Raw genomic sequence first — 72,089 nt, forward strand, 5'->3', positions numbered from 1 at the left:
AGAGTAAAACAAGTTATAGGGGTTGGGCCCTATAGGCTGTAACCGGCATGTGCCTAGAGGTAAAATCCTATTCGAGGATCGATTTAAATCGAGGCAAGGTCTTTAGCCCAAGGCTGACTTTTATCTCTTGATTTCAATTTCAATCTTTTTAATTTACTTGTTTAATTTCAATCATTTACTTCACTTCAAACAAACCCCCCTTCTACTCCTCCCTTTACTTATCATGCCTAAGCAAAGTTAAAAGCAAGAAAATCATCAAATTCCTAGTCCCTGTGGAATCGACCCTTACTCTCCCTATTATACTTATTCCAATCATTTTATCGAGATTAAGGCTATTTATTTTTGACATCATAACGACAGCATGTTAGTGTCCCTAAGTAATAGTAGGGATTTATTTTCTAAGAGCTTATGATTTGCTCTTTATCATTTAAATGAACATCAATAGAGATGCATTTTGTCATGGTCTTTTCATTCTCATTAACTTCATAATTTTTTCCCTCTTCTCACAGCCTGTCATTGCATATATCTCTCATCATAATGCTTGTTGATCTCCATACTTTGATGTTCCTCTGTAGTTTTCTTTTCCATTCAACTTTCAAGTGCTCAGATATTAACAACATGAACAAACCTGTTACAAATCTTGAAATCGATTTCGAGAAAGCTATTTGTTTAGGAAAGTTCGAAGCTGAGAAAAATGTTGAAGACTATGTCTCGTCTCCTGACTTACTAAGAATGGTAGAACAAGAAGATAAACAGATTCTATCTCATCAAGAATCTGTTGAGATAGTAAAGTTAGGAAATGAAGAAAAGAGGCAAGAAGTGAAGATTGGGACCTCCATTTTAGATAACACCAAACATGATTTGATCGCTTTGCTTCATGAGTATAAAGATGTATTTGCATGGTCGTATCAGGACATGCCAGGATTAGATGAGGATGTAGTGGTCCATAGACTCCCACTGAAACTAGAATTCAAACCCATTCAACAGAAGCTAAAATGAATGATACCTGAAATGCTGTTAAAGATAAAAGAAGAAGTCAAGAAACAATTCGATGCTGGCTTCCTACAAGTCTCCAAATACCCACAATGGGTAGCTAACATAGTCTCAGTCTGAAGAAAGACGGCAAGGTACGAATGTATGTGGATTATCACGATCTGAATCGAGCAAGTCCTAAAGATAATTTTCCCTTGCCACACATCGATACATTGGTAACAGCCAAACATTCATTGTTTTTGTTCATGGATAGATTCTCGGGTTATAATCAGATAAAGATGGCTCCTGAGGATATGGAGAAAACTACTTTCGTAACGATGTGGGGAACATTCTGTTATAAGGTGATGCCATTTGGATTAAAAAATGCTGGGCAACGTTTTAAAGGGCTATGGTGATGTTGTTTCATGACATGATGCATAAAGAACTAGAAGTCTACATCGATGATATGATCGCCAAATCCAAGGGGGAAAGAGAGCATGTTGGGAACCTCAGGAAGTTGTTCGAAAGACTGAGAAAGTTCCAGCTGAAGCTTAATCCAACCAAATGTACGTTTGGGGCTACCTTGGGAAAATTTCTAGGCTTCATCGTCAGTGAGAGAGGCATTGAAGTTGATCCAGATAAGATAAAAGCCATACAAGAACTACCACTTCCGTGCACACAAAAAGAAGTCAGAGGATTTTTAGGGAGGTTGAACTACATCGCTCGGTTCATTACTCAACTTACTAACCAGTGTGACCCAATTTTTTGACTTCTTCGAAAACATAATCCGGGAGAATGGAACGAGGAGTGCCAAGTGGCTTTTGACAAGACAAAACAGTATTTTTCTAGTCCCTTGGTGCGAGTACCGCCAACTCCAGGAAGACCGTTAATATTGTATCTGACTGTGTTCAAAAATTCAATGGGTTGCGTACTGGGGCAACATGATGAGTCAGGGAAAAGGGAAAAGGCGATTTACTATCTCAGTAAAAAGTTCACATATTATGAGGCAAAGTACTCGTCAATTAAAAAATTCTATTGCGCTTTGGTTTGGGTAGTTCGGAGGCTTAGGCAATATATGTTGTATCATACGACATGGTTAATTTCAAAGCTGGACCCAATAAAGTACATGATGGAATCACCTACACTCTCAGGAAGAATGGCACGATGGCAGATCCTACTATCAGAATACGACATCGTCTATATGAGCCAAAAGTCTATAAAAAGAATTGCAATAGCTGACTTCTTACCAACTCGAACAAAAGAGGAATACGAGCTATTGAGATTTGATTTCCCAGATGAAGACTTGATGTGCATTACGGGAAAAGAATGTGAGTCATCCAAAGAGAAGTCAAGGAAGAAGAGCTTTGATGGTACATCGAATACGTTGGGGCATGGGATTGAAGCAGTCTTAGTATCACCAGAAGGGAACCATTATCCGTTCACTGCCAGGCTAAATTTTTTCTGTACCAATAACATAACGGAATATGAGGCCTGTATCATGGGACTTCGTGCAGCTATTGAACGAAACGTCAAAATCTTAGAAGTGTATGGAGACTCAGCGTTGGTGATATACCAAATCCGTGGAGATTGGGAAGTGGGAGATTCGAAATTAGTTAAATACAGCAATTTAGTGGCAGGACTGATTAAAGAATTCAAAGAAATAACTTTTAATTACTTCCCACGAGAAGAAAACCAATTGGCTGATGCCTTGGCCACTTTGGCTTCAATGTTCAAAGTGAACAGAGAAACAGAAATAATGCCTTTTCAAATGAGCATATATGAAGTCCCTGCACATTGTTTCAGCATTGAAAAAGAGCTAGATGGACGGCCATGGTTCCATGATATCTTAAAATATGTCAAGAATCAAAAGTATCTCGAACAAGAAAATGAGAACGACAAAAGAACAATCAGAAGAATGGCAGCGGGATTTGTTCTTGATGGGGACATTCTGTACAAAAGAGGAAAAGATCAAGTGCTCTTGAGATGTGTAGATGCTGTTGAAGTCAGAAAAATACTTGAAGATGTCCATGAAGGAATTTATGGGACACATGCCAATGGTTTCACTATGGCCAGGAAGATTATGAGACTCGATTATTACTAGCTGACGATAGAAAGCGACTGGATTAGTTATGCAAGAAAATGCCACAAATGTCAAATTTATGGCGATAAGATTCATGTAGCCCCTTCGCCCCTTCATGTCATGACTTCTCCATGGCCTTTTTCTATGTGGGGCATGGATGTTATAGGGCCAATTTCCCCAAAAGCTTCTAATAGACACCGATTCATTTTTGTGGTTATTGGTTACTTCACGAAATGGATAGAAGCCGGTTCGTTTGCCAATGTGACGAAGACTACAGTTTGCAGGTTTTTGAAAAAGAAAATCATTTGTCAGTATGGTTTGCCTGAAAGAATCATTTCAGATAACGCCTTGAATCTGAACAACAAGATGATGAAGGAAGTGTGTGAGCAATTTCAAACAAATCATCATAACTCATCACCCTATCGCTCGAAAATGAACGGAGCTGTTGAAGCGGCCAACAAGAATATTAAGAAGATTATTTGGAAAATGACCGAGACATATAAAGACTGGCACGAGAAGCTATCATTTGCTTTGTATGCATATCGCACATCTGTACGGACATGTACGAGAGCAACTCCTTTCTCTCTGGTCTAGGAATGGAAGCTGTGTTACCTATCGAAGTTGAGATCCCTTCTCTACGAGTCTTAATAGAGTTGAAATTAGAGGAAGCAGAATGGATTCGAGCTCAATATGACCAGTTAAACCTCATCGAAAAAAACGTTTAAAGGCAATTTATCACGGACAGATGTACTAGAAGAGAATGATCGCGGCCCATGACAAGAAAGTACGGTCGAAAGAATTCCACGAAGGAGAACTCGTGCTGAAAAAGATTCTCCCAATACAAAAAGACTTGCGAAGAAAATGGGCACCAAATTGGAAAGGACCATACGTCGTGAAGAAGGCTTTCTCAGGTGGAGTTTTGATTCTCATTGAGATGGATGGGAAAGAGTTACCTAACCCAGTGAACTCAAATGCTGTAAAGAAATATTATGCCTAAAAAAAAAGATCAAGGTGAAAACCCGAAAAGGGCGTATTGATTAACACAAAAGATTAGGATGAAAACCCGAAAGGGCGTTCTAATGAAGCAAACACTGGGCTTGAAAAGCAAGGCGTTTTGAACAGTGGGTCAAACAGAGAGACTATAGTATTTGAAGCATTTCTGAAAACTCGAGATCTTCTATGCAAGAAGCCATGCTTGAAAAGATTCTTGATTAAGAAACGTGGAAGATTTCATGCGTTGAAAATCTAAGTATTTGTATCTGCTAAATGCGATCCCCTTTCTTTTTTACACTTTTTACTATTCTTGGTTAACTTTCTTTATTTGTCACCTTTGAAATAAATAAATAGAGGTATCCCTTTTGTACCTACCTGACCATTTTCATGCATCTTATTATGTGGTTTATTTAAATGATAAATAATGAAATGACATACTCTAAACAAAAGAAATGTTGAGCGTTACCCGGATGAAAATTTGATAAGTACAAGAGCCTTAAAGCAAAGAGAAAGTTCAACCGGGGGCAAAAGACTGATATCTGAAAAACACAGATTACTCGTAAAGCTTGAGGACGGGTACAAAGCATGAAAAGAAAGTCAAGAATTAAGGCAAAGAATGCAGATCATTACAAAAATCATGACGAATAAGCCCAAGGCGCATAGCATAATCATGTAGGCATGCAGGCATTTAAGGTAAACATGTGCATATCATGATAACATCATGCATGACATATACAGGTACTCCAGTAGAGTGAGAGGTTTTGATGATATTTGATATCCTGATATTTTTATTTTTGTTTTTTCAAAAATCAACTCATATTGTGAGAGGTGAGTTGAGCCTCGGGTCACACGCTGAGGTATTTTTAGTTTCTATCAACTCATATTGCGAGAGGTGAGTTGAGCCTCGGGCTACATGCCGAGATATTTTCAAGTTCTGTTTTTTAATTTCTGCTTTTTCAAGAAAAATCAACTCATATTGCGAGAGGTGAGTTGAGCCTCGGGTCACACTCCGAGGTATTTTCAATTTTAGTTTTTCAAAAATCAACTCATATTGCGAGAGGTGAGTTGACCCTGGGGCCACATGCCGAGATATTTTCAATTTCTGTTTTTAATTTCTACTTTTCAAGAAAATCAACTCATATTGAGAGAGGGGAGTTGAGCCTCAGGTCACACACTGAGGTATTCTTAATTTTTTTTTACTTTCTTCAAAAAATTAACTCATAATCCGAGAGGTGAGTTGAACGTCAGTTTGTAGGCCGAGCTATTTTTGATGTTTATTTTTATAAAGAATAAAGATTAGAGCTAATCGAATATACAGATTTTGCTTCCCTGAAGTTGCAGTAGAGCAGGTTAAAATTACAAGTTTTATCTCCCTGAAGTTGCAGTGAAGCAGATCGAAGCTACATCTCTTCCCCCCAAATGGCACTGGAGAGGCTTAAAGCCACCATTCGTATCTCCTTGAAGTTCCAGCAGGATTAGATTGAAGCAATAAATCACAGATCTTACCTCTCTGAACTTGCGGTAGAGCATATCAAAACAAACCTTATTTCCCTGAAGTTACAGTGGAGTAGTTGAGCAGATTAAAGCAACAAGTCCTATACCTATGAAGTTCCATGGAATGAATCGAAGCAACAAGACGCAGTGGACTGCAACGAGACTACCTAAAGAAGAGGAGCACCAAAAAAGTCAAGACTCGGCGAAAACAGGCAAAATTGGCCCTCTTTAAAGTCTTTGCTCCATTCTCGTTACACGACAATGAGCAAAGAGGGGCAGTTGTTGTAGGCCAATTTTAACCCATTACATCAAAACCCACTAAACCTACCCCAACCCAAACAAAGTTTAAACCCATTAAAACTCGAAGCCTAAAATTTCAGCCCACCTAACCACTACCCAAACCTAATTTCAATCTAACTACCCAAGCCCAACTAGCTAAATTTAGGGTTTCAGAAAGCTGAAACCCTAAAACACCTTACCCAACTGCCCCGGTCACATCATCAGTGCAAGTGGCCACCTGCCCCTGCCTCCACCGCCCATCCCCTGCAAGGATAAAAAAAAAGGAGAAAAGACAGCATAGAAAATCATGTAAAATAGGCTTTAAAAGCCCAAGCCAATTTCAATGGAAACATTCGGCAATTTTTTGCAAAAATACAAACATTTTATTTCAAAAGCAAAAACGAGAATAGCAAATTTCAGTGATACTAAAGCACAAGTATAACACCAAATCAGAGGACCAAAGATACCAAAAAATCAAAAAGCAAATACCTAAGGTGATTTTGTTTCTTTTATTATTTTATTTTTATTTTTTTTGAATCAATTGATTTGCATAAATACATATATTATAAATACATAAAAAATAATATAAAAATATAAAAAAATTTACCTTTTGGAGTTCCGGCCACCGCTCGAGCCGCGGCGGCCAATAGTCTGTCCGATGACCGGACTTAGAGAGGGGGGAGAGAGTAGAGAGCATTTAGTCAGTCCAATGACCGGACTTGGAGTGGGGGGAGAGAGTAGAGAGCATTTTTGAAGGTTTTTTTTTAGAATAAGGATAAAATGATTTTTTTTTGAAAAAAACATAACTTATATAGGGGTACCAAAACGACGTCGTTTTGGCTTATGTCCCCAGGCATCAAAACGACATCGTTTTGAGCCTCAACCCATGGCCGACCCGCGACCCGACCTGCTCCAACTTCAGGATCCGCGTGTTTTCATTGGAAGGGCTATTTGCGCATTTAGCCCCTCCGCTTTTTTATGGTTTTGCAATTAGATTTATTATATTTTAATTTGGCCCTATAATTTGTTGCGCTTTCCAATTTGGTCCTCAATGCTGCTGCGAGTTTTGGTTGGAGGGGTTTATTTCGTTTTTAGTCCCTCCACTATTTGTGCACGTTGAAATAGGTCATTTTCTCTTCTTTTTATTTCAGATTTCCCCCCAAAGTCTGTTTCTAATGTGATTTTAGTCCTTTTTGTTTATTTTCATTACTTTATTATTAAATTAATTACTTTTAACATTATTATTATTATAATAATAATATTATTATTATTATTATTATTAATATTAGTATATGTTTTATTATATATGCATATATCTTTAATATATATATGTATATATTATTTAAATATTTTAATACTATATTATGTATATATTTTTATATATGTTATGTACATATATTTTTAATATTATATTTTTATATATTATTATGTATATATTTTAATGTCATTAGTTATATATTTTTATACTATTTTATGTATATATTTCTAATACTATATATTGTATATTTCTAATACCATTATTATTTATATATGTATATATATACGTATTTATGTATTGTATTATAGTTTTTTTTTGTATCATTATTGTTGCTAATATATATATATCATGTATATATGATTTTTTTATATATATTATGTATATATCTTTAATACTATATTGTTTATATATTTTTCCATATTATCTTACGTGTATATATATATATATATATTTTATAACTATATTATGTATATACTATTACTATATATCTATTCATGTAGCATTATTAATGGTTGTTTTACTATTATTATTATTCCTAATATATAAATTATGTATACATTTTTAAATACTATATTATATATATATATATATATTTTAATACCATATTATGTACATATTATTATTATATCTATTTTTACCCTATTATATTTATTATTAATATTAGTATATATATTTTATTATACGTGTATATATTTACTTTTTATATATAGTATTATTTTTATATACCATTATATTTATTATTATACTTATTATTTTCACTATTGTTACTTATTATTTTATTTTAATATTATTATGCATTATTTGGTATACATATATCTTTTGTACATATTGTTATTTTTTATTATCGTATATTATTTTATTATGGTATTAATACATTTTACTTTTTTCTTTTATTGTAAATATTATTTACTATTACTCTAATATCCTAATATTATATTATAATACTTTTTATTAATCATCTTATTATTTTGCATCATTTATTTACTTATGAATTTTGTTACAATAACATCGTCATTTTTTTATCATTATTTTAGAAACATTTTATTTTAATAAATAAGGCAACGTACCGATTTTAACATTAAGTCTGTTATTTCATCGCTATGTTGGGTGAATCACGTTGGCTCGTGTTAAAAACGGGACATCCTTTAAAAAATAAAAACTTGAAATTTCTCGTGTTTTGGTCGGATCATGATTAAATGTTACATTGAACTCGCATTTTAGAAAATTAAGACAACACATGTTTAACGAGATACCAATTTTGGGTGTCGCGAGGGTGCTAATACCTTCCTCGTGCGTAACCGACTCCCGAACCCTATTTTTTCTCTGGTTTTGACGTAGACCTAAACTTGGCCTTCTTTTTGTTTAAAAAATAAATTTTATTTTTAAAAAAAAAGAGGATTCATTAGGTGTCTAATCACACCTAGAAAAAGGATCGGTGGCGACTTCCTTTTTAAAATCAAAAGTCGGTTTTCAAATTTTCAATAAATTGCGTCAATTAGCTACCAAAGCGAAATTTTTACGTCGCTACAGGGTGCACTTGCATGACATTGGCGATTTGAAATGTTCGAACCATAGGAATTTTATTTTGATGTAATTAGCTAGCTTTTATTCATTAATATTATGATTTTTTTAGAAGTTATTCATCACAATCTTTTAGATTGTTGGGAGTCATCTTCAACTTTGGACTTGCCAAAAATCTTTCTTAGAAAGGGGACTGTTGAATCTTAATGATTCAAAGGCTTCAAAGGGTGTTATCCATCTATTCCATCTTCATCTTTCTCTCTTCTACATTCCACTACCATCTTTAATCTTTTTTTAGCATTGTCTTTTCTTGTCTTTTTTTTATTTGGTTTCTTCATTATTCATTAAAAGTATTCATTCATTAATAAAATTTTCAACTTTTGAAGTTAATTTCTTTCATGCAATATTGTTTTCTATGCATTTTTAGAAACAATTTTTCTTTTCAATTTTCTTCAATGAGTAGTGGGGATCCATTCTTCATTCAAATTAATTTGCCAAAGATTATTTATTGGAGGGTTGACTAGAATCATTAATTGAATTTGTTGAGATCTATATCTCAAATGGTTCAGATGGACAATTATCTTATATCTATATCCATTAGTTTATTCAACTCGTCTTCCACCTTTTGATTTATTGTTCTTTTAATTCTTGATTTTTTTTCTTTTAGTTGTTCTCTTTTTTTTTTTTAAATTTGTTTGGTTTCGTCTTTTTAAGTTAAATTTGATTTTTTTTCAATACGAACAACTTAAATACGATCTTAACTTATTGTCCCTATGAATCTCATAATGAATAATATTTAGAATATCCAAATCTTTAATATTTTAACCTCAAAAAAATCAAATTGAATATCCAAAACTATGATGCAAACTCATAATTTCTAGAGTATAGAATATCAAAAGGGAAATTTTTTATTTTAAGGGAGTCGAATTCCCTGCCAACCCCCTTAGTTCTACTCTCGTTATTTAGTTAACCAAACTAATGACTTAATTATAAACATATTCAATGGCTAATTTATTTGTTCAAATCCGAAAATTCACTTAAAATTTTAGAATTAATCTTAAATTACGAAACTCCTTGAAACTCCTTTCAGAGTTTAAGGCAATAGTATCCTGTATAATCGGACGTATCCTCCACCTTCTATCATTAGGATGCTTCCACCATTCATCAAAAACAAATTTTAAATTTGTTTCCAAAATTACCTATACAAGTCCCTTTCTGGATTGGACTTTATTGGAACCCACCCATTTGTTTGAAAAGTCAAAATGGGTGGGCACCGAAAGTAGAAAGTAATATTAGTTGGCAAGTTGGGTTAAAAGTTGGCATGGGATAATTGCAATTTTGGTCCCTAATTGTATAGGGACATTGCAAGTTGATCCTTGAACCTCAACTATAAATAGGCCTAACCATTTCTTACTTTCTTCATCCCATAATTGCCATTCTCTACTTAAGGCATTATTCTCTCTCTCTATTTGTAAATTTCACTTGTAATTTTGGAATGAAATATATTTGGTAGTGCTGGGGCGTAGGCAAAATTTTTGAACCTCGTTAAAATTCGGTGTTCTTTATTATTTATTTTGCGTATTTTGTGAATGTGATTGTAGTGATTTATTGTGCTATTAAATTACGATAGAGGGATATTCTGGCTAGGAAAGACTTGGTATTTAAGTGATCTTCGTGATCTACCTCTCTTTCCTGGGAATTGAACTTAGTGTGATTTTTCAGTACAATAATTTTACTCTTTCACACGCTTCCGCGCAACAATTGGTATCAGAGCCAGATTCGTACTTGGGGAATACGACCGTTTACGGTACTATTCACATATACGGCACTATTTACGTATACGGTACTATTCACGTATACGGCACTATTCACATATACGATACTGTTCACGTATCTGATGAGTTGGGATTGAGGAGAAAATGGCGTGACAGATCGTCATCGCAAGGACTCTTGTGACAAATGCAAAATTTGAAGTAGAGAAATTTGACGGTACCAATAATTTTGGTATGTGGCAATGTGAGATCCTAGATGTCTTATGTCAGCAAGAGCTAGATATAGCCCTTGAAGAAAAACCCGACAAGATGGATGACAAGGAGTGGGCCAAGATCAATAGACAAAGTGTGGTACAATCCGCCTATGTTTGGCCAAAGAACGAAGTACTCTGTCATGAGGAGACATCGTGAAGAAGTTATGGGATACTTTGGAAGAAAAGTTTCTAACGAAAAGTCTTGAAAATAGGCTTTATATGAAAAAGAAACTTTATCGATTCACGTATGCACCCGTATGTCGATGAATGACCATGTGAACTCATTCAATAAAATTTTAGCAGACTTGCTAAATTTGGATGAGAAATTTGAAGATGAAGACAAGGCATTATTGTTGTTGAATTCCTTCCGATGAATATGATCATCTTACCACCACATTGCTTCATGGGAAGGACACGATCACATTTGATGCGATCAGTAGTGCGTTGTATAGATCGAGACTCGAAAGAAAGATAAAAGAGATCACAGAGATACAAGCTGCGAAGTCTTAACAAGAAGAGGTCGTTCACATAGCGACAAATCGGTAGAAGGGAAAGTCAAAGGAGACACGCTAAAGATGAATGTGCCTTTTGCCGTGAAAAGGACATTGGAAAAGAATTGTCCTAAACTACAAAAGGGCAAGGCTACTTCTAATGCATGTGTAGCGGAGCATGATGAGAGTCGACTTTAGCTTGGTTGGCATGGCAATGGCATGTCAAGCGGATGAGTGGATTTTGGATTCGGGATGTACTTACCATATGTGTCCTAATAAGGACCGGTTTTCTAGTCTTAAAGAGCTAGAAGGTGGAATTGTTCTTATGGGCAATGATAGTGCTTGTAAGACAATGGGAGTGGGTGCAGTCAATTGAAGAATCACGACGGCTCAATCCAAGTCTTGACAGATGTTCGCTACGTACCTAGCTCGAAGAAAAATCTCATCTTATTAGGGGCCCTAGAATCTAAAGGGCTCACAATCACTTTGAGAGATGGATTACTAAAAGTAGTAGTGGGCAACCGCGGTGATGAAAGGCACAAGAAGAAATAACTTGTACTTTTTAAATGGAAGTACAGTTATTGGATCAACATCAACAGTTTCTACAAAGATGCAGATTCGAGGCTACAGATTATGGCATATGCGATTGGGACATCTTTGGTGAAAAAGCTTTGCGACATTGGCGAAGCAAGGCTTGTTGAAAGGTGCAAATTCTTGCAAAATGGAATTACGTGAACATTGTGTTCGGGCAAGCGAAGAGGGTAAAATTTGGTCCAACAATTCACAATCTGAAAGGAATTCGGACTACGTTCACGGTGATGTGTGGGGACCTACCAAAGTAGCTTCTTTGGGAGGTATGCACTATTTTGTTACTTTTGTTGATGATTATTCAAGAAAAGTATGGGTGTATCTAATGAAAAGAAAAAGTGAAGTTTTGGATGCATTTCGAAATGGAAGAAGATGGTGGAGACTCGGGTCGGTCGAAAGGTCAAACGACTTGATCGGATAATGGTCTTGAGTACAAAATGATCCATTTCTACAAGTATGCCAAGATGAGGGCATTGTGCAACACTTCACTGTTCGGGATACACCACATGCAGAATGGGGTGACAGACGCATGAATCGAACTATCTTGGAGAAAGTTCGATGTATGTTGTCCAATCTTGGATTGGGCAAAGAATTTTGGGTGAGGCGATTACATATCGTGCCATCTAATTAACCGTTTGCCATCACCGCAATAAATGGAAAAACTCCTATGGAGATGTGGACTGTAAATCACTCGATTATGATTCTTTACATGTATTTGGTTCCCTTGCATATTATCATGTAAAATAATCTAAGTTAGACCCAAGAGCAAAAAGCATTATTCTTGGGTATAAGCGATGGAGTAAAAGGATACCGTCTCGGTGTCTGATACAAGGAAAATTGTTTTCGATAGAGATGTGACTTTTGATGAATCAACCATGTTGAAGTACAAGGATTCACAAAAGGATGACAAAACCAGTAGTACTTTGCAGCAGGTGGAGCTTGAAAAGGTTAATGATGATCCAGCTAATATTGAAGGGACAAATGATGAAGAGGTTCCTACCCAAGAACCTCTACAACAACAAGATTCAATTGCATATAGGAGGCCAAGAGAGAGATTCGTAAGCACGCTCGCTTTGATGATATAGTGGCCTATGCACTTCCAATTGCAGATGATGATATTCCTTCCACTTACACAGAAGCAATAAGTAACCCTGATGGTGTAAAGTGGAAGCAAGCAATGAATGAAGAAATGCGGTCTCTTGAGAAAAATAGGACACAGGAGTTGGTGACACTGCCCAAGGGAAAGAAGGCAATTGGATGCAAATGGGTATATGCAAAGAAGGAAGGATTTCCTGGTAAAAATGAAATACGATACAAGGCTAGATTGGTAGCAAAGGGTTACGCTCAGAAAGAAGGAATAGACTACAATGAAGTGTTTTCTCGGTTGTGAAGCATTCATCTATTCGGATTTTGCTAGCCTTGGTTGCTAATATGATCTTGAATTAGTTCACGATGTGAAGACCGCGTTTTTACGGTGATTTGGAAGAGGAAATCTATATGACTCGGCCGGATGGATTCAAGGTTCTTTGGAAAAGAAAATTGGGTTTGCAAACCGACAAAGTCACTTTATGGATTGAAGCAATCTCGAGGCGATGGTACAAGCGATTTGATCAGTTCATGAAAGGGCAAAGGTACACAAGAAGTAAATTTGATCATTGCGTGTATTTTGAAGCTACAAGAAGGAACTTTCATATACTTGCTCTTATATGTTGATGATATGCTAATAGCATCTAAGAGCAAAGTTGAGATTGAAAGATTGAAGACTCAACTCAATCTCGAGTTTGAGATGAAAGATCTAGGAGAAGCTAAAAGATTCTCGGCATGGAAATATGGAGAGATAGAGCTCATGATAGAGTTAGCTTGTCTCGAAGCGAGATTTGAAAAAGGTACTACTGCTGAGTTTGGCATGAACGAGCGAGACAAAACCTGTAAGTACCCGTTGGCTTCTCATTTCAAGCTTTCTGCACAACTATCTCCTTCGACGAATCTGAAACGAGAATACATGTTGCAAGTTCCGTATTCTAATGCAAAGGTAGCTTGATGTATGCAATGGTGTGTACAAGACCCGACATTTCGCAGTGATTAGTATAGTGAGCGGTATATGCATAATCACGAAAAGGACATTGGCAAGTGTGAAATGGATTCTACGGTATATTCGAAGACCGTGGATGTTGGATTCTTGTTCAAGCGAGGATAATACACTTGGTAAAGGTGTTATTGGGTACGTTGATTACGACTATGCGGTGATTTGGACAAGCGAAGATCAACCACCGGTTATGTGTTTACACTTGCTGGAGGGCCAATAAGTTGGAAGTCTACACTACGGTCTCTGATTGCGTTGTCAACCACGAAGCCGAGTACATGGGCTGTAATGAGAGGTCGTAAAGGAGGCTATTTGGTTACAAGGTATGGCTAAAACCTTGGGGTTGGTTCAGGAGCATATTAACGTGTATTGTGATAGTCAAAGTGCTATTCATTTAGCAAAGAATCAAGTCTATCACGCACGCATACAAAGCATATCGACGTTTGATTCCATTTTGTGCGGGAAATTATTGAAGAGGGAAAATTTGTCTTGAAGATCAAGACTGCAGATAATCCCGAGATATGATGACCAAGGTGGTAATGACAACCAAGTTCGAACATTGTTTGAACTTGATTAATATCTGCAAGTTTAACAGTTGAAGAAGGCACTATCAAGTATTGTCGTCAAAGCGAGAAGAATTACGTGAAGATAAGATTATCCTAATCAAATCTTCAAGGTGGAGATTATTGGAACCCACCCATTTGTTTGAAAAGTCAAAATGGGTGGGCACCGAAAAGAAAGTAATATTAGTTGGCAAGTTGGGTTAAAAGTTGGCATAGGATAATTGCAATTTTGGTCCCTAATTGTATAGGGACATTGCAAGTTGATCCTTGAACCTCAACTATAAATAGGCCTAACCATTTCTTACTTTCTTCATCCCATAATTGCCATTCTCTACTTAAGGCATTATTCTCTCTCTATTTGTAAATTTCACTTGTAATTTTGGAGTGAAATATATTTGGTAGTGCCAGAGGACGTAGGCAAAATTTCTTGAACCTCGTTAAAATTCGTGTTCTTTATTATTTATTTTGCGTATTTTGTGAATGTGATTGTAGTGATTTATTGTGCTATTAAATTACGATAGAGGGATATTCTGGCTAGGAAAGACTTGGTATTTAAGTGATCTTCGTGATCTACCTCTCTTTCCTGGGAATTGAACTTAGTGTGATTTTTTAGTACAATAATTTTACTCTTTCACACGCTTCCGCGCAACAGACTTTAAGCCTTCCTTTCCTTGAGTGCAAGAGCCTCAGTTTCCAAAGTTGTAATTACAAACCAAGTGTAAAACTGACCATTAGGATTGATTTCTATAAGTTTTCCAAGAGCTTATAATCCTGGAATGCCGGTTACTGATGTAATTGTTAAAGATTGTGTGACTCGAATCCCGTCACTTATTGAATAAATAAATATAATGACAAAATAAGGAAATTTGTGGGGGCAAGAGGCCGTAGAACTATACAATGGCAAAACTAATCATACTGCACAAGTTGAGTCCGTATAAAACTATACTTTTACTATTTGACTTTAACTTAAATAGATATAGTTGAAACTCCTCTTGTATCATTCGTTTTTTCTCTTCTACCCGTGAATTTTTTAACAAGATTTTCCACGTAAAATTAATGTGTTATTTATTATTATTATTGTTTTGCGATTGTTTTACCGTCATTATTGACTTTAATTATAACAGTAATTCACAACTTGTGTGCTGAGGACCCACTTATAATTTGATTCCAAACTAGATTCCTTTTACTTAAATCTGGATCACCATAGCAACAGGTTTAATAAAATAAATTAATTCATTATAACCTAAGAGATGAAATTTTAATCTTTATTCATGGAAAGAGTTATAATAGAAATCTTAGTAGTCCCAGTTTACAAAAGTTTAGCCAGCACTTCCCATTAGAGGATAACCCCTACTAAATGAACAATATCCCTCTTATATATGACTCCATACATCAACAGACTTCTTAGTCTCCATAAAGAAAACGTAAGTTGGGGGAATATTTTTGGATCTGTTGTTGGATGGAATGAACAACTAGGTATCCCATTCTTTATTAGGATACTTGTAGGCTATTTTAGTGGAAGTTCGATTGTAATTCTTGAAATTTTGGATACGGAATCACACGGACACTTGGGCACTTTCCAAAAGTTGGACTCGGATTTGATATAGCCAATTTTGAAGCAATGACTAAACCCACATACACAGCCATTGTCCAACATGCTAAAGGGGCAAGCCAGCTACTGTGTTTGTTCCTACGAGGAAGCATGTTAGACTCACATCTGTGGACCTAATGAGTTACTCCAAAGTGGACAATGAAGATGACCCGGTTTTCGTTTGCGATCTGCTGAAGAACTTAAGCCTGACAAAATTAGAGAAGAAACGTTGAAAACGACTCTAGAGCATAGAGTTGGCTACTTGGATGAAGGTTTAAGCAGTTTGGATCAAGATGTTGTTTTAGAACTGTTTGAAGCCGGATGGATTCAAGTTTGTTTATGAGCAGTGCATTATGTTGGGGAGTTCCGTTATCAGCACACCTGGTGGTTGTAATGGGTACTCAATATTATGATGGGAGAGGAAATGCTCACACGGATTACCATGTTACAGATTCGTTGCAGATGACAGGCCATGCAAGTCGTCCTCTTCTTGATAATTCTGGCAAATGTGTCATCCTCAGCTGTCACGCCCCTTGTAAAGAGTATTACAAGAAGTTCTTGTATGAAGCATTACCGTCGAGAGCCATTTGCACCATTTTCTACATGATAACTTCAATGCTGAAATTGTTGCTAAAGTTATTGAGAGCAAGCAAGATGCTGTGGATTTTCTTATTTGGACGTTCATGTATAGGAGGCTCACTCGAAATCCAAATTACTACATCTCTCTGATCACCTTTCGGAGCTCGTCGAGAACACATTAAATGACCTGGAAGCAAGTAAATGTATCACTATAGAGGATGACATGGATCTTTCTCCTTCGCTTGGCAAGATAGCCTCTTATATTTACATCAGTTACACTAACATTGAGCATTTCGGTTCTTCCTTGACTTCCGAAACGAAGATGAAGGTTCTTCTGGAGATTCTGGCCTCAGCTTCTGAGTATGCTAATCTTCTCATACGAAATGGGGAAGAAGAGGTTCTTCGAAGATTAATTAATCACCAGAGGTTTTCCTTTGAAAATCCGAGGTGCACAGACCCACATGTCAAAGCAAATGCACTGCTTCAAGCCCACTTCTCTCGGCAGCATGTGGTTGGCAACAGGGCGAAAGTAGAGGTCGGGCTAAAATGAAATTTTTTTTCATTTAGGCTATTTAAAATTTTATAAAATTTTAAATTAATAAATATAATTTGCATTTTGGCTTTCTAAAATATAATAATTTGATCTAATTTTTTAAAATTATATAAGCTATTAAAATGATGAAATTATAATTTTATTATTGTAAAAGTTATAATTTAATTTCGACCCCTACAAATATTTTCTGGTTTCGCCTCTGGGTGGCGAACTATCTATAGATCAGAGAGAGGTGCTCTTGTATGTTGCTAGCCTACTTCGAGCAATGGAGGTGAGCCAAATGGTGACACTAGGAATGTGGGAGCAAGATTCAATGCTTCTACAGCTCCCACACTTCACTAAGGAATTATCCAAGAGATGTCAAGAGAACCCTGGAAAGAACATAGAGACTATTTTTGATCTGGTGGAGATAAGAGACGACGAGAGGCACGCTGTTAGAAATGTCTGATTTGCAGCTGCTGGACATTGCAAAGTTCTGCAATCGTTTCCACAACATTGATTTATTATATGAGGTGATAGATAGTGACAATGTGAGGACCGGGGATAATGTCACCTTGCAGATTACCCTAGACAGGGAGACACAGGTTGAACCAGTTGATGCTCCCAGGTACCCAAAAGCAAAAGATGAAGGGTGGTGGCTGGTTATCGGTGACACCACTAGTAACCAACTGGTTGCTATCAAAAGGGTGTCTATTCAAAGGAAAGCAAAGCTGAAGCTTGAATTTGCTGCACCTGTTGGAAAATATGGACATCACATATATAATAAGGATAATTACATGTTATTATTTACTATCATGATAGGTTAGCTCAAATTAAAAGTGATCTAATTTGGTTAAAATTTTATTGGGCTTTAATTATTAAATAAAGTATGAATCAAATATGTGTAGATACTCTAGTATTTGAGTTCCAATCAAATTCTAATTAATGATGAGCTAATTAGAATTTGATTAGAACTAATATGCCAAGATTATAAATATTAGGATTATGGTCCTTAAATTATACACAAGATATCTTTTCTAATATACCATCATTAGGATTCAAATCACTAAGATCCAGTAAAATTTTAAGGAACTTATGGATTCAGGTACGCTTCCGCATTTAGTTTTGTTATTTGGGAGGGTTTAGACAAAAAATTAGGCCCGTTTTAAAAACGGGCCTAGCTTAGGGTAAGACATTTTTTGCTAGAGCCCGGCCCTGCCCGAATTCACTACATGACAAAAAATCTATTTTTTTAATATTATTTCCTTATTGTTTTCTCCTATTTTGCTACTATTTTACTATTATGTTGTTACTATTTTGTTGTTATTGTTTAGATATTGTATAAAATTTATTTTATTGTTAATTTTTTATTATTTTAGAAGTATTTGCTTGTTAAGTTGCATCTATTTTTGTATTATTTAAGTATACATATTTTTTAAAATTTATTTTCAATATGTTGAGAAATATTTATTTTAATGTTTTAGTATTTTGATAGTTTATATATATATATATATATTAAAATTATATAAAAAATAATATAAAAATTAATATGGTCGGGCCGGGTCGGGCCCGGGTTTTAACATTTTTATTCGGGTCGGGCTTGGGAAAAATTTTAGGCCCATTTTTCAGGTCGGGCAGGGCCCAGGCCTAGCAAAGGGCTTAAATTTTTAGTTAGGCCCGGCCCAAACTTGGCCCGACCTGGCCCATGCACACCTCTAGTTTTAATTAAAGATGTCTAATATTTTAAATAGACTAGTTGAAACAAAATGCCGCCAGAGTGATCTCTTTTGTGTAGATTAGTTTATTTAAAATATCAAGATGATTATATGTTTTTGTGATTCATGCGTTTATTAATTGACCCAAAGTAACTTAATATTTGGTAGAATTTCAACGACATCTGTGGTGATAAATGTGTGACAATTATAAGGTATTTTATGTGAGCAATAAGTTAGTCCAAAGATTAATTAATTGTTTGACATAATTTATTGTCAATGTTTGATTGCTATAACAAGAGTACCGCTTAATATTACTGTCCAAAGACTTGATATTAATGTTGTGTTTGGTATCTTGAGATGGGATTAGCCATTATCTTGAATTTATTGTTTACTTATGAATATTGATGTGGGCTTATTTTTATTTATTTTTGTTCTATATCCAACTAATTCATCTTCTACTACCACAATATCTGCTAATATAAATTCTATACCCATGCTTAATAGGACTAATTTCAATGCATGGAAAAGGCACTTACTTATAGTGTTTGGCTGTATGAACATAGACCTTGCACTAAGGGAAGAACTACCCACACCTCTCACTGCAGAAAGCACCCCTATGTTAAAAGGGGATTTTGAGAGGTGGGATCGTTCAAATCGCATAAATCTAATTATTATGAAGCAGAATATTTCAAAAGCCTTTAGGGGCACAAGATCTGAAAAGATTACTTAGGCCAAGGTTTTTCTTGATGAAATTGAGAAACGCTTCGCTAAAAACAATAAGGTTAAGATGACATCACTTTTGACTTCTTTGATGTCTATAAAGTATAATGGTCAAGGAAATTTTGAAAATCTATGGGCTATGAGTTTTATGATCTCACAATTAGGAATATTTTTGAGACGAGAATTGCAACATTTTGAAGATGTTGAGTTTGGAGGGAGAAATAAGGTTAGAGACATTGCTTTTGAGGAGGAATTAGATTACAACTCAATTCCTACTATCACTTTTGACGATGTTTAGGTTCTCATACCTATCATCGATTAAGAAGTGAATCCAGAATCTCAATAATACAATGTTGAACAACTCCATATTCAAGATGAGGTAATTGTTCCAGAAGAACAAACTCAACAACCTCAAGAATGAATGTCATTAAAAAGGTCCACTAGAGAAATGGTTATAATGGCTTTAGTGAAATATTTTGATATTAAGCTACATCAAATGAATATTAAGTTAATGGTTTCTCAATGGTAACATTGATCATACATTTATATGGTGCAATTAGAAAGCTTTGTGTCTAATGATGCAAAGTTAATGATTTGCAAAGAACTTCATCTATGGGCTTAAGTAAACTTCTTGTTAATAATATTACAAATTTTACCAAATGATTATCTCATTTAGTTTAGAGATAAATTTTGTTGATAATCGTATATGCCATAAGTTTAGTGGGAGTTAGTTATATATTTGGTTTTATATGTTAAAGATATATTGCTTGTTAATAATAAGTATAGCCTCAATCAATGCCCTATAAATGATTTTGAGATTACAAAAAAAAATGCATTAGATTTTTTACATTTTAGCTATAGAAAGTCTAATGTATGTTTAGGTTTGTATACATTGGAATATTGTGTACACTATTGGGATGTTAGGCAGATATTTTAAGCAACCTTGATTTGGACCATTGGATAGTATACAAGAGGGTTATAAGGTATTTTCAAAGAACAATAGATTACATGCTCACATATCGAAGATCTAATTAGTTAAAGGTCTATTGTGAAAACAAATTGCAATCTTTTATTCCAATAGCAACAAGAGCATATCAAAGTAAAAACACATAGACTTTAAGTTCCTGGTTGTTAAAGTAAAAGTTCAGAGTGGCTAGGTGCTTCTGAAGCATATTAGGACAAACTCCATAATTGCAGATCCGCTTACTAACGAACTACACCTAAGGTTTTATAAGAGCACACTGCTCATATGAGTGTAATGTGTCATTTAAAGGATATTTGGTTTTAGTGGGAGTTTGTATTTTTAAATGCTTTTATGTTATAGACACATTTTCAGTTATTTCAATTTGAAGATATTAAGTTTATTTTCTGCAAAAATAAATTTTATTTCATTTAAAGTTTATTTGGTTTATTCATACTCTGATTTTGGTAAGGTTTGATCTCATTAAGGAGGACCAGCTGGAAAGAGGCATGTTTAAATCATATTGCATGTAATTTTCATGCTACACATCTATATTTGATCTATGTCATTTGGTTGTGTTAATACACATGATCATGGATGGATTTAGTTACGATATATGTAACGAAAGTCGCCTTGGTTCTATGTTAACATAATTAATGGATGAGATTGTTCGGAATACCTTTTGGATATGATAGTAAAATTTCGAGCTCATAAGGTTATATAATGACGTGTAATTGTAGAGTAATTAGTATATATATGTGGTCCAAGTGAGAGATTGTTGGAAAATATGGACATCACATATATAATAAGGGTAATTACATGTTATTATTTATTATCATGATAGGTTAGCCCTAATTAAAAGTGATCTAATTTGGTTAAAATTTTATTGGGCTTTAATTATTAAATAAAGTATGGGTCAAATATGTGTAGATACTCTAGTAATTGAGTTCTAATCAAATTCTAATTAATGATGGGCTAATTAGAATTTGATTAGAACTAATATGCCAATATTATAAATATGAGGGTTATGGTCCCCAAATTATGCACAAGATATCTTTTCTAATATCCCATCATTAGGAAAGAGAGCGGATATTCTCTGAATTTCTTGTGTGCTAATTTGGAAGATCAAATCTCTAAGATCCGGTAAAATTTCAAAGAATTCATGGATTCAAGTACGCTTCCGCATTTAGTTTTGTTCTTGATTTATTTTTGATGATTTGACATGATAGATCCTGATTTATTAAGTTTTATTTGATATTTATTTTACAAATTTAACAGCACCTATTGAAGCTGCAGAGAATATTTCATGTGTGATTCTTACCTAGGTTGCGACCAGGAATATTGCTTCACGGTCGATGTCAAGGAAGCCGTTGGCCTTAGTGAAGACAGTGGCTCAGAGTAGGCTTATGTTCTGCTTTTCTTTATAATTCTTGAAACACTGTTATACTGGTTAGAACTTGGATTTATCATTTTGCAGTAATTCGAATCTCTTCTGTATGCTTAAGTGTTTGAGCTCCATTGTAGTGCTCACTATGCTAAATGGAGCTTTTTTCTATGAGATGATTATGCTGAAGGAGCATATATTTTAGCATATATCTCAAACTCCAAAATGAATAAAACTGATTCATTATTATTTTATTCTAAATTTAAATTTAAATTATTTATTAAACTAATCTTATTAATATATTTAAATCTTTGATTTCCCTCACACTTACACTTTGAAGATACAGTACATTTACTGGTAAAATCACCCTTTATGATCACAACTAAAACTAGCACAACATGTTTCATTGTAAAAATAAATGTCTAATTCTTCTAAAATAGTTGAGTCTAAAATTGATTCTTGAAATTCAAATCATATTATTTGAAACATCATATTCGATAGAATTATCAATCAAATTTTCTATTTTTAATATATTTTTAAATGTAATAATTTTTAATAAATTATTCATTTAAACCAAATAAATTAATTAAACTCATCACGTACGAGGGATTGGTTTATCCAACATAGAGAGTCACAAATTAAAAGAAAAGAAAATTATTAGGAAGGAGTCCATTCATGACGTGGGAAGGTGAAGGTGGGGCTGAGAGCACACTTGGGATTGGGACCCATCCTCTCCCTTTGGTCTTTGCTGCTAACTTCACGGAGAAGTTCTCTTTCGGCCTTTTCTTCTCTGTGTTTTCCTTTCCCCTGAAAGAACGATAACCAAAATCATAAATCCTCATCTCACTCCAACTCTAGTATTTTTCACAGCACACCAGGTGATACTGATAACCCCATTTTAAAGGAAAACAAAATGATCCAATCTTCTCTTTACTAGCAAATCGGTGAATTGCTTCCCTCTCAGCTTCTCTCTCTCTTTTTAATTGTTTTAAAGATTTATTTATTTATTTTTCTTTTCCGGCTCTGCAATTTTGAGCTTTGCTTTGTAAGTTATTCAATTTTTGCGTGGGAAAAAGTAAGATGGATGAAGAGAAGAAAAACCCAAAAGGCAAAAATAAGAAAAAGAAATGAAAAAGACCTATGCGTATGCGCCCAAACGTGTTTCTTACACAACCGGGCCTAGGTCGTTATGGAGAAGCAAGAGTCTGGACTGTTTTATTTAATGGGTTTCCCCTGTAATTTAGATAGTTTATATTTAATATAATATTTGTATAGTTGCTTCTTTTAGATACTGTTTTTCGCTACTTGAATTGCTATTCGTTGGTTAATTTAGTTCTTTTTGAGTTGTTTCTTACTGGGTTTTTTCTTCCCCTTATGAATGACCTTCTGATTGTTACTTATGGCTTTTCTTCTTGCAGTGAAACTATCTGCACAGGTGTTTCAAGTTCGAATTTTCAGTTTCCCTTAAAAGGGTTTGATTGTTCCACTTTTAGCTTCTTCTTTTTTCCTTTTTCTTTTTATAATATGGCATCATCTCATAGCAATACTCACACCGAAGCCGCAAAATTGGAACAAATCATCACTGAATTCTTCTATAAGAGTCTTCTAATTATTCTTGAATCGAGGTCTCCTTATGTGTCATCGCGAAATTATAGTGGTGAACAAATTATGTCATCTCCATCTTCGTCCACATCATCTTCCTCAGGTGTGAGACCAAGAGATAAATGGTTCAATTTAGCTCTTAGGGAGTGCCCTTCAGCATTAGAAAATTTTGATCTTTGTCGCCAGAGTAATTTTGAGCCGGTAGTGATTGATGTTACCTTGGAGCAGAAGCCTCTTGATTGGGATCCTGTGACCTTTTCCCCCAAAAGTGATCTTGTTAAGCATTCTTCATCAAAAGATAAGAATTCATTTTTCTGGAATTCTGATCAAGAAGAATCAGGCTGTGAGGCAAAAGGTGAGAAGGTTATAGAAAGGTGGTTCGTGCAGCATGAAAGTAGAAAGGGTAGGGATTGCAGTTCAGGGAGTAGAAGGTCAAGTAGTAATAATTTGAGTGCATTATATAAGAAATTGATATTGCTGTTGAGGTCCTTATATGTGACCGTTAGGCTTTTACCTGCGTACAAGATATTCCGTGATCTCAATTCATCTGGTCAAATCCGTGCTTTTAAGCTTGTTCCTAGGGTATCCTCTTCTGTTGAATCTTTCACTCAGAAAGACGAGGCTGAAATGCAGCGATTTTGGTTCACCCCTGTGGATACTTCTTGTGGAAGGCTTTGCCTTTCAGTTTTGTACCGTTCATCAATCTCAGATATAAGTTCCGAGTCATCAACCCCTATGTCCCCTCAATTTATACCAGATTATGTTGGAAGCCCATTGACAGACCCACTGAGAAGATTTCCTTCTCTTCCTGTGTCACAGGGCTCTCCATCATCTTTGCCATTCTCAAGAAGACATAGTTGGAGTTTTGATCGTTACAAGGCTTCACCGCCTTCAGTTTCTTTCTCACCATCCCCAACACATTCAGAATCACATGCTTTGGTTTCTAACCCAAGCTCTCGCCGTGCGCCACCTATGAGCTTACCTCCTCATCCTCCTGGGGCATCTCTACCTCATAAGAAGAATACAAACTTTGATGAGTATTGGCCTTCCCCAAATTTTTCTGCTTCCCCTTCCCCATCCCCATCCCCTTCCCCCTCACCATCACCGCCCATCCGCATTCCCGGGTTCATCTGTCAAAAGATCTTTTACGTTCTGAAAGTGCTCCTGTTAACATACCTGTCCGTAAGCTTGCTGGTTCCCCTGCATTGTCCTGCAAGCAAAATTTGCCACCATCTCCTCCCCTTAAAATTTCAAGAGCTGATATTTCTTGGACTGATAATAATATGGGTCCCATGAAATCTGGCGCAACTATCGAGAAGGTATTTCATATATGCCTCATTGGTATGATTTGTGATTCCAACCCTATCTTGCTTTTCTCCTTGGAATTTACTTCCGTTTTGTATCTTATAGCTGTACTCTTTCGGGAAAGGAGACGGTCAGAAATATTCTGGAGTGAACTCACCCAGAATTTCATTTTTCAGAAGCTCCAGTAGGTCTATACAAGATGATTTTGATGACTCTGAGTTTCCATGTCCATTTGATGTGGAGTACGATGATATGGACCCTGGTAGCAGGTAATACACGGCACTCCTCATATAAATTGTATTTTTTAGATTAACCCTTTTTGCGTCATTTGTCAATAGCTCATACAATTAATTTACATATTTTGCTTTTTAACTTCATTATTTTTATCCAGATTTCTTGAGGATTTGACACTTAATTAATTGTTCTTGTGTATTTGAAAATGTGGCATCATTTTTTTTTTGTATTAACATAATTGGCTCAGGACTTGATTTGGTTGCTTTAACTTACCCTGGAGTAATTTGCTAAAGGTCATGTAAGCAAGCAATGATGTGTATGCTAAGACTAATAATTGCCTTTTCTGTTTGAAATTGTCTTCAACTAGTTCTGATCTCGTAAGACTGGATGTTAGCAATTGATGAACTTTCTAGGAAACTGAATAATCGTTTTTAAGCAAAGAGATTGTGCATTAGAAACTTCAATACCTTGCTGCTAGGAGTCTAAGTAGTGGCATTTCTGGTTCAAGAATTGGGATATATCAGTTATGAAGAGTTTCCAAATAAAGTTTGTTTTCTATTTTTGAGCAAGCCACCCTGGCTGGCATTAAACATTTTCAATATCTAGTCCAGGTAGTACCTGTAGTGAAATATCTGGTTCAGGGATTGGGATAAGTAGTGGTCTATCAATCTATGGAGAGTTGTCAATTAAACTTTGCTTTCCAGTTTTGTGAAAGAAAGTAAGAAACTTCACGGTATTATAAATTTAGATATATCAGGTAGTCTGCAAAATTTGTTTTCTAGTTTTCAGAAAGACAGCCTGGCTGGTTGGCTTTAAAATGTTTAATAGATATGAAGTTGGATTGTATAACCATGCTGAAGTTTCTTGTGCCAGTTGAATTTAGCAGCAAGCGGTGGTAACTGCTAAACATACTTCAGTTGTTTCTTGTAATGCGCAACCAGTATCAGTGAATGAATCATATTTGTTTTGGTATCTTCAATTTTAACATAGTTATATTAACAATGTAGAACTGCAGGAACATGTCTTTAGGTCACATGGTAGGATTGGGGCTGATTTCTGTGTATGACTTGGCCCTTATGTTTGAGGCAGCTGAAACAACAGCTGTCTTACTTTTTATCTTTCGATTGGTGAATAAATTAAATTAATATAAAGATGGGTGATTAAGAGGAGGCCAAAAACAAAGATGGTTGATTAAGAATGATTTGTTAATGACTAAAGGATATGGTGGTTGCAGCAACGTTCTATGCATCCTTCTTGCTTGTCAGTAATTTGATTTGTTCAGTTTCTTGAGTTACCTCTAAAATTGCAACAAAATGTAGTCGAATGGCTTGTGTCAGTTGCATTTGCAGTAACTCTGATAATCCTTTATTAAAACATGGAACTTTATCAGTCTGTGTTGCTTTCCTTTAATACGAGACACAACAAACTGCTTGAAGGATCAAACATCATTTTGTCACACTGATTTATTTTACGGCATACTCAGATGTATACATGATCAAAGTATTCATATACTAATTTCTACTAGTTAGCTTCGTATTTATAATTATTATATAGGGTTATGTTTGGTATTCTTATGATATTTAGATTTAGGGAATAACTTAAATATTTATTTTTGTTTCTAGGAGTTTTTGAAATTGAGATGTTGGGATTATAGATATTGGAGATTTTCATATGTGGGCTATCAGAGTTGGATTTTGTCTTCTTTATTTCTCCCTAAGTTCATGTATTTCCCCCCTTCTGTTTTTATTTGGTTCTCCAGTTTCTCTTTCCTCTCCTGTTCTTTATTAGCCCACTTAACGTTTTTGAGGTTCCATGAAATTACCATGGGTGAAGAAATCCAAAAGTTCTAAAGGTAATTTGAACATTTGACATTCTCTTTTCTGCAATTGTTAGCTCAAAATGTTCCCTCAAGAAAATCCTTTAACCATTAACTTAAGCAGGATCTTAATCGAAAATGAGTCATGGAATTCATATCCAAAGCCACAATGAGTCATTTTAAGATTTTCTGATATTGGAGAGAACACCTTATACCCTTTGTCACGGTCATTATCTTATTTGTCACGAAATGAAATTGCTGTTTTTCTTTCCCTGAATTATTTGGGTAAACTGAATTGGCCTGCTTTGCATACTATGTAGACCCGAGTCTTATGATAGAAGAGGAAATCCATCTGATCCAAACGAGGCAGGATTGTTTATGAATAGAAAATCCCAAGATGCTGCGGTTGGTGCTCTTGTACGGTTGCTGAAGAAAGCCCCTCCACTTCGCCAAGACATACCGAGTTCGATTAATTTTTCAGAAGCCTCGAGGCCAGAAATGTGGAATAACAACATCCAAGAGCAAAACCAGAACAAAGAGGCTGTGACTGTTGAACGTGATGCTTCTTCAATTATTACATCTTCTAGGCTTGTCGCATCAATGACAACGGCGGATGCATTAGAGGAACTTCGGAGTTACAAAGAGATGAAAAACTTGTTGCTTAGTGAAGGTGGTAAGTCTTGCATATCTGCCAATTTAACCTCTGGGGCTAAACATTCTGGCAAGGGTACATGAGACTGATCAACTTATGTGATATTGGTATAGTTTCACATATGTACAGCGCTATGGTTTGAAAGACTACTACTACATGCTATACAGCTGAAACCATTTTCCTCTTTTTGTGATCATAGGAGTATATATATACAATATATAAGTTTTTGGTTAAGATTTTTGTTAACAACAGAAGGGTTATTTGCTGGCCCCGAAATCTTTGTAAAAAGCACTCTTGTCTCTGATCCTACATAACATAATTGCACATAAGGGTGGCGCATGCTTTGATATACAGGCTGTCATTTCTATTATTTTGCTTTTCTCCTTTGTTTCCCCTCCTGCATATAGATTTTCAGTAGAATGAAGCGTATGAGTTTCTCATACAAATGGGTTTAATACGGATATATTTACCTGTTTTAGAAGGTTTTTTTCTTTTAAAAGTTATATTTGAATTATCATAACCTGATATATTTGGAAGATTATAATTCTATTGTCACTTAAATACTCTCCAACATTATAATAATAATAATAAAACATTATAAAAACATTGTAGCACAAAAAAAAATTAAAATAAATTAGTAAAAATTAGGATTCTAGTGAACTGGTAGAATATCGATTCAACTGGTACATCTTTTTCAGTCAAATTAGAAAAATGAAATTGAAAGACATTATCAAAGAAAACAGCAAGCTTGCTTCTTTTTTCTGAAATAATGATTAATTTGAAAGTTGATTAAAAATAATTTTTATAATTTTGTTTTGTTTTGTCTACTGCATCAAGCTGGCATTAAGAAGGAAATATAAATATATACTTGATGCACATCTCGTACACTTACTTGAAAGGTTAAGATTCATTCGTTATTTTTTCATCTACTAATATTTAATACAATGATCATTATTATTTAAATGTGTAGAATCCATCTATTAAATATGAAAATTAAATTTATAAATAATGATTAAACATGCATTGGATAGTAATAAATGAAAAAATAATAAAATAAAATCAAGCCCTTGTTTAAATGCATGTTGCATTGATCCCATTCCTTTGTCCATTAATTTGCCACTCCCAAATCTCCCGATATCCTCAATAAATGTCATTAAGTTCCAAATGAAAATATTTTTTTTTTCTTCTTTACAAAAATATTAACATCATCTTTGAAAATTCCCAGCGTAAGGCCTCTCCTTTTTGCATGAAATAATGCCTTACAGACCACAAATAATGTCTCTGGTTGCATGTCTTCGAACTCCACTATCTTACCGAATGAGTAACAGTCGCTCTTGGTTGTGATCCATCAACGCGCATGCTATTCCTGTTCCAGCTCGGCCTCGCTTCCTTGCAAATGGGTAACAACACTACTCTCACGGTCCGTAAGTCCCCAGGGAAATAATGATCACATATTTCTTTTTATCTTATTTCATGGAAACTACCAACGTCATTATCGAAAAGTGTGTTGGTGGAATTGACCAAGTCGGTAAAATAAACTAAACTCTAAAAAGAAAATGAGAATGAGAGAGAATTTTTAATTAGTGTAGATAATGTGAATAAAGAAGATTATACAGTAGCAGTTTTAACAATTTAATGATTTAAATAAAATTTTTGAATAATTTATTAATTATTTTATAATTTTTAAAATTGAGTCATCAAAACCTAAATAAATAAAACACATCACAAATTCCTGATCCAAATTGTAAAAGTAAAAAATCTACAGTTAATTTAGCAGATAATAATTCACACAAGAAATGGTTTTAAATTCCTAAAAGGAAAATTGAGCGTCAGAAAAATGTCGAACGAGGTTCCAAGTGAACCACGGATTTAGACTTGCATAGGTGCGACAACTTGACCAAGACTTGGCTCTTCTTTCTTCAAACAAAAGCAGTAACTTTTTATCTTCAATGCCTCACAAATTTATGGGAATTTTTTTTTAATAATTTTATTATAAGTTCTGATTATATCTATTATTTTTTACATAATACTTAGAACTACTCATAACCCATCACAACCCATAAATAGGAGGATAATGAGTTTCAGCGCACTTAAATCCATATCCTCCTACATTGACAACAATGTCTATGTCAATTGAGCTAAAACTCAATCGGCTATGAGAAAATTACATTACTAGATATATATATATATATATTGTTTGATATCTTCTATACTATATATAAAATGGTCGGCTAAGTTAATATTATGAATCAATTCAACACCAACTCAATTATGAAATTATTAAAATATCATTACTTTAAAATGTAATTAATATTATTATAATAGTTCTTTTGTTATTTCATACTTTTATATAATATTTAAAATAAAACAACCGAAAAACATTATTTAACAATCAAATAGAAGACCAATAAATTTAAATAAAATCTCTTATCACTCCACCCATAATCATTTGTTGAAATAATTATATATATATATTTAAGGAAAAATTTAGTACACAGTTGATGAAGTTTTTATACTACACAAGTAAAATTAAGGGTTTGACAAATATCTTATAGAAGTATAGTAAAATATTAAAAATAGAAAACTTAAAAAAAATATCAAAATTTTAAAATTACTTATAAAATAAAAAATTATATTGTAAATGTACTATGTGCCGACAACCATCAGAGACTCAAGGCATTAAAGGTAATGAACATGGTAGCATGCATAGTGGAAGATGAGGAGTGTCCACCTTCCTTTTTGTTTACAAGTGCTTTTTCTTATTTTTATATTTAAATAAAAATAATTAAATCTTAATTTTATTCTCTTTTATATGTCTAAATTTAAATTTAAATTTCTATTTTAAATTTCTAACATAATTAGTCTTTATATTTTTATAATGTTACTAATTAGTTTAAATAGTTAATATCGTTAACTTTTTTATTAAAACATTATGTGTTTACATATAACTTGATCTTTGTAGAATGTCAACTAAGCCCAAAACATTCTCAATCTTGGAAACTGAAATACTCTAAATATTTAATTCAAGGTTGTATAATGCAATCAGGGCTAGTGATATATGAACGGATGTGTGCTTCACATCAGGAAAGAAAACATCGAGCAAATCAACTCCCTCCACTTGATTGTCACCCTTTGCGAACAACCTTGCTTTAAACACTCTACATTATCCAAAACTACTACAATCTGAAATCTGTGATTCCATCGAACTTCTCGATATCAAATTCCATTGTCTCTATTTCTGAACGAGTTGATTGCAGAATTTGAACCAAACTCTAATACCAGTTTGTTGGGGATCGACCCGTGTAAATAATGGGATAGTGAAAGTGGAGAAGAACGAACACAAGTATTTTACGTGAAAACTGTCAAAGAGGAAAAACCCAAAAGCAAAAGAGGTATCAACTTTTCACTAAACAAGTAAACAAACGAGAGTACGATATGGGAAAAAGAAATCTAATTGTACTAAACGTACAAACCCAAAACCCCAAAAACAAAGTCCTAACTCTCATAAAGAAAACTCGAAAATAAAACCTTAACTCTTACAGAGTTTTCTCAAAAAGAGGTACAAAATTCTTTTCATAGTTACCACGAAAACTCTCACCAAAACTCATTTGCGACTACTACATCTTGTCGCCCATCAAAAGAAAAGTATTGTAGTACTTCATCTTTAGTTGTCTTTTTAATTGGCCTCCCAAAACAAAGGATATAAAACCCCTTTAAGTAGGCAAAGATTAGAGATCTAATCACACTAAAGTATCTCTGGAGTAATCAGAGTTTAACAGGAAAAAGATAGTAGAGTTTAACTGTGATAAGAAACTCGATTTATGTGGGGAACATGTCGCAACGTATCCATTCGCGTCCTCTGTCGTCCCAACATTAGGAAGTTTCACGTTGTAATCGTCTGTTCGACCAAAAATACGATGCAGACCCAACAAATCTCTACCTTGACTTGTATTTACCATTCCTTCTTCTCCATGCCCCGTCACAGGCCAAACTCGATCTTTTTAGAATGCTAACCAAGCCCAAACCATTCTCAAACTTGGAAATCGAACCACTTCTAGTCTTCAAATCAAGGTTGTATAATGCAACTAGGGCTAGTGGTACACGAGCGGACGTGTGCTTCACAACAGGAAAGAAAATATCAAGGAAATCAATTCCCTCCACTTGATTGTCGCCCTTCACAACCAACCTTGCTTTAAACACCCTATTTTATATAAAATTGCTACAATCTTAAATCTATGATTCTGTCGAACTTCTCAATATTGAAATTCGTTGTCGCCATCTTTGAACAAGTTGATTGCAAAATCTGAACCAAGCTTTCTTACTAGTTTGTTAGGGATTGACTCGTGTAAACACCGAGCGAGTGAAATTAGAAAAGAACGAACACAAATATTTTACGTGAAAAACAGTCAAAGAAGAAAAAATCATGAAAAAAATAGGTATCAATTTTCACTAAATGAGTAAACAAATGAGAGTACAACAATATGAAGGAACTAAATCTAATTGTACTAAACCTACAAACCCAAACCCGAAAACAAAGCCCTAACTCTGATAGAGAAATCCGAAAACAAAACCTAACTTTCATAGAGCTTTCTCAAAAGGATTAGAGAATTCTCTCCATATTTACCACAAAAACTGTCACTAAAACTCATTTGCGACTACATATTGACGCCTCCAAAAGAAAAGACTTTAATTGCCTTTTTAATTGGTCTTCCAAAATAGGGATGCAAATCCCATTAAAATAAGCTAAGATCAAAAATATCCCTAGATTAATTAGAGCTTAATTGGGAAATATAACAGAATTTAATTGTGAGAAGAAACTTGATTTATGTGGGGAAAATATCATTACGTCACAACGTACCCATTTGCATCGTCACGACTTTGTCCATTCTCGCAACGTCAAGAAGCTTCTCATCGTGACATTGCTATTTGTTTGGCCGAAAATATGAGGCACACCCCACAAATCTCTACCTTGACTCATATTTACCATGCATTCTTCTCCAGACCCCATCACGAGCCGAACTCAATCTTTGTAGAATGTCAACAAAGCTCAAACCGTTCTCGAACTTTGAAATCAAAAGACTCTTAATCTTCAAATCAAGGTTGTATAATGCAACCTAAGCTGGTGATATACGAACGAATATGTGCTTTACAAAAATAAAGAAAACATCGAGCAAATCAACTCTGTCCACTTGGCTGTCACCCTTTGAGACCAACATTGCTTTAAACACTCTACTTTATCTGAAATTACTACAATCGAAATTTGTGATTCCATCAAACTTCTCGATATCAAAATTCGTTGTTATCATTCCTAAACGGGTTGGTTGCAAATTCTGAATCAAGCTCTGATACCAATTTGTTAGGATCGACCAGTGTAAACAACAAGATAGTAAAAGTGGTGAAGAACGAATACAAATATTTTACGTGAAAACTGTCAAAGAGGGAAAAACCATAGGCAAAAAAGGTATCAACTTTTCACTAAATGAGTAAACAAACGAGAGTATAATATGGACAAAAAATAAACCTAAATGTACTAAATGTGCAAACCTAAATCCTGAAAACAAAACCCTAACTCTCATAGAGCAAACTCGAAAACAAACCCCCAACTCTTACAGATTTTTCTTAAAATGGGTACAAAATTCTCTCCATAGTTACCACGAAAACTCCTACCAATACTCATATGTGACTACATCTTGTCACCCTCAAAAGAAAAGTCATGTGGTACTATATCTTTAATTGTCTTTTTAATTGGTCTCCCTAAAGAGGGATACAATACCCCTTTAAATAGGCTAAGATTAGAGGTCTAATCATACTAAAATATCCCTAAAGTAATCAGATTTTAACTAAGAAAAGATTGCAGAGTTTAATTGGGAAAAGAAATCTGATTTATGTGGGGAAGACGTCTCCACATCGCAACGTCCCCATTCATGTCGTCACGACGTCGTAACGATGTCGTAACATTGGAAAGCTTCTCGGCGTGACATTATCGTCTATTCGGCCAAAAGTATGAGGCATACCCCACACTTTGTAAATTTGAAATTTAGTTCATGTATTGTTATTTCTAGGATTTTCGTGTATCTACGTTCTAGATTTCAAATTAGGTCCAATTGTTAATATTGTTAAAGTTTTTTTGTTAAACTTTTTGGTGTGACATTTTGAAATAAGAAAAATACTCACTTGATAGCCATGTAACTAAAACAATGATGTTATGATAAACCTAAATTAATTTATTAAAAGAAATTAGCAATGTTAACAATTAGACTTGTATTTTAAATTGGAAAATAGAGGACTAAATTCCTTAAAATAAAAAGTAAAAGGATTCAATTCAAAATGTACTAAGAGTATAAAAGATTATATCACATTTTAACTTATATAAATTTATTAAAATCTCCATATCGTTATAATAAATTATGAAAAATATATTATAAAGCTCGACATAAACACAAAATAGATAACAATTATTTTGCAAATTAAATTTTAATAATAAACAATGCAAAAATGTTAAAAAGTAAAAAGTAATAGAATGAAATCCAACCCCGCATTGATCTCATTTCTTTGTCTCATTTCTTTGTCGATTAATCTGACATTCCCAAATCTCTTGATATCCTCTGTGTAAATGTCATTAAGTTCCAAATGAAAATGTTTTTCTTTTTTCCTTTACCGTCTACTATTTGAGCCAAAATATTAACATTATCTTTGAAAACTCCCACCGTGAGGCCACTCCTTTTTGCATGAAATAATGCCTCCTGGACTACAAATAATGTCCCTTGTTGCATGGCTTCGAACTCCACTGTTTTACCAAATGAGAACAGTCTCCCTTCCTTGCAAATGGAAAACACTACTCGCCCAGGGAAATAAGGATCACATATTCCTTTTTTTCTTCTTTCACGGAAAATACCAACATCATTATTGAAAAATGTGTAGCTGGACTTGACCAACACTTATCTTGGCAAGTGAAGTGAAAGACCAAATTTCTTTCTATTTCATCGGAATGAAAGCTTCCTCAAAAAAAAAACATGTTTTTTTTTTAATTACAAACAAATTTGGGTCAAATTTTAAAAAACCATTCCGTGTTTCCATAAGAAAGTTGTATAACTTTAATTAATATATGGGTAAATTACAATTAAGATCACTAAATTATTAGTAAATTTATATTTTAGTCACTCAATTTCAAAAAGCTAAAACAATGGCCATTGAACTATTCGAAAGCTTTTATTAAGTCACTGAGTTGTTAAGTTTTTTTTTTAAAAGTTTGACTAGCGAGTTTCAAGTGATAATTTGACAATCGGTACGGTGGATCAATATCTATCATTAAGTAGAAGAACATAATACCTTAGGTCCAAATTGATTTGATTATCAATATCAAAGATCAGAATTTTAAAATTATTTGGATTTCAATTCGCAGATTTATGACATTTAAAGTTGTTTCATGAAAAGAAATTAAACTGTAAAAGAGAAGAGAAGTGGGAGCTTTCGATTGAAAAACATACAACAACAATTTTAATAACCCAATAATTTAAATGAAAACTTTCAAATTATTCAATGATCATTTTGTAACATTTTAAAATTAAGTGACTAAAACGTAAACTTATTGATAATTTAATAACTTTAAATAAAATTTACCCTTAATAAATAAATAAAACACCCGAAGAATTCCTAATCTTATTTGTGAAAGTAAAAAATCTACCATTAATTTAGCACATAATAATTCACACAAGAAATTAAATTCCTGAAACGAAAATTGAGTGTCAGAATTAATTAATCAAAGACTTATAATTGAAGTCTTATGTTCCAATTGAGCGATGACTTGACCAAAACTTTATTTGAAGGATTAATTATATTATGATTTCTCTTCTTTTTTCAAACAAAAGCTTTTACTTTTTTTTTTCTTTTCAAAAAGCATCAACTTTATAATGAAATGTCGTTGTTCATGTAATAGTATCTGCTTTATATGCTTACGGATGTAGCTGTTAATTTGAGTACAGTTAATACTTCTATAGGGGGAGTGATTCAAAAGAGAATTGGATTTTGGACTTCAATCACTCTCTGGGGATGTATTCAATCTTTGAAGCTGAACTTTTAGGCATTTTTGGCGGATTGAGTCTTTTACAAGATTAAGGCTTTATCAATTCATAAGGATAGCCTTGAGGTTGTTCTTGCTTTGTAAAAGGGTTTTACAACTAGTTCGAGATCAACATTAGTTAGGCGGATCCAACAGAAGTTACGAAATTTCAAATATTGGGAGCTTAGACATGTTTTGAGAGAAGTTAACTCAGTCACAGATCGAATTGCCAAGATGGTGTCTGTGGAGATGGAGGAGTTAATGTTTTAGCTTTTACTCCTACAAATCTTTTATAATTCCTTAAAAGTGACAAAATTAATGGTGCTTTTGAGCTTTCGATTGTATTAGTGTAGCAACATCTCATAAGCTTTGTTAATATTAAACTTTTAATTATAGGATAGGTAATTTTTAAATCTTTCTTTTGCTTTTTTATCTTCAATAGCTCATAAAATTATGGGAACAATTACATTAGTTGATATATATATATATATATATATATTGGTGGATACAAATATATTATAAATTTATTAGAATCTCCATATTATTATAATAAATTATGAAAATATATTATAAAGCTTGACATAAACACAAAATAGATAACAATTATTTTGTAAATTGAATTTTAATAATAAACAATGCAAAAATGTTAAAAAGTACGAAATAAATATTATATATATAATACTAATTTACAACCTAAATATTTTTTCAAAATCAATATTTACTCAAATAATAGAATTAAACAATACATATATTGTAATAGCTCATTATAGACCCTGGTCGGAACAGTGGTTTCAGGACCACGAATCCGAGTCAGAAAAATATTTTAATATTATATTCCGCGCTTAAAGTATGTGAATTGATATGTGTGAAATTTTTGTATGAAAATTTTATCGTTTGTGTGCTCGATTTTATAAAAAGGACTTAATCGCATAAAATGAAAAAATGACTTGCTATTTGTTAAAGTACTATATTGCTATGTTCTTTTAAAGGTGGAGGCCTTAAAATGAAATTAGGCCATTTAATTATTGCATGGACGGTTGTGGACAACCATTATAAACTTTTATATTATTTTATAAAGGTTAAAATAGTAAATTATGTAATAATATGTGATTAAATAAAACATAAATTAAATTGGCCATGCATTTTCATCTTTAATGGCCGAATATGGAGAAAAAGAAAGCCATGGAGGTTGTTTTAGTTCGGCACCTTTGGAAGCTAAATTAAAAAATCAAGAAATGAGGAAATCAGAATTAGATCGGGGAAAGTCAAAAGTGATCGAATAGTCATTTCGGTTTGTTCGTGTCTAAACAAGGTAAGTTCATAAGTAAATAAATGCTGTTAAATTCAAATGTATATGTGTTATATGTGCTGAATTGAATTATAATAAATATATGTGTATATGCCGAATTGAATTGAAAGTTGGAGAACTAGTTACGAGCTTGAATCGATCAAATTACGACGTCCGAAAGCCCCATACGAACCATAGGAATAGTATAGGATACATATGTCATGACATAGGATTTCCGATATTGTTATCGTGTAATACCACGTATGGGACGTTGGCATCGATTTGAGATTTACGTGTAAGACCATGTCTGGGATATTGGCATCGTATATGATTTCGTGTAAGACCCTGTCTGAGACAGTGGTATCGATATTTGATTACATGTACACTACAAGAAAATAGACTTTTAGCGGCGTTTTTTTTTTTGCCTTTAGCGGCGCTTTCCTAAGCGCCGCAAAAAACGTCGCTATATGCAACGCCGCAAAAATTAGTGGCGTTTTTTCGAAAAAAATGCCGCTAAAGACCATGACCTTTAGTGGAACTTTTTTTCACAAACGCCGCTAAAGATCATGACCTTTAGCGGCACTTTTCTCACAAACGCCGCTAAAATAATGATCTTAAAAATTATTTTATTTTAATTAAATAATATTTATTTCTATGTTAAATATTATATTATGTTTAATTTTGAAATTTGAACTTTAAACTATATACTTTTAAGGATAAATAAAAATATTAATTAAATTAAATTTTCCATTAAAATTTAAACTTCAAAACTAAATATAAAAATTAATGAATTTAAATTTAATACATAAACATTGATTCAATATGTAATTTAATACATAAAAAACATACACACACAGACACACAAAGTATTAGAATTTCTAAAACATAATTCATCCTGGTGAGAAAATGATGCCAAAATGTTGAACTCCATATTCGATTGACTCCATATTCCCCACAAGTACCTACAAGGAGAAATTCCATTAAACGAGAAAAGTATTGATCATCAATCATCAACAGCTAAAATGTTGAACTACCAACATTAAGAAAGGCGTCATTTAACTAAAACCATCAGATAAATTCTATGCTTATTATGCAAAATGCTTTTGAGTACAAACTGGTTTGGAGCATTATTTTAGACATCTCCCGAGTTCCATTTGTTTTATATTAGCAAGTAGATATAGTACACAACTTATCCTATTCCATTGCAAACAACTATTATTACAAAAAGTCCAGCAAGAAAGAAATATATTCTACTACGATAGTCTAGACTCAATGTAGAAGCAAGTCTAGCAAATCCTAACGATAGTAGCGGAGTTGCGATTTAAAGGCGCCTTCCACCAACTCCTTAGGAAGCATTTTGAAAAGTTAGTGGAACATAGATCTGAAACAATATACATCTATATACTGCATACCAAATTTAGATATGCTGCATGCACAAAAGAAAATTGTGATGCCAAAATTATAACACCTATAAAGCAGCAGCCTCATAATATTCAGCCAATTTTTATCAGAAACTGAATTAAATAAACATGAAGTTAAAATAGTAGCGTAAAACTTGTTTAGATACCTTCTTGAACCGATCCATAGTGCCAGACATTATGCCCCTTGTAGCATCCATGCCATTGCCATGTTTTTTTGCAGGCAATAGTAATATATAAATTATCAAAAACTTTACAGTAGCGTGATCTATCTTTAGCTCACTGCAAATCTAATTATCTTTATTATATTTTGAAAGCCAGTCATTGAAGGCAAACAAAAGCTTTTCTTTATATATATTTGATGTATAACGGAGATCCTATAATGTCTTAAAAATGAAACTATGTCATCCCATATTGTCACTCGGTCTTACCACCACCATTGATCTTGATGAGCTTAAACCTCCTCATTACTCTCCATATATAGTTTGCTCCTATGTGTCTTTGTTCTTCCGGTTCTAAACACTGTTTTGCCTTTTCCCTTGCATCACTTCTCTTTCCTGTACATACAATAGAAGAAATTAATACAATTACCCTTTTAGCATACGATGCAATTTAAAACTTTAAACAATTTAAAATTTAATCGATGTGAGATAACACCGGTATAATACATGATGATGCAAAAAAGGTGATTGTTTACAAGATCTAGGCAATATCTGATAAATTGGAGGGATGCATTTCTTTCCTTTGAAAAGTTTGATATATGGATATTAAGTTCATTGGACATATAAAATCAGTACCTTTGGGAGTCTCTCAATTCACTGCGACTTCGATCCACATGCAAGATGAGAAAGGCCAAAAATCAATAAGTAATACATAGCAAATAAGGAAAATATTGTATATTTTCTCAATTTCTTGCCACTTGCCAAGAAGAAACATAAGGTCTCTCACCAGGGAAAGTAATTTCTTTAAAAGTGCATTCTCATTTCTCAATTGCTCCACTTTTTCTTCCAGAAATCTTGTATGCTCCTTCAAAACAAGATCGACCTTAGTATAGGAAAACAGTTACATCTGTGGAAATTAAAATCATAAGAACTAGGTTCCGTTTACGCTCTACTAATAAAACAGAAAAAGAAAGGAAGAATTGTAATTTTCGACTAGGATGCTTGCATATATATACATCTTGCCTTCTAGATATGATGTATGGAACAACTTGGCTAAGTTTGGGGTGTATTCTAGATTTTACTACTCTGCACACACATACCTTTTGAGACAGCTCGAGATTTTGCAACTGAAATTCTATTTTTGATCTTATTCTTCCTCTTCTTTGCTCGAGACTCTTCAATGGCTTCTTGTATTTTGTTCATCCTCTCTTGTAAGCAGTAAATCATTCATTATGAGCAACTCTCCACTTTCGATGGTGCATCTGCAGCCAAAACCCGCATTCGAGACCTATATGGGAACCCTAATGGATTAATTAAACACCTCTATTTCGATAATCTTATTCGATCATTTAGACGACAAGAAGAAGATCCAGTTTCTTTCACGATATTATGAATCCCTATTTCCTGCTTCTTTGTGGTACAATCATTGCGAGTTGCATTAGAATTTGTTGCTTTCTTGCGGTGTTCATCGTCTGGTTTCTCAACTTTGACATCACTCATTTCTCTCATTCAACTATAAGCATGAATTAATCGAATATTTACCTCTTCTCCAACATTGACAGAAACTCTAGATGCTGAAAAACCTGGCTGAATCGCTTTCCCTAATACCTGAAAAAAATTGAATTTTTTTTAAATATAAGGGCTTTACTTAAACGAAGAACTATTAAAAAAAACTTAAGGATTTTGGGAGAAATTTAGGGATTAGGGGAAATGTAGAGAATTGGGGAAATTAATTTTGGGGTTTTGCTGGAAATGGCTAAACGTTTGGCATATCTGTTTTGGGATTTTGGGGGGAATGGCTAAGTGTCGGGCATGACACAAGAAGATGAAATTTAAGAAAAAAAGACGATGTCGTTTTCATAGTGTTTTTTGTGGCGTTTTTTAGAAAAACGCCACTAATCTCTTAATTTTCATATTTATTTTTATTATAGTGTTTTTTGTGGCGTTTTTTAAAAAAACGTCACTAATCTTTTAATTTTCATATTTATTTTTATTTGTTATAATAGTGTTTTTTGTGGTGTTTTTTTAAAAACGCCATTAATCTCTTAATTTTCATATTTATTTTTATTTGTTATAATTTGGAAGCCATAATAATTAATTAATGATAGTCAATATTTAATAATATATATATAAAGTTTATCTATTATCTCTTAAATAATTTAAACTATAAATATAATTTTAATATATTAAGATTAATATTATTTCTTTTACAATTATATAAGAAATCGTTTAATATATAAATTAAATAATACTAATTAATCTAAACCCTAAACCTCTAACCTTTACCCCTAAATCTTAAATCCTAAATCCTAAACCCTAAACCCATAACCATATCCCTTGACCCTTAAAACCTAAACCCTTAACACATAACCCCTAAACCTTAAACCCTAATACATAATCCATAAACCTTAAAATATTAACTCATAAACCATAAACCCCTAACCCCTATCCCCTTAACGCCTAACCCTTATCCCCTTAACGCCTAACCCCTATCCTCTTAAAACTTGTTTTGGTGTAATGTATCTCTTTTACAATTATATAAGAAATCATTTAATATATAAATTAAAAAATACTAATTAATCTAAACCCTAAACCTCTTAACCCCTATCCCATAAACACTAAACTCTAAACCCTTAACCCTTAACCCCAAACCCTTACACCTTAAACTTTAACCCTAACCATTAAACCCTAATTAATCATAATCCCTAAACCCATAATTCATCATAAACCTTCAAATACTAGTTAACTTCTAAACCTTAAACCCTAAACCATATATCTTAAACCATAGTTAACTCATAAACCTTAAACCCTAAACCATATATCTTAAACCATAAACCATAAACTATAATGATAATTAATTCGATATTTTAAATTCAATACTATCTCTTTTACGATTATATAAGAAAATATTTAATATATTGTATAACCATAAATTTTAACAATTATTGTTTTAGGGTTATAGATTAGTGTTTATGATTTTTTGGGTTTAGGGTTATATGATTTTAGGCGTTTTTCCAAAAGCGCCGCTAATGCTCTGTTTTTAGCGGTGTTTTTCCAAAAGCGCCGCTAATGCTCGTTTTTAGGCGTTTTGCCAAAGCGCCGCTAATGCTCTGTTTTTAGCGGCGTTTTCCAAAAGCGCCGCTAATGTTTCTATTTTTCATGGCGTTTTTTTACTAAAACGCCGCTATTGCTATGTGTTTTACAATTTTTTGCGGCATTTTTTGATAAAACGCCGCTAAAGCCCTATTTTCCTGTAGTGGTAAGACCACATCTGGGACGTTGGCATTATACGAGCTTTCCGAGCTATCTGCGTATCCTTATGATTCCGAACAGTTCAGCGGGCATTCCGAGAAATGAATAACTATGTGAAAATATATTCGATTCAAGAACGTATGTTTTGTTTATGAAATTTAGAAATGAAAGGTGAGTATGTATTTAATGACTATATGTAAAATTCATGACAATGAATGATGAATGTATGCAAATGAAATATGAATAAGTGAAATAGATGTAATGTATGAGATTGAGATGTGTTTTGGTGCAAGTGAATATGAATAAATGAGCTAGATGGATCAAGTATGTATGAGATTTATATGTTCATTGAGAAATGAGGTAAATGAAATTACTTAATGTAATCATATGAATTTATGAGTATGATGAATGTATATGTGGTTAAGATTTCTTAAATTCGGCCTAGTTGAATTAAATTATACATATCATTGAGTCGATTTTATTTGCTTATGGCTTACTAAGTTTTTAAAGCTTACTCTGTGTGTTTTTCTTATGTTTATAGATTTTCGGAGATTTGTTCGGGTTGGAAGTCGATGGAGACGTTATCACACTATCCAATTATTATTTCGGTAAATAATGTTTTGAGATTTGGTTATGTGACATGTATAGGCTAGTTTTGATATATTTAGATTGAAATTTGTATATATATAGCCATGCAAAAATGGCTTCATCATAATGCTAATGTTGTGTATATATTCGGTCATGTTATAAACTTAAATTGGGAGGTATGTTTCATGGTAAATATGTAATGATGTTGGTTATAAGATTTGACAATGTGAAATGGCAAGTAGGATGTTTATTCGGCTTATTAGTTAGCTCATCCTGGAGGCATGAGAAATGGTATAATTTGGCTTAATAAGGTAATATGATGATTATATTATGGTGTGAATAATTATAAGTGATCTATTCGTTTAGATGTTAAGTTATGAAATAGCATGTTTAGCTTAAAATTTGAATGATGAAATGGTTAGAACCTATTGAAGCTAAATTTGATAACTGAATGGTTGTCTATTTGAATTGTTGGACATATGAGTTATAAATACATATGCCTATGACATGTTTTCTTGTGGTTCGGTTTCAAAAAGTCAAATTGTTGGTTCAATAAATGATCATAAAATGTGATGTATATATGTAGTAGTAAATTCAGCTTCTTGTATGTGGTTCATGTGTGTGGTTGATTATATTATTTAGCTTGCGAATTAGGTATGGTATGACTTGACATTGTGTTTAAAAAAAAAGAAAAAGAAATGGTTCAATTTAATTAGGTAAAATGCGCATAATGTTATAATGTTTAAGATGCTATGATTTAGTAATTGTATTTAGAAATGGTTTGTTGGTTATGTTATATAGTTACTTAATGTTTTATGTGCAAATAAATATTAGACCGTGAAACATGGCCAAATTGGTTTAACAAGTGCATGTATAATGTTTATTAAATGTTATGTTTGCTATTTAGTTAATGATATGGGTTGAAACGGCTTAGTATATATGCGTTTGTACTTAGGTTTATAAAATGGTATGATTGTTAATTTGTTATGAAATAGATGTATTCAAATGGATGTTTTAATATATGCTCGGTATATGAAATGAAATATGTTTGATTATGACTTGGGTAATTGAATGTTATGGAAATGATGGCTATATGGTTCGAATTTTTGTAATTATGAAATATGTTCAATTTGGTTTTGATATTTGATAGCTTGGTTCGAAATTTTTGTATAGGTAAATGGAATTGAAATGGTTAAATATTGAAACATAGTACATATAAGAGAATGTTCGATTAAGCATGAGTTATGTGGTTAGTTATGTGTTTCAAATATACAAATTTGATTTTATGAATAAGAGGTTGGTTTATTAATTTATTTCAGAAAAAAATTATAAGGAGAATACACTACTAGGTGTATGAATTGTAAAGAATGTCAATTTTGAACTGTGTTTCTATATTTCCGGTAATGCCTTTTAACTCTAGTCCGGCGACGGATACGAGTTAAATGTGTTACATATATATTACTAATTTACAAAAAAAAAAAATTAATATAAATTAACCCTTAAAATTAATAATTTTAATTTATTAAACAACACTTTAATAAAATCCCCAACTTTAATCAAAATGAAAGAAAAAAAAATCAGTGTTTTTTTTTTCTTAAAAAAAAAGGAGGTATTATTAGTATTTACATTCATAATCATCTAAATTATGTAAATAAACATATAAAACACAACACCTTCAATACACCGACTCTTATCCGATATGATGAGTATTTCTTTTATTCGTTCTTGCAATGTTAGGAACAACGACCAAAATAACATCCTCAATGCCTAAGGATGTATGAGATATGGCCGGATGTCTGCAGAAGGGAAAATGATGTTAGAAAACGAAAAACTTTCTCGTCCGGACATGTGCTATTTTTAGTTTACCCTTAGGCTTAGCTAAGCAAATTCAGAGGAGTGCTTCTTCTCCCTTATCTCCTTGCTTATACCCCAACCTTAGTTATGGCTCATGTACCGTCAAATAATATTGTCTTGCTGTTCCTTCTGGTTTCTTTCCATGTTAATGTCATAGCTGAAGAAGACGAGGCAAACATTATCAAACCCGGTTCTTCACTTTATGCAGGAAAACAGCCTAGTTCGTGGGCCTCACCTTCGGGGAATTTTGAATTTGGTTTCTACCGTCAAGGAAAAGGATATGCAGCCGGAATATGGCTTGTTGGTCCACCAGAAAACACCATTGTCTGGGCTGCAAAACGAAATGATCCGCCTGTCTCCTCAAATGCCACTTTGGAATTCACTAAACAAGGCGTATTGCTTCTTCGGACTGAGGACGGGGTGGAAAATGTCATTGCGAATCTGTCCGGCATGCAATTTGTTGATTCAGCTTCCTTGCTGGACACCGGGAATCTAGTGCTCTACGAGAACGGGTCTGTTGTTTGGGAGAGCTTTCATATCCCGACCGACACAATCTTAGGAGGCCAGAATTTAAGCCGTGACCGTGAGTTGATTTCCAGTGTGTCAAGTTCAAACCACTCAACTGGCCATTATTATTTGTGCTTGAACTCTGATGAGCTTGTAGCCAATTTAAATATTTCTTCTGCAGCTGCTTATAAGTACTGGGTCTTCCGTACTGGCTTTTCTTCCCCCGTGTTGAATCTCAATGAGAATGGCGTTCTAGCACTGTATTCATCACAAAATTGCGACCAAGAAAACGTTTTGGCAAACGGCTCGACAGCTGGGAACGAAACAATGATGATCTATAGAGCAACCCTTGATTATGACGGTGTTTTCAGATTGTACTCGCATCAACTTGAAAGCAATACTATGTCAAAGAAGTGGCAGAATTTGGATGACGAATGTGAGATTCCAGGTCGGTGTGGGTTGAACAGCTACTGCTCCACCAGCAGCGGTAACGATACTGAGTGCTATTGCTATCCTGGTTTCAAATTTATCGACGAGAATGCCAAATTCCTGGGTTGCTCTCAGAATTTCACTGTAGATGGGTGCGAGACTAAGAGACATGTACTGATACACAACAATAGCACTACCTTAGACAATATGTCTTGGGCTGGTAATCGTTATTCTGTGAAGCGTAATCTAGAGAAGGAAGACTGTAAGAAAGCTTGCGAGGATGATTGCTCCTGTGGTGGAGCTCTCTATAGCCCAAATCGCTGTAGCATGTATTCATTACCGCTTAAATATGGTAGAAAACATGTAAATATAACAACCACAGCCTTCATCAAGTTGATTCCGCGTAGCACCATTAGCCCCCCACCTGAAACAAGTCCAATGTTGGTAAGCGAAGGAAACCAAAGCCTCATTTTAACTATGGGCTTAAGTTTGGGTTCCGTTGCAAGCTTGTGTTTTGTGATTGCAATATGTAGCTTCTTGTTATACAGGCATCGAGTCCATAGTTATGAGAAGCTTTTAGAAAGTAAAAGTTCAGGATTTTCCGAGCAATTTACACTACGATCATTCACTTTCAATGAGCTAGATGAAGCAACACAAGGTTTCCAAGATGAGTTGGGTAGAGGCTCATTTGGAGCGGTTTATAAAGGAACTTCGCCAGGGGATGGTAAAAGTATTGCTGTTAAGAGATTAGGAATGGTTAAGGAAGGAGAAAGGGATCAGTTTCGAACTGAGATGACAGCCATTGGAAGAAATAACCACAGGAACTTGGTCCGATTGCTTGGATTTTGTGTGGAAGGTTCAAGGAAGTTCCTTGTTTATGAATACATGAGCAATGGCTCACTGGCAGATTTTCTATTCAACAGGAATGAACGCCCGGTTTGGAAACAGAGAGCCAGAATAGCGTTGGACGTGGCTAAAGGTATCCTTTATTTACATGAAGAGTGTGAGGTGAGTATCATCCATTGCAACATTAAGCCCCGCAACATACTCTTGGATGATTCATTGACTGCAAAGATTTCGGATTTCGGATTGGCAAAGCTATTGAGGCCTAATCAAACAAGCAGTACAAGTGGAACAGCATTGTACTCGGCACCTGATTGGCAAAACAGTGCATTGTTATCGGTAAAAGTTGATGTATACAGTTTCGGAGTGGTACTGTTGGAGATCATATGTTGCAGAAGCAACATAGAAGTAGAAGGTCGCAGTGCAGATGAGATACTGCTTTCAACATTTGTAAACAATTGCTTTGTTGGGGGAGAGTTGAATAAGCTCGTGGAAGGTGAAGAAGAAGTGGACATGAAAATGGTGGAAAGGTTTGTGAAGGTGGGGCTTTGGTGCATTCAAGATGATCCCAATTTGCGTCCACTGATGAAAAATGTGATCTTGATGCTGGAAGGAATAATGACTACACCAGTCCCTCCATCTCCATCACTTCCCCATGTTACTAATTAGTGTTTTTAACTTTGAAGTTGGGTTTATTTTAATTATGTTTTTCATGTAATTAATAATAATTAGAGGAGTAATTTTTAAAATAAAATTTCAATATTTGTCATTTTGGAAACTATCTGGTTGTTGAAATGAAAAACATTTTATGTTCCATGCATCAATTATAATGTGATAAGTGAAAGGTCTCTAATCTATACATCAATTATAATATTAAAAGTATACATGGTTTTTTTCCTTTGTTTTCACTTATGTGTTGTGTTGAAAAATTAAATGTTAAACTATTAAATACTTTTAAAATCAATGTGTTGTGTTTGTTAAATTTAAGTAAGAGACATGATTAAATTGTTTGATAAACGATTGCTTTGGGGTGTGTTTCTAAAAATTTTAGAGCTTTAAAGAAAATCTTAGAAAAGATTATCTTTCGGTCTCACTTGCCTAGATATTCCCTTAGGGGCATCACTTCTTAATTTTTTAAGTCTACTTAATTTAGTCCAAATATTACAATTTAGTCCTTTTTTGAAAAATCAGCTTTCCTACATTTTCATTAACCAAATCCTTTTTTAGGTTTAGCAATTTATGCTGAACATAAAGAGAATGGACATGGAAATGAAAAGCAAACAAAACATTGAAGTTTAAGAAAAAAATATGAAAGTTTGGATTTTTATGAAAGAAAACTTAACATAAAACTAAAGGCATTCAACAAGGAAATCTAAAGCAATAAACATAAAAGGAATAAACTTTAACAGATTTAAAGTAAAAGAAACTAAAATGCATTAAACTAAAGTTAGAAATGTATTACAACCAAGGTATAGGGATTGGAAGTGCAAATAAACTTAAGCTATAGTAATAACTAATTTAACTACTACTAAGAACAACTAAAACAAGATAGAAAGTTGTTAGGAAATATAAAATCTACCGCTAAAGAAATGAAAATAAAAAAAAAACCCTAGAAAAAGAAGAAAACCTAGAGAAAACCTAGAGAAAACTAAGGCTAAAACTAAACTAATGTGTGTCTCCTCTCCTCAACCAAAATTGGTTATTTTAAGTTGAATGCTGTTAGTATTTCATTGCCAAAATTGCCCTTACATGGGCCTTAGTTGATTGGTGGATCGGGTAGAAAAAGACTACTCTTTTTATCCAATTTTGTCCCCCTCACAAAGTTGGTGTCGTGATACCTAGAAAAAGATATCTCGATTCCTCAGGTAGTTTTGAAACTTGGGGTCTTCTTTGAGAGTGGATAATACGATACCACTGAAAGGTGGTCTCCCATCTTTCTATACTGTTGGAGGTACCACGATTTCAAGGTATGGAAATCGCGATACATTTTCCTTTGGTGTCGTTTTCACTCGTTTTTAACCTCAGCAAATCCTTACACCACTCAACCAAATGTTAGGCCCCCCAGTAGTACTATTGGCCAAATTTGATCATAAAATGAATAAAAACAAGACATTTACACTTATTAACTTAAAATCTAAAAAATATGAAAAACTATGAAAAAATGCTACTTTGCTTGAGAATAAGGTCCTTAAGTATATTGGCAAAGTCTAATTTGCCATATTAAATTATGGTAGATCAAACTCCCCTATATTTAACTCTTTGCTTGTACTCAAGCAAACCAAACATGCAAAAGAAAAGATGACTTTTGGATTAAATCAGACAATTAAGTCATATATCTATAAAACATCAAACTAGTACAGGAACTGCCTTATGCAACTTAAGAGTGATATCTAGCTAACTTGTTTATTCTTAATACAAACATAATTAGTTCACTAAGTTATAATGTTAATAGATGTAGAGGCAATGGATATTAACATATGTACAAGTGTTATCCATCAAACACTACAGGAAAATAGACTTTTTGCGGCGCTTTTATGCGCCACTAAAACTTTTCGCGGCGCTTTCTAAAACGTCGCAAAAAACGCCGCTATAGGTAACGCCACAAAAATTTGTGGCGTTTATTGAAAAAACGCCGCTAAAGGTCAAGGCTTTTAGCGGCGTTTAGGGAAAAACGCCGCTAAAGTCAAGGCTTTTAGCGGCGCCAGGTAAAAATGCCGCTAAAGGTCAAGGCTTTTAGCGTTTGTTGAAAAGCGCAAAAGGTAAAGGCTTTTAGCGGCGTTTAGGAAAAGCGCCGCTAAAGGTCAAGGCTTTTAGCGGCGTTTGTGGAAAAGCCGCTAAAGGTCAAGGCTTTTAGCGGCGTTTGTGGGAAAAGCGTCGCTAAAGGTCAAGGCTTTTAGCGGCGTTTTTTCTACAAATGCCGCTAATTTTGGAAGATTTGTAATATTTTTTTTCACCAATATCCAGCCCTTCCTGCATTAAAATCCAACCAAATACAACAAATATAATATAAAATGCAGCCAAAAACAACAAATTTAACATAAAAATACAACCAAAAACATTAATTCTAAATGATACTTCAAATTTAACTAAAGATATATGATATAATTAATAAATAAAGTATAATTTAAAATATTTTTACAATAATGTTAAACGTGACAAAACTTAAAAACATTCTTACAATAAGAAAACTAATGTCTAAGACGGCGGCTTTGCGATTGTTGAAACATATGCATCATCTCTGAAGTCAGAGCTGGAGGTCATCGTACTTTTTGCTCGTTTCGCTACCATCGCCGTGCCTCTGCCTCTCTCGCCGCAGCCGCTACCTCCCTCTCGCTACTTCCGCTCTAAGTTGTTCTTTGGAGTTCTTCATATTTTCGTTGAACCTCGGCAATTTGCTCAACCGTGTTCGCTTGCATCCGAGCTATCTGGTCTCTTAACCTCGAACTTGACTTAAGCTTGACTTAGGAAGGCATGTATTCTTGGGAGCCGGATCAAAATATTGGGCCTGGGTAACACCAGATCTTTGAAATCAAACCCGACCGTACCTTTCAGACCCAAAACTTGGTGATAATTTCATTATCAATGTTCTCAAGATTAACAAAACTATCACTGGCAATCGCTTCATATTCCGCCTTCTTCTCCTTTAGTTTCTCCTAAAAATCAATTAAAGAGTTAGAAACGAAATATATAATAAAAAGAAATGCAACATAACTTAACATTATTTAAAACTACTAATGATGAATTTAATTAAACAATTATAATTAAAGATTATAAATATTTAGAATAAATCAAATATTATTAAGTGAATATACCATAATTTCTCCATTTCGGATGTCATAGGAGATCCATCTTTCTTCCTATCGTAATCTCAAAAAGTCAAGGCGTCCAACTTTTGTCCGGATTTGACTTCCTACAATATAGTAGTAAGAATATTATTTAATAATATAAAGTTATTAATATTTGAAAGAATTAATAAATTCATAATACCTCGGCCTCATTCTGAAGCAAAACTTCTCGACCTGCTGTGTATGCGTGAATTTTGTTTTGCTGCTGCTTGTTCCAACTCGCTCACGGTCCTACATAATAAAATTATTATTACGTATATAGTAAACACTATATATAAGAGTTTGGAACACGCAATTCCTCTCCTTTCTTTGAATTCCAAAATCTAACCGCATCTTCCCATTGATACCTCAAGCATTCCTGGCGGAACATTTCTCAGTTTTTCCTCGAGGCTTATGTCTTTCTTAAAATATTGTTTCTTTAAAGTGCTTTTATTGTCTCTCTATCTTTTACCTAATGCCTTCTTGATATAATCATCGGAGACTTCTAAAGCAAATCTCTCCTAAAAAAACATAAGTTTAGAATGTAAATTAAATGAAACTTAAACCAAAGTATTATAAATTGCATTCACATTTTGTTACCTTAATATTAGCGAGAGCCCGATTTTGTTGCTATCGGGCATGTGATGCCATGATTCGTAGTTGATGGGCAACATATTTGCATTTCGTGCTAAAATGCCCAAATAGCTCGCTAAAAGTCGAGCTTCAGATCCAACAGTGACCATGAGTATTTCTACTTACTTTAACACGCCGACAGGATCTAAGTCGATAAATCTCTAAGTAGCGTCGTCCTCGAACTCTGCGCCTCACCACTTTCATTTGAAAAATGATATACTATTATTATATTAAAATTGACAAATAATTCAATAATAAAAGTCAACACATGTAAAATGAACATAACATTACTTTGAAATTCTTTAGGCTCATCAAGTGTCTCCGCACATTCAAGATCCAACAACCTGTCTGCTGTTCACTATTTCCTTCTTCTGAATTTGGAGTATTCTGGACAATACTTAAATCTCGTAATCTTCTTCTACGCATTTTTCCTGCAATACACATAAAATAGTTAAAGCTTTAGTAACAAATTAAAACAATAGTAGTACATATAAAATAGTTAAATTATATAACATGACAAAGATTAAAATTATAATATTACATATAATTAAAAATTGTAAAATCTTACTACATCATTATTCAGAATATCTTCATCCACATCATGTCGAACCCATTGATGTTGTGTATTAGTACTAGGATATTTTCATCTAAGTTTTGTTCGAAAAGGTAATGTTTCGATCTTTCGACGATGTCATCTCTACTTCCATTACCCATTTCAAACAAGTCTCTAGGGGTGTTCCGGAGTACAACATACCAACCCTCATCAGTTGGATCTTTCGAATAAAAAACTTGTTTCACTTGAGAGGAAAATACATATGGCTCGTCCATCAATTGTTGTCCAGTGTGAATCAAGCGAGAGAAATTCAACATTGTAAAACCAAATTGATCTTCTTTAATTCCTCGAGCAGTATTAACATCAGCCCAATCACACCGAAATAAGACAACTTTCCATTTGCCATAGTAATCCAACTCAATAATGTCGGTAAGAAGTCCGTAATACTCCACATTACCCTCAACCGGATTACTGTCCCTAGCACTAGCATAACTTGTAATTGAAGAATTAACAACAACTCCACAATTTTGAGTTCTCCTCATTCTCTCACGATACTTTGTATGAAATCTGTATCCATTGATGAGGAAGGCACTATATCTTTTTATTATTCTGTTCGGACCTTAGGAAAGCCATTTAACTTCGTCATGGACATCCTTTCCACTCCAAACCTATTGAATAGAAAGTAAATTGAATAATTAACTAAATTTCGGGATTATATGTAACTTATTAGCTTTAGTTACATACCGTTTGACTTAACCATTCATGAAAAGATTCTGTGAATAACTTATTAATCTCTCGATGTTGCAATCTTCGAGAGCGTGCACAAGATCTCAAAATTTGTTTGTACTCACTATGTTAAAAAAAAGTGTAATTGGTTAGAAGATAAACAAATCAAACGCAGCGAATATGTGAGGAAATTTTAGAACTTACTTGCGAATCGGTTCAACTAAATCGTGGTGAAAAGTACATATCGATGTGCTTGTATCCACGATATATCATCTAATTCTGTAATTTCAACTTTGCCGATTGGTTCTCCATAACTTTGGAATAAATAAGTTTCGGCCAAGTTATGATCATTGAGCCCAACATTTCTATTTGGTCTATTCAATCGTGTTTCAACGTCTTCTAAATATCTAGAACAGAATGTCATGCACTCCTCTGCCAAGTAGCCTTCAGCAATTGATCCATCTGGATAACGCTTATTGCGACAATAAGATTTCAATTTGCTTAGGAACCTAAACACGATATACAATATTTATCAAAAGTTGTAACTAAATGTATAGACGCGATTAAATAAACACTTGACAAATAAATTAGCACCTTTCTATTGGATACATCCATCGATAAAAAACCGGTCCACCAAGTATTGCTTCGTGAGGGAGATGGATTATCAAGTGCACCATAATAGTGAAGAATGAAGGTGGAAAGATCTTCTCCAAATTGCATAAAGTCAAAGCAGCTCGATCCTATACTTTCTTAAGTTCTTCAACATCTAAAACTTTGCCACAAATAGCTTTCATTATATTGGATAGTTCAATTATACAGGACGTCACATTTTTTGACATGCAGCACCGTAAAGCAACTGGGAGTAAATCTTGTATCAAGATGTGGTAATCATGTGATTTTAATGAATATAATCTTCGATCTTTAAGACTCACACATCGAGATATATTTGACGCATACGTATCTGGGACCTTTATATCCTTCAACACCATACAAAACACCTCTTTCTCTTCCTTTGACATTGAAAAAAGAGAAGGCGGCAACCGATATTTCCCATTCGGAAGTACTTGAGGATGAAGATCACGTCGAATTCTCATGTCAACTAAATCAAGTCGACTCTGAAGATTGTCTTTTAATTTTCCATCGACATTCAAAATTGTCCCAACTATGTTCTCGCAGACATTCTTCTCAATATGCATGACATCAAGATTGTGGCGTAAAATATTATGCTCCCAATAAGGTAACTAAAAAAAATACTTCTTTTTTTCCACAAGTCTGCCTCATTAGGATCATCCTCTTTGTCAGACTCATCATCGGATTCATCCCTCGATCTTCGCTTTGATTGCGTGTTAGGTGGTTGATTCATCTTCCCATAACTGAATTTGATATCTTTTAACATAAACAAGATTTCAGATCCAACGATTCACGAGGAGCTCCTCTGCACTCTTCAAAGGTCAAATAGAGTCGTCTGAAATCTAAATTTATGATTTCCATCTAACCACCAACGATGGTCCATGTAAGAGAACTTCTTCCCATTGTACAACCACTACAAGTTTGCGCAGCACAACAAGGACAAGCATAATGTCCTTTAGTACTCCAACCCGATAAATTAGCATAAGCCGGGAAATCATTAATTGTCCACAATAAAGCTGCACATAAATAAAAGTTCTCTTTTCTTAATACATCATATGTCTCAACACCCGACCATAATTGTTTTAACTCTTCAATAAGTGGCTGCAAATAGATGTCAATATCATTTCCGGGACCTTTCTCTCCAGGAATAATCATTGATAAAATAAACGAATATTGCTTCATGCAAATCCATGGAGGCAAATTGTAAGGAACAAGCACCACAGGCCAAGTACTGTACGAAGTACTCATGATTTTAAATGGATTAAAGCCGTCAGCTGCTAGCCCAAGCCTCACATTTCGAGGATCGCTTGCAAAGCTTGAAAATTTCATGTCAAGCTAAAGAATCCGCAGGATGTCTTAATAATCCATCATCGGTCCGTTGATCATTATGCCACCTTATAGATTCAGCCGTCTTTGACGACATGAAAAGCCTTTGAAGTCTTGGTATTAGGGGAAAGTATCGCAAAACCTTGACTGGCTTCTTTCTTAACTGTGCCCCACCTTCATCGGCATTCACATCTTCTGTATTCCCATTCATCCAACGAGACTTGCCGTAAACATTACAACACTGTTGGTTCTTCTGATCACCCCAGTACAACATGCAGTCATTTGGGCAACTATGAATTTTATCGTACCCAAGGCCCAAATCTTTTATTAGTCTCTTCATATCTTGACAAGATTGGGGGATTTTTGCAAAAGGAAACATCTCTCTGAGAAACTCTAGCAGTATTGTAAAAGAATTTCCAGTCCACCCTCCCAAACATTTTAAGTGAAATAAACGAATGCAGAAGGACAATTTCGAATATTTTGATCCCTCGTAAAGTTCTTCGTTCATTTCATTAAGTAAATTGAAGAACTTCGCCGCTTCTTCATTTGGCTCCTCATAAGGTGCACTTGTTCCCGTTTTGACAAAAACATTTCCACCAATATTACAATCATCGGATGCAATAAAGTCAGGTGCAAACGATTGGTCACCATGACTGTGCATATTAAATGCATCCCGCAACATACCTTCTATGTCATCTTGTCTAACATACTGATGGTAATCAGTATCAGGATAAGTTGGATTAATCGTTGAAGAAGTTCCACTAGATGTACACTCTCCATGGAAGATCCATTTTTTATACCCCCGAATAAAGCCATCAACAATTAGTTGTTCGTAGACAACTTCACGAGTATGCCAATTGATGTTGCCACACTTCTTACACAGGTAAAGAATCATATTCTCTTGGCTTGCATTTTGAAATGCAAAATTCAGAAAAGTTTGTACTCCATTTCGATAGGCGTTGCTTACCCTTGACAATTTCATCCAACTCCTATCCATTTTATAGTTCTTGACTTCTAAAGTTGACAATAAATTACACAGCTAAGTTGTTTATTATGTAAGTCTTGATATGATATATTTTTATGTTTTATGTAAGTTATGTAGATTATGTAAGTTGTAACGCCCCAATTTTTGGGAATCCTGTGAATGTTGGCATAGGTTTAATTATGTTAGTGGGCCTCTAGAAAGCCCAAGCTTAAGATAGAACCCGGCAATTTTAGTTAATTTTTGTTCCATAAGAAAAATGGGGTGAAATTATGAAATAGGACCTATGTGAAAATGTTTGAAAATGCTATGGGCTAAATTGAAGTGGCCAAATAAATAGGAGTGCAAAATAGGAGGATTTGCATGACAAACCTCCTATTTTACATGAAGTGGCCAGCCATCATGTTGTTGTAGACAAAATGTGCACTTGATATCCATAATTTATGGTACAAATTAATACAAATTGATAATAGGTTAGGTAAATGTTCCATGATAATAGGTTAGGTAAATGTTCCATGATAATGGGTTAGGTAAATGTTTCATGATGATGGGTTAGGTAAATGTTTCATGATAAGAATTTCATGTCTTTTGTATTAAAGAATTAAATGGATGAAATATGAAGTTTTATTAAAAGAAAAAGGGGTGAAAAGAACAAAGTTTTGTCCATCTTTATTCATCATAGCTGAAAGTTAGAGAAGAGAAAGGAGAGGAGAAAGCTCTTGAGTATTCGGTCATTAGGAGGAGGAAAATTGAAGGTAAGTTCTTGGTACCTTGCTTCTATTTTGAGGTTCATGAGTTCTTCTTGATTCTACCTTAACTCTTGAAGTATATTTTGATTTTTAGTTGTGTTGTGAGCATTTAGTCATGAATTAAAATGAAGGAAATGGTTGTTGTTTCATGTTCTTTTGATGAAAAATGGAAGATAGGTGAAGTTGAGCCAAACAAATGAGCATGCATGTGCCTTAGATGCTAAGGGGAAAAATCGGCTAACATGTTGTGCTTTAAAATGATGAAATGGAGACTATACTTAAGTAAACTCATAGATATGTGATGATTTATTGGTGATATACATGTTTAAATAACATGCATGCAAGTTATGTGTGAAAGAGTGATTTGGTAATAAATCTGCTTGGGACAGCAGCAGTAACGTGACTTTGGAAAATCACCATAAATTGTGAGAGATGAGTTAGAAGGTGAATAAATTATGTAATTAAATCTTAATGAGTCTAGTTTCAAATGAAATAAACGAGAACATATTTTGAATTCTGTACAACGAGAAATTTGATTCGTAATGAAGAGTGGTCAGATTAGTCAAACAGTGAAACATGGGAAACTTTAAGAAAAATCTGGTATTGATTGGCCAAACCAAAATTCTGAAAATTTTATGGATGTAAGATATATGAGTCTATTTTCAGGAAAATTAACGGCACTTGATTTGGAGTTTCGTAGCTCCAGTTATAAATGATTTAGTGACTGTTGCTCAGGAAGACAGCTTGCAGTGAAATTATGATTATGTGGTAAACATTGACAAAATTTGTTAATGAGTTGCTTATTGATTTCTTATAAGCTTACTATGATCTGTAGGTATGGTTGGCGAATATTGTAAGGGGTTAATACGTAGTTCGTATTTGAATAGTTAGATTAATGTGTTAGTAATTTAATTGTAGGCGTTCGTGTGTGGATCTAAATCAAGATATCGTCGCAAGCAGTGTGTAACTAACACCCTCTTTCTTAGTCCGGATTGGCAAAAGCGAAAAGTCAAATGCCGAAAATCGGTATTTTGTAGATTACGAGTGTGTGAATGCTCGTGAGGTAAATCGATTAATGTTTTTGGTAAGCTGCAATGTTTGGACCGCAAAGTGCATGATTTACGTGTTCTCGATATTTTTGGGCTTAATGGGCCAAAATTGGAATGATGGGCCAACAGCCCAATTCGTAAGAACCCTTCGTTACGTGATTCGTTAGTACGTGAAAAGTAGGAATATGCATGAAAACCCTAAAATAGATAAATTATTGAAATACCTTTAAAAGTGAAAAATTTACGTTTACCCCTAGTAGATAAATTACCGAAATGCCCTAAGGTTAAATTGACCTAAATGCATGTTTGATCGATGTTATTTATTGCATGCCATGTTGTTATTATCGATGCATGGGATTGGGATATTGACGGAGGAAGTATCTGAAAGTGGCTTGTCCACGTACTAGAGGCTTTGCCTCAATTTATCGATAATCGAGCGAGCAAGGTTGCAGAATCGTGGAGTGTTAAATTTTGGGTGGGTTGAGCTATTCCCACATGGAGTGTATGGCTGGTACGGTGGAGTGTAGTGGTTGGTGGGTTGAGTAGTCTCCCCAAATGGGCTTGCATATGTTTATTGATGTTGCATGTATTTTGAAATGGGCCTATGGGCCATATCATTATCTGAATAAGGGCTAAGGCCCGCTTTATTGTAATCTGAAAAGGGCTCGCCCAAGATCATCATTACTGAATGGGCTTAGGCCCAATTGGCTTGAGCTGACTTGGGCTTTGAATGGGTTTTCCTTACACATCGAGTTTCCCAAACTCACCCTTTTATTTTCATCCACGCAGAAATCCCCAACCATAGTGGGCTTGGAGTCGTGAGGGAATTCAGAGTGGCCACCGCTCGAAAGTTTGATTTTCTTCCGTTAATGGACATCCTTTTATTTACGTTTGAAGTTTTGGGCTTTTAAATGTAATAAGGCCGCTTAATTATTTTTGATGGTTTTAATATGTATTACTAAGATAGGTAATACTTATTTTAACTGTTGAAATTGGATAGCTTTAGGGCGTTTTCAAAAACAACAATTGATTTCAACATAACACGACAACAAGCAAAGCTTCCATAATGAAAGTATTTTCCAAAATTAATCACTTTTCCTAAAAATGACTTAATCAAATCGGTTTCCTAGAAATATCCATGACGTTAAGGTGTGGCAATGGCGGTATGCATGTCTAGGATTGGATCTGAAGGGAGCTTGGTACTTAAGCAGTCCGATGGACTCACCACCTCTTTTCCTGTTTCCTACGGTGCATGACTTCCATTCACTTTAACCCTTAATGAATTAATCTTTTGAACATCAAGTACGATTTTCTGGACTTAGAATGGAATTTTTTTTTTATTTTTTTTTGATGTGGCATGCCGGATCGACCATAACTTCTGGGCCGGGTTTGGGGTGCTACATTTAGTGGTATCAGAGCCTAGGTTACAACAACTCGGCTGTGGAATGGGTTTATAAAAACAAAGATTTTTGAAAGTGAAAATTTTATAAAGAATGCAAAAAAACTTGATTTTCAAAATTTAGATCTTTAGAAGGTGGCATTCCGAATCTCGGCTCAAGTCTGTAAGTATTCTGAATTTTTCTGAATATTTTCCTGAATTATCTGTCTGTACTAAAATCCTGCTAGGATACTCTAGATAGATGATACTGAAACTATAGGAAAAATCTGATAAGAGACTGAAACTGTAGCTAGACTTCGATTCTACGAAAACAAACTCTGAACTACTGTCTGATTTATAAAACATCTATAATAAACACTGAAATATTAATTGATGCATAAAAATTCGTAATCAAGATAATACGATATGAGTACAAGAGGCCGTGGACGAAGCCGAGGAAGTGCTCGAGCGAGATCTTCGTCTTCGAGACATATGCCGCGGTGGATGCACCGGTACCACCGCAATGAGGTAGAGTCTCATGACCTCGGTCGAGGATGATGCCTTGTCTTGGCGCAAGGCTTCGTGTTCTAGAAAGGGTTACCGGGACAAGTTTGGGCAACGAAATTCGAGGATCGATTTTCGAACGACTCGCCAACGGAGCGAGATCTTTAGGGTGTGTCTGGTATCGCCTCGAATGTGGCGAATATTGGTTGGAGGCCACGAACGGATTATGGACAACTGGACCGCTCCGAGGAGATTGTGAGTGGGGTATCTGTACTAAGTCCTTTAGGTCACTTTCGGTTAGGGTAGACAAACTGTATAGGGATGTACCCTTAGAAACTCAAGGTAAGATTTTCCTCAAGATCGATGGAGTTACCATTCGGAGAGTTTGATCTCATTTTGGGAATGGACTGGCTTGTTAAGCATAAAGCGACTCTAGATTGTGCTGCTAAACGAATGGTGTTAAGGACCACAAAGGATGAGGAGGTTATGGTGATAGGTGAGCGAAGGGATTATTTGTCCAATATGGTGTCGGCATTAAGAGCCGAAAAGTGGATTCAGAAAGGTTGTGAGGCCTAATTGGTATTTGTAAGTCGATCGGAAGAGGAGGGACCGACAGTGGATAAGGTTAGGACCGTAAAGGAGTTCCAAGATGTTTTTCCGGAGGAGCTTCCAGGATTGCCTCCGAATCGAGAAGTTGAGTTTGGAATAGACTTGTTGCCTGGAATGGCGCCTGTGTCTATCGCACCGTATAGGATGGCACCGAAGGAGTTAGTAGATTTAAATGCTCAAATTCAAGAGTTGTTGGATAGGGGCTTTATTAGGCCAAACGTGTCTCCATGGGGAACACCAGTGCTATTCGTGAAAAAGAAGGATGGTACGATGCGAATGTGCATTGATTATCGCCAGTTAAACAAACTGACGATTAAAAATAAGTATCCACTGCCAAGGATTGACGATCTGTTCGACCAGCTTAGAGGAGCTTCTGTATTTTCTAAGATCGACCTTCGATCTGGATATCACCAGTTAAGGGTCAAAGAGGCAGATATCCAAAAGACAACATTCAGGACTCGGTATGGTCATTACGAGTTTCTGGTTATGCCATTTGGACTAACGAACGCTCCTGCAGCGTTTATGGATCTGATGAATCGTGTGTTCCAACCATTTTTGGATCAGTTCATAGTCATCTTTATTGACGATATCCCGGTATATTCTCAACCGAAACGAAACATGATGAGCATCTCCGTATAGTGTTGTAAGTATTAAGGGAGAAGGAACTCTTTGCGAAGTTCAGCAAGTGTGAATTTTGGTTGAGGGAGGTAACCTTCTTAGGACATGTGGTCTCTGCTGAGGGGATTAAGGTGGACCCTCGAAAAATTGAAGCGATTTTGGAGTGGAAGCTGCCTAGGTCAGTGTCAGAAATACGGAGTTTTCTAGGACTGGCAGGATACTACAGAAGGTTTGTGGAAGGTTTTTCTGTGATGCAGCACCTTTGACAAAACTCATAAGGAAAGGAGTACCGTTTGTATAGACTAAGAAGCAGCAGGAAGCTTTCGAGAAGTTGAAGAAAGTTCTGACTGAAGCACCTGTGTTAATTCAGCCAGAGTTTGGGAATGATTTTACTGTGTACAGTGACGCATCACACGTGGGTTTGGGCTGCATGTTAATGCAGGAGGGTAAGGTGGTTGCATATGCATCACGATAGCTTAAGCATCATGAGGGAAACTATTTGACTCATGATTTAGAGTTGGCAGCAGTGATATTTGCACTTAAGATTTGGAGACATTACTTGTACGGAGAAATGTATATTATATACACTGACCATAAGAGTCTTAAGTATTTGTTGACTCAGAAAGAGCTGAACCTTAGGCAAAGGATATGGATTGAGTTGCTTAAGGATTATGACTGTTCGATCGAATATCACCCAAGCAAGGCTAATGTGGTAGCCGATGCTCTAAGTCGTAGAGCTGTAACTGATCTGAGAGCAATGTTTGCTCGTCTGAGTCTGTATGATGATAGAAGTCTGTTGGCTGAGTTGCAAGTGAGTCCAACCTGGGTGGATCAGATTAAGGAAAAACAGTTGAACGATGAGTCTTTGGTCGCTCGTTTTCAACAAGTTAAGGAAGGGGAAACTTCTGGGTTTGGGAGCCAGAAGAGACGATGCAACAGCAATACCCTCATCTGTTTGGATTAGGTAAATTTCGAGGACGAAATTTCTTTAAGGAGGGTAGAGTTGTAACGCCCCAATTTTTGGGAATCCTGTGAATGTTGGCATAGGTTTAATTATGTTAGTGGGCCTCTAGAAAGCCCAAGCTTAAGATAGAACCCGGCAATTTTAGTTAATTTTTGTTCCATAAGAAAAATGGGGTGAAATTATGAAATAGGACCTATGTGAAAATGTTTGAAAATGCTATGGGCTAAATTGAAGTGGCCAAATAAATAGAAGTGCAAAATAGGAGGATTTGCATGACAAACCTCCCATTTTACATGAAGTGGCCAGCCATCATGTTGTTGTAGACAAAATGTGCACTTGATATCCATAATTTATGGTACAAATTAATACAAATTGATAATAGGTTAGGTAAATGTTCCATGATAATAGGTTAGGTAAATGTTCCATGATAATGGGTTAGGTAAATGTTTCATGATGATGGGTTAAGTAAATGTTTCATGATAAGAATTTCATGTCTTTTGTATTAAAGAATTAAATGGATGAAATATGAATTTTTATTAAAAGAAAAAGGGGTGAAAAGAACAAAGTTTTGTCCATCTTTATTCATCATAGCTGAAAGTTAGAGAAGAGAAAGGAGAGGAGAAAGCTCTTGAGTATTCGGTCATTAGGAGGAGGAAAATTGAAGGTAAGTTCTTGGTACCTTGCTTCTATTTTGAGGTTCATGAGTTCTTCTTGATTCTACCTTAACTCTTGAAGTATATTTTGATTTTTAGTTGTGTTGTGAGCATTTAGTCATGAATTAAAATGAAGGAAATGGTTGTTGTTTCATGTTCTTTTGATGAAAAATGGAAGATAGGTGAAGTTGAGCCAAACAAATGAGCATGCATGTGCCTTAGATGCTAAGGGGAAAAATCGGCTAACATGTTGTGCTTTAAAATGATGAAATGGAGACTATCCTTAAGTAAACTCATAGATATGTGATGATTTATTGGTGATATACATGTTTAAATAACATGCATGCAAGTTATGTGTGAAAGAGTGATTTGGTAATAAATCTGCTTGGGACAGCAGCAGTAACGTGACTTTGGAAAATCACCATAAATTGTGAGAGATGAGTTAGAAGGTGAATAAATTATGTAATTAAATCTTAATGAGTCTAGTTTCAAATGAAATAAACGAGAACATATTTTGAATTCTGTACAACGAGAAATTTGATTCGTAATGAAGAGTGGTCAGATTAGTCAAACAGTGAAACATGGGAAACTTTAAGAAAAATCTGGTATTGATTGGCCAAACCAAAAATTCTGGAAATTTTATGGATGTAAGATATATGAGTCTATTTTCAGGGAAAATTAACGGCACTTGATTTGGAGTTTCGTAGCTCCAGTTATAAATGATTTAGTGACTGTTGCTCAGGAAGACAGCTTGCAGTGAAATTATGATTATGTGGTAAACATTGACAAAAATTTGTTAATGAGTTGCTTATTGATTTCTTATAAGCTTACTATGATCTGTAGGTATGGTTGGCCGAATATTGTAAGGGGTTAATACGTAGTTCGTATTTGAATAGTTAGATTAATGTGTTAGTAATTTAATTGTAGGCAGTTCGTGTGTGGATCTCGTCAGCATATCGTCGCAAACAGGTGTGTAACTAACACCCTCTTTCTTAGTCTGGATTGGCAAAAGCCGAAAAGCCGAAATGCCGAAAATCGGTATTTTGTAGATTTACGAGTGTGTGAATGCTCGTGAGGTAAATCGATTAATGTTTTTGGTAAGCTGCAATGTTTGGACTGCAAAGTGCATGATTTCTGTGCCCTCGATATTTTTGGGCTTAATGGGCCAAAATTGGAATGATGGGCCAACGGGCCCAATTCGGTAAGAACCCTTCGTTACGTGATTCTGTTAGTACGTGAAAAGTAGGAATATGCATGAAAAACCCTAAAATAGATAAATTACTGAAATACCTTTAAAAGTGAAAAATTTACAGTTTTACCCCTAGTAGATAAATTACCGAAATGCCCCTAAGGTTAAATTGACCTAAATGCATGTTTGACTGATGTTATTTACTGCATGCCATGTTGTTATTATCTGATGCATGAGATTGGGATATTGACGGAGGAAGTACTGAAAGTGGCTTGTCCACGTACTAGAGGCTTTGCCTCAATTTATTGATAATCGAGCAAAGAAGGTCGCAAGCTGTGGAGTGTTGAAATGGGTGGGTTGAGCTATTCCCACATGGAGTGTATGGCTGGTACGGTGGAGTGTAGTGGTTGGTGGGTTGAGTAGTCTCCCAAATGGGCTTGCATATGTTTATTGATGTTGCATGTATTTTGAAATGGGCCTATGGGCCATCATCGTTATCTGAATAAGGGCTAAGGCCCGCTTTATTGTAATCTGAAAAGGGCTCGCCCAAGATCATTATTACTGAATGGGCTTAGGCCCAATTGGCTTGAGTGACTTGGGCTTTGAATGGGTTTTCCTTACACACCGAGTTTCCCCAAACTCACCCTTTTATTTTCATCCACGCAGAAATCCCCAACCATAGTGGGCTTGGAGTCGTGAGGGAATTCGAGTGGCCACCCGCTCAAAGTTTGATTTTCTTCGTTAACTGGACATCCTTTTATTTACGTTTGAAGTTTTGGGCTTTTAAATGTAATAAGGCCGCTTAATTATTTTTGATGGTTTTAATATGTATTACTAAGATAGGTAATACTTATTTTAACTGTTGAAATTGGATAGCTTTTAGGGCGTTTTCAAAAACAATTGATTTCAAAATAACACGACAACAAGCAAAGCTTCCGAATGAAAGTATTTTCCAAAATTAATCACTTTTCCTAAAATGACTTAATCAAATCGGTTTCTAGAAATATCCATGACGTTAAGGTGTGGCAATGGCGGTATGCATGTCTAGGATTGGATCCGAAGGAGCTTGGTACTTAGCAATCCGATGGACTCACCACCTCTTTTCCGGTTTCCTACGGTGCATGACTTCCATTCACTTTAACCCTTAATGAATTAATCTTTTGAACATCAAGTACGATTTTCTGGACTTAGAATGGAAATTTTTTTTTATTTTTTTTGATGTGGCATGCCGGATCCGACCATAACTTCTGGGCCGGGTTTGGGGTGCTACATAAGTTATGAAATTTGAACTTTAAACTATATGCTTTTAAGGAAATTATTAGATTACACTACATGTATTAGTTAAGTTATGTAAGTTGTTATGTACGTTATGTGAGATATGTAAATTATGTAAGTTATGTGAGTTATGTAAGTTGTTATGTAAATTATGTAAGTTATATGAGTTATGTAAGTTATGTAATTTCTTTAAGTAATGATCAAAATCAGTATTTTTGAATTTTTTAAGATTCATCATACGTGGCGTTGTTACACCTAGGGACGATCCATTATATCTTACAGCTCGATATAAGGCAACCCGTCAGGTTTCCAGCCTATATACTTTGAATCTTTAAAATATTTAAAATAAGGTTGGAGAGAAGGTTAGATATTGTTGTAATTTTAATGGACAAGCAAGCTACATGGTAATAAATATTCAATAGTAAATGAGCTCGATAGAAATTTTTTTCAAGTATTTTTGAATTTTTTAAGATTCATCATACGTGGCGTTGTTACACCTAGGGAGGATCCATTATATCTTACACTTCGATATAAGGCAACCCGTCAAGTTTCCAACCTATATACTTTGAATCTTTAAAATATTTAAAATAAGGTTGGAGAGAAGGTCAGATATTGTTTTCATTTTAATGGACAAGCAAGCTACATGGTAATAAATATTCAATAGTAAATGAGCTCGATAGAAATTTTTTTCAAGTATTTTTGAATTTTTAAGATTCATCATACGTGGCGTTGTTACACCTAGGAGGATCTATTATATCTTACATTTCGATATAAGGCAACCCGTCAAAGTTTCCAAACCTATATACTTTGAATCTTTAAAATATTTAAAATCTGATGGAGCAAAACAGGTATCAAAAAATAAAAAAAAAAATTAAAGCTTTGGTCATTGTTTTAAAAAATTTAGAGTCGACTTCTATAAAATTTAAATTGTAAAAGTGTACGAGGAGAGAATCTCTTCTTTAGTGCAGCAATCAGCATAAAAAGCCACTGTGAATGGCAACATAGATGGTTATTGAGTATGGCAACATAAAAAATGCTTCTAAATAGTATAAGGAGTACCTGCTGCTGCATTAAGATTTTTAATCCTTCAGATTTGGTAGGTTCATGCCATCATTGTCAAACGCAATGAAGTTACAAGAACTAGGATTAGAACCTTGGATGCCACTTTTTAATGAGAGTTACATGGTTCAACTAATTTGATGAATCAAGTCTTAAACTTTCTAAAACCTCATGTTAAAGGTGAATGCATGATTCAGTTTCTAGAGATGTTGAATCTTTCATCATAAACATTAAAAACATAAAAGGAAAAACATGTTGAAAGAAACATAAATGTTAGGGAAGACAATGTTTACCTTGATTGAATTTGGAATGTTTTCTTGAGGGTTTATTTGGAGATACTTGGGATTGATCTCTAATAATGTCGAGAGACTTCCCTAATCATTGCACTTGAAGAACAGAAGTCTGTTTTTGGTCGACAAAACAATCAAAATAAACAACATTTAATGATTGGAATTATATTTGCTAATAACAGGTGGGAATAAATAAATAAAATAATAATAAAAAATTTACTAAAAGGCATGTTAAGTAATTCCTTAAGGAAAAGGCAACTGAAGACAAACCAACTAATTTTGAAGACAAACCAAATCTAGAAAAAAAAAACGCATATTAAAACTTTAACCCAAAATCTCTTAATTTTTAATATTTGAACATTGTTATTTTGACTATAATCTTATTTGTTTTTGTATGAAGTATTTATAAGTACATTTGTTGTAAATGGTTTTTTTCATCAGCATCAAAACATAGATGTATAATAGGATAAATGCATAATCAAATTTACGTTATTGGATTTTCATTTTTAAAATATCTTTGTTAAGGAAAAAATAGTAGGAACTAGCATTGGATAAATAGTTGCTCTTCAAAAAAAAAAACATAAATGATCTACTTTAGAGAAACAATGAGGTTCTGAGAGTTTAGACCTTGCCCGTTGCTGGTAAAGGTTAGTAGCCTTCACTTCAATGTAGCCCCTCAGATTTTTTTGTAGAAACACCAACTGATCAACAACAGTTAGATGCAACCTTTCAGTAATAGGGTGTAAGAGTTTCAAATCATCAGAACAAGTCCTGCCTGAAATCAATGACATCAGTAACAATCAGAATAGCAAAAATAGAACACCATGTACTCTTCCCTATGTTTAAAAATTTCCTTTTGACCACGATGCTAAGTATCATCATGTAGAACCCCAATGGCAGTCACCTAAAGCATTTACTAACAGCTAAAGAGGACTCAGTTGCATATCTCTACTCATTTTAATGCTGTTAAGCCTTTTACCTAATATCAATGAGATTTTTCAAGCTAATTTTTCTCCAAGGAAGTGACTCAAAGCCTTGAAAGAATGTAAAGGAACTAGTTTAATATGATGAAATGTAAAATTTAAGTCAATACCTAGTTCGAATATTATTATAGTAACCAAATTAATATAATAAAGAAGCAGGTAAAGCATGCAGAAATTTCTACCATAGTTTGCCAACCATTGAGAAAGGCAAGAAAAATTAGGGTAAACTACTCATTAATCACTCTAAATATTGACCGTAAAATTAGGGTAAACTACTCATTAATCACTCTAAATAGAGATCATTCTTATTTTGGTCACCCAAAGACAATATGTGAAAATGCATCATTAGTTTTTCCTATTACCATTTAACCGTGGAATGACCAAGTTGATCAATTTATTTTCAAGAGTGATCAAATTAACCAATAAACAATTTGAAATAACAAAAAAAGGAACAACCACTACTTAGAGTGACTAATGGGGTAGTTAACCCTAAATTATTTGATAAAATTAACGGGAAAAAATTACCTTTGGAGTTTGGCATAAATATACATTTCAAAGAGTTGAGAATTAGAAATAATCCACAAAGAAAACGCATAAAACAGGGACTTTCCACAGAATTTGACCAAACAAATTAACACTCAAAAACTAGAAGAGGTTTTACAATGATCAGTTTGATTATTAGTACGCATATAATAATTGTACTACTATCTTTAGCATGCAAATGTTTGAAACATCGACAGCTTCAAGTTAAATAATTGAGCATGGAGTAAATTTTGAGCAAGAGAAAAACAAGTACAGATTGAGAGAAAAAAGAGGGAGCATATATAAACTGGAATCATGCCCATGTTAGAAGAAAACAAGTGGGCTATAGGCTCACATGGCATCTAAAACAACAAACATTGACTCTAAAACAAATTAACCAGCTTTATTTACTAAAACAAATTTAACTCACTTACGAGCTTCATGTGCTTTACTAGTTAAAGCTGGATGCATAAAAGTAGAATGAGAAAGCACCCATACCTTGTGATCAAATTCAGACATCTTCAGAACTATGGGTATTATTATTGGTTTAGGGCGATTTTTCTTTTCTAGCAGTACTTCCATTTACTACGGTACTTAACAGTTTCACTGCATGCACATAAACACTATTAATAAATAAACGTCCTATTGCACCTTCACATAGCCTCTAAAACCGACACATACACAATGCTTAAAATGGAGTGAGATGCTATACCAAATAAAAAGCATTTACAGCAGAAATCCACCTTTACTTGTCAGAAGCAGTTTCTAGAGAAATGCACATAATATGAATGATTTACGTATGTAGTCGAAGTTTAATACTATATATGCTCCACTGTTAATAGTTAGCCTTCATAGTAAACCTTTTATTTCATGGGATTTGCATTATACTTTGAGGAAAAGAAGGAAAAGCAAGACTTTTTTTGAGAACCAGAAGAAAATGGGTGAAACAGATGAGTGAGGGTTTGACACCAATTGGTTGGGAAAGAGGAGTGCGAAGGTGACGCAGCGAGATGGTCGAGTCGACGGCGATACAATAGATGGTCGGTCCGCGATGGAGAAATGGTTTAAGGATCAATTGCTGAAATTTTAGGGTTAGGGGAAATTTTAGGGAAAGTTTTAGGGAAAAACACTTAAGGTTTTTCAGGTGTAATTTTAGGGATAAAAGGTGGGAAAAAACGACGCCGTTTAGTTAGAAAACTGAATACCGTTTGTGGCGTTTCAACAAAGCGCCACTAAAAACAAAGTAAACGGCGACGTTTTGCTCACAAATTATACATATTTATGGCGTTTTTGAAACAAACGCCGGTAATGAATAGCTTATTGCGGCGTTTTAGGACAAACGCCACTAAAAACAATGATAAAACGTCATCGGTTTGCTAACCATTTATCATGCTTTGCGTCGTTTTCAGTAAACGCCACTAATAACAACAGCAACACGCCGCCGTTTTATGAAAACATAACACATATTTGCGGCGTTTTCTACTAAAACGCCAGTAATAAGTACCCTATTGCGGCGCTTTATAAAAACCGCCACTAATGCCTTAAAAATTTGATTTATTTAATATATAATTTAAAAATAATATAAATTAAAAACAATCAACTATATACCTTAAAAACTTTAAAATTATTTTAAATAATAGTATTTTAATTTTTCCTTTTAAATAAATATTTTTTTCAAATTTAACTATTATTTAAAAGAATTAGATAAAATTTGAAATATTGAAAATTATTTAAAATTTGAAATCTTGAAATTTATTCTAAATTTGAAATCTTAAAATTTTAAATTATTTAATATATAAATTAAAAAAAATTATATACCCAAAAAAAAACTTTAAATTTATTTTAAACAATAAAATTTCAAAATTTTCACACTAATTAATTAATTACCTTAAACCCCTAACCCCTATCCATTTAATTCTATAACCCTTAAACCCTAAACACCTATCCATTTAAGCTCTAAACTCATACCCGATAACCCCTATCCCATACCCTTTAAACCCCAAACCATAAATACCTAAACCATATATGAAACCTTAAACCCTAATCCACTAACCCCTAAACCTTAAACCCCAACCATTACATCATAAACCAAAATCTATAAACCTTAAAACATTAACTCATAAACCATAAACCCCTTTCCGGCCATGTCCACTTAACCATTAATTAAACCCCTTAACCCCTAACCCATATCCCTTTAACCATTAAACCCATAACCCATGACCCTTAATCCTTAAACCCATAATCCATAACCCTTAACCTTTACCCACTAATCCCTAAACTTTAAACCACAACCCTAAAACCCATAATCCCTAAACACATCTATAATCTTATCTAAACCTTAATTAAAATATTAGCTCCTAAACCATAAACCTTAAACTATAATAATGATAATTAATTCGATATTTTAAAATTAATATTATGTCTTTTACGATCATATAAGAATTTTTTAATATATATTTTGACAAACAATCAATCATATACCCAAAAAGCTTTAAAATTATTTTAAATAATAGTATTTTAATTTTTTCATTTTTAACATATATTTTTTATTTTCAAATTTTCAATTTTTTCTACATGTCATTAGTTTTTTCGAAGAATTTAAATATTCAATTGAAAAAAATTGTATTTTAATCAATATAAATATAAATAAACCATTTAAATAATAAATATATACATAAAATACTTTTTGCGCTTTTATAAGAAACGCCGCTAATACTAGACCTATAGCAGCGTTTTTATAAAAACGCCGCTAATGTCACTAAGGTTTAAAACAAAATGACAACGTCTTGCTGTTTTTTTTTTGCGGCGTTTTTTGGTACTCAACCTTTAGTGGCGTTTTTTGAAAACGCCGCTAATGAAACTAAGGGCCGAAAGGAAACGACTGCGTCTTGCTGAAATTATTAGCGGCGTTTCTAAACAAACGCCACTATAGATAGGACATTTGCGGCGTTTTTTATAAAAGCGCCGCTAATGCTCGATCTATAGCGGCGCTTTTAGAAAAACGCCGCTAATGTCTTATCTATAGTGGCGTTTGTTAAGAAACGCCGCTAATGCTGAACTATAGCGGCGTTTTTTGTTTAAACGCCGCTAAAAATGCCGCGAAAAACCTGTTTTGCTGTAGTGAAAATAAATTATGTGGATTGCTCACAGACATTTAAAAAAAAAAAATTGGCCATATTCGTTCAAACAAATGCAGACTATTTACGAATTATTGTATTTCTGACATAGATTGTGTTTAGTAATGCTTTTTAGAAGTACTCTTGACATGAAAAATATTTTTGAAGCAAAAAGAATGCTAAACAATATTTTTTTGCTGAAAGTTTTGACTTTTCAAAAGTACTTTTGAAAAAAAAAGGAGAAATTAAAATATAGTTTATATATTCTACTAAAATTTTATAAATAAATAATATTTACTGTTTAAATTATTTAAAATTTATATTTCATATATTAAAATATTAATAATAAGTTATAATATTTTTTATTCTTACTAAAATATAATAATATTAACTAATTTGAACATTATTTAAATGCATATTTGTTACTTTATAACCATATTTAGAATAAATATGTTATTTCTTAAAAGAACTTTTCCATAACACTTTTAAAAACACTTTTCAAAAGCATAACAACTAGCCCTAATTCGGATCCCAAAGGTCTTCTAAATTTGTAATGTTACGAGGCTTAGGACGGTTCAGAATTCAAATGGGTTCAAGCATAGCAACTCATCAATTCATGTATTATGTATATTATGTGTTCCTCGATTCATCATTATTTTAAAATTGTCTTATATCACATTTGCTTCTAATTTCTATTTTGTCTTATACCTTTTGCATTGATTGTTTCATATTATATCATATATATTATTGTTGCATATTGTTTATTCGTTTTGTATTGTTATATCAATCGTTCTCTATCCATGCTTGAAAATTTAATATCATTTTCCTTAGATTAATTATATTTAATAGTTTGTTTTGTTAGTTGGCTAAATAAGATTATATTATATTCATGCACCAAGTATTGTATGTGTGCACATTATTCCATGTTTTTTATTTTTACTTTTCGTCTACAAATGTTGCGTTATAATTTTCAACTTTTTAAAAGCAATCGTTCCATTTTATTCCAAGTAAAATTAAAGCGTCTTGAGCTAGCTTATAATGGTTTATTTAAAGGTTTTCAAATAAGGCAATGTTTGATGTTTTAGAAATTCGAAGAAATCGTGCCCTACCGTGCTGGGTTTCGATTCTTCGTTAGACTAAATCATAGGACATCCTTTTGTAATTTTCAACGTGCAAGCCTTCGGGGATCAAAAATCAATCATATTTTCAAAGGTATGAAGAATCTTGTCCAATCGTGCTGGATGTGATGCTATATACCTTCGAAACAAGAGAATTTTGACGACCAACTTAAACCACACAAATGTTTTTTTTAAAAAAAAAGAATCATCTTTCAAAATATTTTAAAATCTTAGACATTAAGGCATTAATTAATCAATTTGGTACCAATTTTGGGCGTTACGAGGGTGTTAATCCTTCCTCGTATATAACCGACTCCCGAACCCTTTTTCTCGATTTTCGTAGACCAAAATCGTTGTTTTAGTAAAACAAAACGTTTTAAAAAATTAAATTATGAGGTGGTCCGATCACACCTAATAAAAGATCGGTGACGACTCCCATGTTCGTTTTCTTTTTCAAAATCAAAGTCGATCCCTATTTTCAAAAAAATGATTTCGACAACAAGCATTCCTCAACAGCAATATGCACTGCCCAATAACTCCATAACCAGTATTAGCCACTCCATCTACAGTAAAAACTCTTTTGCATCCAAACACCAATACACCATAAACCATTGCCACCAAAATACCCCTTTTCACCAAAACCATTTTTTTATCATTCCCCACACCTTCATTTTCTTCCCTCAATGATCCCACATGACCAAAAATACCATTTTTGGGGAATCCAAAAGCTTTGAAAGTTGGGGGTTTGAACAGGTGGAGATAACAGGAGCTGGGTAGTGATTGGTTTTGGGTAAAAACTTTGATTGGTTCTTCAAATTTCGATTAAAAAACATGAAAGATGAGGAATTTGTTGAATAAATGAAAGTAGATCGACTGAAAATTGAGGATTCAAGTGCCATTTTTATCAATAAGAATAAATCCATAATTAAAAAAAAAGATCGAAACTTGTTTAAGAAAAAAAAAAACAAGATGAAGAAGGGATTTTCAGGTTTCAAAGGAAGAGCCGTTTTGTGACGGAAAGATTCTAGTTAGCTGCAAGTGGGATGACAATATATTGAAGAGAGAAAGAGTTGAATAAGAAGAGAAACTACAGATTGGGTTCGGAGGAAATGGGATTAAAAAAAGGTTTAAATTGATAAATTGGGAATTTGTTGATATTATAGTGGAAGGAAGAAGCATGAAAAAGAAAGGAAAATATTTCAGACACGAGAAAGAAAGGATAATGGTGAGGGTAAAATTGAAAGCTTTAGCTAATTTCTTACCCACCCATTCCCTGAATCGTCATTCTGTAGGAAGACCACCAAATGCTAAATAGCATTTTTGCCCTGAATAAACTTGTATGGAATAGGGCTGTAATAGCTTATTATACCCAACCAAACAATGGTTTAATAATGGGTCCCTTGAATTGAGCTTTAATACATAGGTATTACAACCAACCAAACATACTGTTAGAGTTTCCACCGCTTATATTATATGAAATTGTGATTTTTTTAATAAGAAA

General features: G+C 34.1%; 2 protein-coding genes and 1 pseudogene across 2 annotated transcripts; all 3 read left to right on the forward strand.

Moving 5' to 3' along the window:
- The first annotated feature begins 15,969 nt into the window (after positions 1–15,969).
- Positions 15,970–21,848, forward strand: LOC108458768 (DExH-box ATP-dependent RNA helicase DExH12-like; annotated as a pseudogene).
- A 563-nt stretch (positions 21,849–22,411) lies between these two features.
- Positions 22,412–27,790, forward strand: LOC108460856 (autophagy-related protein 13b-like). Its single transcript, XM_017760543.2, is given in 5 exon segments — positions 22,412–22,708; positions 23,249–24,555; positions 24,558–24,751; positions 24,843–25,006; positions 27,108–27,790. Coding segments are annotated over 4 exon segments (1,974 nt in total). The 5' UTR covers positions 22,412–22,708; positions 23,249–23,354; the 3' UTR covers positions 27,523–27,790.
- Positions 27,791–44,146: 16,356 nt separating this feature from the next.
- Positions 44,147–46,507, forward strand: LOC108458770 (G-type lectin S-receptor-like serine/threonine-protein kinase LECRK4). Its single transcript, XM_017758166.2, has one exon. The coding sequence runs from the start codon at positions 44,147–44,149 to the stop codon at positions 46,505–46,507; it is 2,361 nt and encodes a 786-aa protein (XP_017613655.1).
- Positions 46,508–72,089: the final 25,582 nt, after the last annotated feature.

Source organism: Gossypium arboreum, chromosome 4 (genome assembly GCF_025698485.1).
Source record: "Gossypium arboreum isolate Shixiya-1 chromosome 4, ASM2569848v2, whole genome shotgun sequence".
In the NCBI taxonomy this organism is placed as follows: Eukaryota; Viridiplantae; Streptophyta; class Magnoliopsida; order Malvales; family Malvaceae; genus Gossypium; species Gossypium arboreum.

What these genes read in the sequence shown, in the direction of transcription:
- LOC108458770 (XM_017758166.2), top strand. Translation starts at nt 44,147, where the DNA reads ATGGCTCATGTACCGTCAAATAATATTGTCTTGCTGTTCCTTCTGGTT.